The sequence below is a fragment of the Leopardus geoffroyi genome, chromosome E2 (assembly GCF_018350155.1).
Source record: "Leopardus geoffroyi isolate Oge1 chromosome E2, O.geoffroyi_Oge1_pat1.0, whole genome shotgun sequence".
Lineage (NCBI taxonomy): Eukaryota > Metazoa > Chordata > Mammalia > Carnivora > Felidae > Leopardus > Leopardus geoffroyi.
In genome coordinates, this window is record NC_059335.1 from 10,552,937 (window position 1) to 10,622,453 (window position 69,517).

The 69,517-nt window shown below is 53.8% G+C and overlaps 3 protein-coding genes and 1 long non-coding RNA gene across 7 annotated transcripts; 1 reads left to right on the forward strand and 3 right to left on the reverse strand.

The window, feature by feature from the left end:
• Nucleotides 1–15,451: 15,451 nt before the first annotated feature.
• On the reverse strand, nt 15,452–20,676 carry LOC123578151. Its single transcript, XR_006702250.1, has 4 exons — nt 20,282–20,676; nt 17,628–17,859; nt 16,790–17,048; nt 15,452–15,514 (listed from the first exon to the last, which is right to left on the reverse strand). It is a non-coding gene; the product is annotated as an uncharacterized LOC123578151 (long non-coding RNA).
• A 5,805-nt stretch (nt 20,677–26,481) lies between these two features.
• Nucleotides 26,482–56,361, reverse strand: PNMA8C (PNMA family member 8C). Of its 4 annotated transcripts, XR_006702251.1 has the most exons (3): nt 55,274–56,361; nt 53,589–54,948; nt 52,229–52,508 (listed from the first exon to the last, which is right to left on the reverse strand). XR_006702251.1 is itself a non-coding variant. In XM_045440806.1 (2 exons), the coding sequence occupies exon 1, from the start codon at nt 55,887–55,889 to the stop codon at nt 55,275–55,277; it is 615 nt and encodes a 204-aa protein (XP_045296762.1). In that variant the 5' UTR covers nt 55,890–56,361; the 3' UTR covers nt 26,482–26,760; nt 55,274. The 4 variants fall into 4 exon arrangements, 3 of the variants coding, with proteins under 3 accessions (XP_045296762.1, XP_045296761.1, XP_045296760.1); XM_045440806.1 differs by lacking the exons at nt 52,229–52,508; nt 53,589–54,948 and adding an exon at nt 26,482–26,760; XM_045440805.1 differs by lacking the exons at nt 52,229–52,508; nt 53,589–54,948 and adding an exon at nt 41,813–42,038.
• On the forward strand, nt 29,330–31,477 carry PNMA8B (PNMA family member 8B). Its single transcript, XM_045440807.1, is given in 4 exon segments — nt 29,330–30,335; nt 30,338–30,807; nt 30,810–31,118; nt 31,121–31,477. Coding segments are annotated over 4 exon segments (1,206 nt in total). The 5' UTR covers nt 29,330–30,178; the 3' UTR covers nt 31,391–31,477.
• CCDC8 (coiled-coil domain containing 8) lies at nt 38,503–41,541 on the reverse strand. Its single transcript, XM_045440803.1, has one exon. The coding sequence runs from the start codon at nt 40,731–40,733 to the stop codon at nt 39,219–39,221; it is 1,515 nt and encodes a 504-aa protein (XP_045296759.1). The 5' UTR covers nt 40,734–41,541; the 3' UTR covers nt 38,503–39,218.
• Nucleotides 56,362–69,517: the final 13,156 nt, after the last annotated feature.

Sequence of the window (69,517 nt, forward strand, 5' to 3'; positions counted from 1 at the left end):
CATATGCCCGAGTAACCGCTACTCAAGACAAACTATAGAACATTTCCATCACCCCAGAAATTAGCTCCCCTGTGGCCCTTTCCTGTCAATTCCTGTCCCCTCCGGGCAACTACCGTTCTGGCTTCTGTCATTAGAGGTTATTTTTGCCTGTTTTAGAGTTTTATAGAAATGGACTCGCGTAGGGCGCCTGAGTGGCTCGGTGGGTTAAGCATCTGACTTTGGATCAGGTCATGATCTCATGGTTCGTGAGTTCGAGCCCCACTTTGGGTGAGCATGAGCCCTGCATGGGGTGATGCGGGGTGAAGCCCTGCTTCTCTCTCTTTCTGCCCCTCATGGGATTCTCTCTCTCTCTCTCTCTACCTTGCTCACTTGTGTCCTCTGTCTCTCTCTCGAAAAACAAACAAACGAAACAAATGAACAGCGGCGCCTGGGTGGCTCAGTCGGTCGGGCGTCCAACTTTGGCTCAGGTAATGATCCCCTGGTTTGTGGGTTCGAGCCCCGTATTGGGCTCTGTGCTGACAGCTCAGAGCCTGGAGCCTGCTTCAGATTCTGTGTCTTCCTCTCTCTCTGCCCCTTCCCCGCTGATGTTCTGTCTCTGTCACTGTCTCTGTCTCTTTCTCTCTCTCTCTCAAAAATAAATAAACATTAAAAAAATAAAATGAGGTTTTCTTTTACTGACTTTTACACCAGGTCCAGTGGACCCATGCCACAATCTGGTGACCCAGTTATTTTTTTCATCTCACCTCCCTCTTCTCTGCCCCTTGCCCTCTCTGTTCCAGCCACACTGGCCTCTGCTGTTCCTCAAACATTTGTGTCTGGCTCCTGCCTTAGGGCTGTAGCATTATTTCCTCTTCTTAAATATTCTCCTCACAAGAGCCAAATGGTGTAACTTTTCCTTAGCTTCAAGTCTTTTTTAAAAATTTTGAAAAATGTTTATTTTTGAGAGAGAGAGAGAGAGAGAGAATGAGTGGGGGAGGGGCAGAGAGAGAGGGAGACACAGAATCTGAAACAGGCTCCAGGTTGTCAGCACAGAGCCCGAAGCGGGGCTTGAACCCACTTCAAACCGTGAGATCATGACCTGAGCCGAAGCTGGACGCTCAACCGACTGAGCCACCAGGCGCCCCAGCTTCAAGTCTTTGTTCAAATGACACATTCTCGGGTCACTTGGCTGGCTCAGTTGGTAAAGCCTGAGACTACACTCTTCGTGGGAGTCTGTGTTGATAGCACCATTGTAGTGAGTGTATTAGTCAGTTTATTTATTGTTTTAATGTTTATTTATTTTTGGGAGAGAGAGAGAGAGAAAGAGAAAGGAGAAAGTAGGAGCAGGGGAGGGACAGAGAGAGAGGGACACACAGAATCGGAAGCAGGCTCCAGGCTCTGAGCTGTTAACACAGAGCCCGATGTGGGGCTTGAACTCATGAACTGTGAGATCATGACCTAAGCTAAAGCCAGATGTTTAAAAAAAATTTTTTTTAAGTTTATTTATTTACTGTGAGAGAGACAATGACAGCATGAGTGGGGAGGGGGAGAGAGAGAGAGAGAGAGAGAGAGAGAGAGAGAAAGCCCAAGCAGGCTCCACACTGTCAGTGCAGAGCTCGATGTGGGGCTCGAACCCATGAACTGTGAGATCGTGACCTGAGCCTAAACGAAACTGAGACTTGGACGCTTAACCAAATGAGCCACCCAGGTGCCGCTGGTGGATTGCATTTTAATTTTATCGAGTTCAAGGTATTTTTAAATTTCCCTTGTAATTTCTTCTTTGATCGCTAGGTTGCATATTATTGTGTGTAATTTCCAAATATCTGGGGTTTCCCCATGCTTCTTGTTATTGATTTCTAAATTAATTCCGTTGTGATCGGAGAACATACTCTTCGATCCTTCGAACTTTCTTGAGGCTTGTTTTTACGGGCCGCCAATAGGTGGTATATATTGGGCGATTGGAAAGAATGTGGTTGTTATGCGGAGTATTCCATAAATGTCTATTAGGCAAGATTGGGTAATAGTGTTGCTCAGGTCTTCTATGTCCTTACTGCTTCCCCTCCCCCCCCCACTTGTTCTAGCATTTACTGAGAAGGCAGTGTTGACACTTCTGTGATTGCAGATTTGTCTATACCCCCCTCCCCCCAGACCTGTCAAATTTTGCTTCGTGTATTTTGAAACTTTGTTATTTGGTACATCTACGTTTCTGATTGTTCCCGACAAATGGTGTCATAATTATGAAGTGACTCTCTTTATTTATTATTTTTTTTTTGTAATGTTTCTTGTTCTGAGGTCTACTTGGTCTGATCTCAATATAAACACTCCACGTTCTTATATTTTCTTTATATTTTTTGTTTGCATGATATATCTTTCTCTACCTTTTTGCTTAAACAATTTTTTAAAGTTTGTTCATTTTGAGGGAGAGAGAGAGACAGAGAAAGAGAGAGAACGAGTGTGGTAGGGGCAAAGAGAGGGAGAGAGAACTCCAAGCAGGCTCTGTGCTGACAGTGCAGAGGCCGACGTGGGGCTCGAACTCATGAACTGTGAGATCATGACCTGAGCTGAGATCCAGAGTTGGATGCTTAATCAACTGAGCCACTCAGGTGTCCCTCTACCCTTTTACTTTATTTTTTATTTTTTAAATGTTTATTCATTTTTGAGACATAAGAGAGAGACATAGTGCAAGCAGGGGTGGGGCAGAAAGAGAGGGAGACACAGGTCCCAAAGCAGGCTCCAGGCTTTGAGCTGCCAGCACAGAGCCCAACGCGGGGCTCGAACCCATGAACTGCGAGATCATGACCTGAGTGGAAGTGGGACGCTTAACCAACTGAACCACCCAGGCGTCCCTCTACCCTTTTGTTTTTGATGTGACTCTATCTTTATATTTAGAGTGTGTTTCTTGTGGACAGCATAGAGTTGGGTCTTGGGGTTTTTTGTTTTGTTTTGTTTTGTTTTTTTGTTTTTTTGTTTTTTTATCCAGTCTGGCAATCTCTGTATTTTAATCAGAGTGTTTGGCTCGTTTATATTTAATGTAATTAATCATATGGTTTGAAGTTTGCCATTTGCTGTGCACTTTCTATTTGAAATCTGCTATTTGTTCCTATTTTCTTATTTTCTTTTAGGTTAATTGTGTATGTTTATTATTCCATTCTTTCCTCTGTACTTATAAAAACTGTATTTTAGGATAGTTTTAGATTATAGAAAAGTTGTAAGAGTACAGAGAGTTCCATATGCCCCACACCCAATTCCCCTTATTATTGATTTTACATTTGCCACACGTAGTGAACCAATACTGATACGTTATCATTAACCCAAATCCAGTTTTTGGTGTTTATCTAAGGTCCTTTTTCTGTTCCAGGATCACACCACTTTTACTCATCATATCATTAGCCTCCTCCAGACTATGGCAATGTCTCAGACTTTCTTCGTTTTGATTACCTGGACAGTTTTGAGGAGTACCGGTCAGGTCTTCTGCAGAATCTCCCTCTACTGTTTTTTATCTGGTGTTTTTCTCATTATGGGATTGGGATTATGGTCATTCTCATCACATCATAGGAAGGGTAGATGACTTACCACTATGGACGTTAACCTCGATGAGCACCTGGCTGACATAGTTGTTCATCAGATGTTTCCACTGTAGATTTACTGTTGTTTCCCCTCCCTCCCCAGATGTGCTCTTCAGAAGGAAGTCACTGCACGGTCTACGCCTAAGAAGTAGAGAGTTCTGTTCCATCTCCTTGAGACAGTAATATCTACATACATTTTTTGAATATACGGTCCACACGAGAACTCTGTATATTCTCCCCTATTTGTTTACTTATTCAATCACTTTATATATACCGCTATGGAGTTGTGGATATTTATTTTATGTTATAGCTTATAATACAACACTACATCGTTTATTTCGTTGCTCAAATTTTTCCAGCTTTGACTAGTGGGAGCTCTTTCAGTTGCCTCCTGTGTCTCTTTGGCTTCCCCTCACTGTGTGTGTGTGGGTGGGGGGGGGGTGGGTACTTCTTTACTTTCTGGCACTATAAGATATCCCAAGCTCATTTTGTACATTTCTTGCTGCAGTCCTAGAATTAGCCATTTCTCCAAGGAACCTCCTTTTATTGGAGAATGTTAGAAACCAAGATTTTGGCTCTGAGTGTGCTCATTGCTATTGATGATTGTTTTTCTAATTCTACCTCTCTGCATTATGTTTTAGTGATTTGCTCCATGTATCTGTCAGTGATCACAATTGGTCACTTGTCTTCCATTTTTGTATCATATTAAGTTTTCATTAAAAAAGTATCTCACTGGGAATGCAAACTGGTGCAGCCACTCTGGAAAACAGTATGGAGGTTCCTTAAAAAATTAAAAATAGAACTACCCTAGGACCCAGCAATTGCACGACTAGGCATTTACCCAAGGGATACGGGGATGCTGTTTCGAAGGGACACACGCATCCCCATGTTTATAGCAGCACTATTGACAATAGCCAAAGTATGGAAAGAGCCCAAATGTCCATCGATGGATGAACGGATAAAGAAGATGTGATACACACACACACACACACACACACACACACACACACACACAATGGAGTATTACTCGGCAGTCAAAAAGAATGAAATCTTGCCATTTGCAACTACATGGATGGAACTGGAGGGTATTATGCTAAGCGAAATTAGTCAGAGAAAGACACATATCCTAGGACTTCACTCATATGAGGACTTTAAGAGACAAAACAGATGAACATAAGGGAGGGGAAACAAAAATAATATAAAAACAGGGAGGGGGACCAGACATAACAGACTCATAAATATGGAGAACAGAGGGTTATTGGAGGGGGTGTGGGAGGGGGGATGGGCTAAATGGGGAAGGGGCACTAAGGAATCTACTCCTGAAATCATTGTTGCACTATATGCTAACTAGTTTGGATGTAAATTGAAAAAAATAAAATTAAAAAAAATTAAAAAACAACAGGGAGTGGGACAAAACATAAGAGACTCTTAAATGTGGAGAACAAACAGAGGGTTCCTGGAGGGGTTGTGGGAGAATGGGCTAAATAGGTAAGGGGCATTTAGGACTCTACTCCTGAAATCCTTGTTGCACTGTATATTAACTAACTTGGATGTAAATTAAAAAAAAACAAATAAAGGGAAAAAGGAAAAAAAAATGTAACATCCAAATATTTTCTAAGACATTACCAAGCTACTGTATTCACATAATTTTCTTCCTGAATGATACACACTGGCTTCACTTTATTGTATTCTTTTTTCTTTTTTTTCTTTTTTTATTTTTATTAAAAAAATTTTTTTTAACGTTTATTTATTTTTGAGACAGAGAGAGACAGAGCATGAACGGGGGAGGGGCAGAGAGAGAGGGAGACACAGAATCGGAAACAGGCTCCAGGCTCTGAGCCATCAGCCCAGAGCCCGACGCGGGGCTCGAACTCACGGACCGTGAGATCGTGACCTGAGCTGAAGTCGGACGCTTAACGACTGAGCCACCCAGGCGCCCCATCCAGCTACTGACTTTAGATGACTTCGTTTTTGGCACAGATTGCTACCCCAGAACCATCTAGTGTGAGCCCCAGGGCGCTCAGATGTAGAGAGCTCTTCAAAGTCAAGGCCGTCATTAGCGCCTTTCTGTCTTTAAGTAAATTGTAACCCTCACCATATCTTTCTCACCCAGAAACGTAGGACAACCTAATCTCAATCCCGTCATGACGCCAGTGGCAGAGGCTACGTTCACCAAAGATGTCTCCAGGGTCCCCCGTGCACGTCTGCGACCATCAGACTACAATGCATGAGACCATTTGCCTAGATTTCTGCTCCCTGCCATTCCTTTCTAGAAAGGCTGTCCCAGACACCAGCTCTCTGGAGCGCCTGGCTTTGGACTCCGTGAGCTCATCGTGGGTTCCACCTTGGGGCGTGTGCTGTTCTGGGTCGCAAGTCGTTTCATCCGTTCGTACTGCGCCACCTCCAGCTTGTGGGCAGTTCTGACGGGGACAGGGACCGTGAGCTTGGGTGACCCAGTTGTGGCAGCAGCCCGTGTGCCCACAGGGGCAGGGAGCGACTCTGGCGCTGATAGAAATAGACGCCAGCCACAGCGGGGCCCCCGGCCGCCTCGGACAATACCAATCCTGCTCTGGTCCACGTCTGGCCCAGCTGGCTTCACCTGACCCCAAAGGCTGGGATCCAAAGGCTTTGGCCCCAAAGGCTGGGATCCAAAGGCTTTGTCCCCAGAGGCTGGGATCTCAGGCTGATGTTATTTGGTCTCCAGAACTATCCACTGCGTGATCCAGAGGTCTGTGGTAAGCCACCCAATAAAAAGCGGGTGCAGCCCAGGGACCCTCCCCGAAGAGATAAGCTCTCACCAAATGACACTTCCTGTCCTGAAAACAATTCTTAGATCCTTGTATTCTTAGAGCTCCAAGGCCAAGGCAACGCAGGATATTCAGCCTCCCATCTTTCCTCCCAGAAAGCGGGTAAGGAGAGACTGAGTGAGAGGTTTCACTCTACCCAACACTGCCTTTACTTATTTTTATCTTGTTGAGATTTTATTTATTTAAAAAGTTTTTCGCGTTCATTGATTTATTTTTAATGCTTATTTATTTTTTATTTATTTTTTAATTTTTTTTTCAATGTTTATTTATTTTGGGGACAGAGAGAGACAGAGCATGAACGGGGGAGGGGCAGAGAGAGAGGGAGACACAGAATCAGAAACAGGCTCCAGGCTCTGAGCCATCAGCCCAGAGCCCGACGCGGGGCTCGAACTCACGGACCGCGAGATCGTGACCTGGCTGAAGTCGGACGCTTAACCGACTGCGCCACCCAGGCGCCCCCATGCTTATTTATTTTTGAGAGACAGCGAGAGAGAGCACGAGCAGGGAAGGGGCAGAGAGAGGGGGAGACACGGAATCCGAAGCAGGCCCCAAGGCTCCGAGCTGTCAGCACAGAGCCCGATGCGGGGCTCGAACTCGCAAACTGCTGCGAGATCGTCACCTGAGCAGAGGTCTGATGCTTAACCGACTGAGCCACGCAGGCGCCCCATATATCGTATTATTTAAAAAGAATTTTTTTAAACATGTATTTATTTTTTTGAGAGACAGAGACAGAGCATGAGCAGGGGAGGGAGAAGGAGACACAGAATCCAAAGCAGGCTCCAGGCTCTGAGCTGTCAGCACGGAACCTGACGCGGGGCTCGAACCCATGAACCATGAGATCATGACCTGAGCCGAAATCAAGAGTCAGATGCTTAACCGACTGACCCACCCAGGCACCTCTAACATTTTATTGTTACGTAACCTCTACACCGAACGTGGGGCTCGAACCTACAACCCTGCGATCAAGAGTCACACACTCCACTCGCTGACTGTGTCCATCAGGAGCCACTAACCAAGGCTATCTTTGAAAGTGTGGTCGATTTTATTTTCCAAAGATGGTCACAACAATGTCCACATCCCACATCCTCTTCTTGAGCCTTGTCTCTCTGGCATTTAGAGGTGGATTCTGGGGCTTGCCTGGGTGGCTCCGTCAGTTGAGAGCCCAACTTTGGCTCAGATCATGATCTCGCGGTTCAGGGGTTCGAGCCCCGTGTCGGGCTCTGTGCTGACAGCCCAGAGCCTGGGGCCCTGCTCTGGATTCTGTGTCTCCCTCTCTCTCTCTGCCTCTCCCCTGCTTGTCTCTGTCTCTCTCTCAAAAATAAATGCACGTTTAAAAAATTAAAATATATTTCTCCTTAACTTTGTTCAGAGGATTTGGTGAGATTATACACCTAAAGTGCCTGGCCAAGAACATGGGCCAGAGTAAGAGCTCATTAACTATTAGTCATGATTTGCCGTGACTGGTGGACAGCTGGATGTTGAGAGCCTCTTGCTGACAAGCCCAGTTGGTACTGGGCAGTCTCTCTCGAGCGATTAGGAACCTTCTTCTTGTTCTCTCATCTCCCACCAGTGGGCGCTCTGGTGACGTTAAGATCACAGCTCGTTGCCCCTTGTGTGCAGATCCGACTGTTCCCGGGACTGAGGGCTTGGGTGTCTTTATTTGAAGGGCACAGGACTCTCCAGGCCTTCGTTAAAAACAAGAAATCGAGCAGAACCACCGGCTTTTATTCCCCTTGTGTTGGTGGGAGAAACGTGCAACGATCTTCTGATTGAGAGAGGGAGGAGGCAAACCCTGTGCGCAGTTACTCCTTTTAATAATAGAAAGATGATGTTATCACCATGGCAACAAATGATCAAAGACGACGACCAATCGGAATCACAATCTTCTCCGGGAGGTTATTTTTCTCAAGAGAGAGCGACAGTTTCTAGGCGACTCTCACAAGACTCTCTTGTTCACACGATCCTTCCAAGGACAGCCTTAAAGGAACAGACCAGGAACGCAAGCCTGGGGACGGCACCAGAAGAGATGGGTGTTCCTGGGAATGGTCACAGGTCGTCACCTTAGGGGGCAGATTTTTTTAGATGGGCTTGGTTATGCAAAAGGGTATCTGTGTGTACCTGCAGGGACGAGAGAACCTCCTCACCTCTTTGTTTACATTAAAAAAAAAATGATTTTTTTAATTAAAAAGACCTTTTAATCCGGGCCCCTGGGTGGCTCGGTCGGTTAAGTGCCACACTTCAGCTCGGGTCATGATCTCAAGGTTCTGCGGGTTCGAGCCCCGCATGGGACTCTGTGCTGACGGCTCAGAGCCTGGAGCCTGCGTCGGATTCCGTGTCCCCCCTCTCTCTCTGCCCCTCCCCCACCCACACTCTGTCTCTCTCAAAAATAAAGAAACATGAAAAATGTCTTTCCAATTTTATTAATTTATATTTAAGACAAAGAGAGAGGGCAGGGGAGGGGGAGAGAGAGAATCCCAAGCCGGAGTTCACACTGACAGCACGGAGCCCCACACGGGCCCTGAACTCATGAACCTCGAGATCATGACCTGAACCAAAGTCAAGAGTTGGTTGCTTAACCGACTGAGCCACCCAGGTGCCCCTGGATGCTGCCATTTTGAAGCACTTAGTCTTGGGAGGGTTTGTCACACAGCAAGGGATACGTGACACACCTTTCGGGATCACGATCGGTGAGATCGTATATATTAAATGTGTGATACGCTGAAAAATCGGAATTACCATTATTATCACTTTCTACCTGCTGTGTCCCACCTCCACAGCCAACCCCTCCCAGATTCATATGTTGAAACCCTAACTCCCAACATCATGGTATTTGGAGGTGGGGCCTTTGGGAGGTAATTCGGTTTCAATGAGGTCATGCGGGCAGGGACCCCAGGATGGGATTGGTGTCCTTATAAGAAGAGAAAGAGATCCCAGGGCTTTCTCTGTTCCTCTCTCTCTCTCTCTCTCTCTCTCTGCCATACGAGCACACGACAAGAAGGCAGCCGTCTGCAAGCCAAGAAGCGGGGCTTCACCAGGAATCAAATCTGCTAGCACTTTGATCTTGGACTTCCCGGCCTCCAGAAAATAAATGCCTGTTGTTTAAGCTCCCCCAGCCTGTGGCATTTTATTAATGAAGCCTGAACAGGCTAATACACTGAGTCCCCTTTTCTGCCCAGAGGCTCAGCAGCCCTTGGGGTAACACGCCTCTCTCGTCCACCGCCATCCTTTACATGCCCCGGAACAAGGCCGTGCCCCAGATCAGCCTGAGTGGGCAGCGTCGAGAAAACGTTCTGTTTTCCTAGAATCCTTCCTTGGTTGTGGCAGGTGTAACAATCACCCTTCCTCTTGCTCCTTTTCCAGCCGGGCTCGGCCCAGAACAGAGATCCTCACATAGAAGCTGAAGGCGATGTAACAGAAGCCACTCTAGGTATTTCCAACGGAAGGAATTGAATGCCGGGGATTTATGACAACAGCATCGGAGAGGCCAGCAGAGCAAGAGCGAGACAAGGATGGTGGGGAGACTGAAAAGGAGGCGTGAGCTCCAGAGGCCAGGAGCCTCTGAAACAATTTTGCTCTAACGGTGACACCGTGTCCCCTTTACGGATGCTCCAGTTCAGTCCTCGCACCTGTGAGGTTGCAGGTCTTCCTGTTTTAGGGGCATCTCCCAATTTTGAAATTAAAAAAAAAAAAATTAGAGGGACGCCTGGGTGGCTCTGTCGGTTAAGCGCCCGATTTTGGCTCAGGTCACGATCTCACGGCTCATGAGTTCGAGCCCTGCGTTGGGCTCTGTGCTGATGGCTCAGAGCCTGGCGCCTGCTTCGGATTCTGGGTCTCCCTCTCTCTCTCTGCCCCACCCCTGCGCGGACTCTGTCTCTCTGTTTCTCTCTCTCAAAAATAAGTAAACATTAAAAAAAAAAAGAACATGCTGATGAAAATGTTCTAAAATTGATTGTGATGGTTGCACGAGTTGGTAAATATACCCCAAACCATTAAGTAAGTAGATGTTCAAAGGGTGGGGTTTATGGTATATGAGTCCTATCTCAATAAAGCTCGACAACGAAACTGCAATTGCTTTAACGTAAGTTTGCGTTTCCTTACATAAACTGACGAGAGGGGACATAGCGCACGGGTGCTTTGTGTAACTCCAGAAGCTTCTCTGTCATTTGTGCTCAAGGCGAATTAATTATTATTTTTTAAAGTTTATTTATTTTGAGAGAGAGAGAGAGAGAGCACGCATGAGCAGGGGAGGGGCAGAGAGAGTGGGAGAGAGAGAATCCCAAACAGGTTCCACTATCATCACAGAGCCTGACTCGGGACTCGATCCCACCAACCATGAGATCATGACTTGGGCCAAAATCAAGAGCCAGACGCCTAACCTGACTGAGCCCCCCAGGCACCCCTGTTATTCCACTGTGTGTGGAGCCCAACGTGGGGCTTGAACTCTCAATGCGGAGATCAGGACCCGGCTAAGATCAAGAGTTGGACGTTTAATCTACTGAGCCACCCAGGCGCCCCTGGACGAGTCAATAATAACTGGATTAGTGATGATATCATCGGGGTTAAATTTTACAAGCTTGAAGAATAAGTTCTAGCTCCTGTCAAAACCACTCAGTAATTAAACACACCTCCCTGTAGCAAACATGTGAGCCAAGTTTTGTGGTCTCCTCGGCCTCAAGGTCAAAGATGAAATGCCAGCTGGGATGAACAGAGATGCTTATGGGTAAAGACACCTCTTATTGGCTGGCCGTTGGCTAAGAAGCCAGCCGGGAGACACTATTTAGTCACGAAAATGAAATCATCTGTACTTTCAATCATTCATGCCTTTAAGAATGTTTAAAATTCTCCCTAATGTTTATTTATTTTTGAGAGACAGAGTGCAAGTTGGGGAGGGGCAGAGAGAGAGGGAGACACAGAATCGGAAGCAGGCGCCAGGCTCTGAGCCATCAGCACAGAGCCCGACGCAGGGCTCGAACTCACGAGCCGTGAGACCATGACCTGAGCTGAAGTCGGGCGCTTAACCGACAGAGCCACCCAGGCGCCCCTGTTTCGGTGTTAAAGATCAGAAGTGCAAGATGGACCTTCACAAGCTAAGATCAAGATGTCGGCAGGGCTTTAGCGGAGAATCTGTTCTCTCTCTCCTTGTCTTTTCCAGTTTCTAGAAGCCACATGCTTTCCTTGGCCCGTGGCCCCTTTCTGCGATCCTCAAAGCTGCAGGACAGGCCTTTCCCATGCGGCCGCTCGTCAGGTTCTCCCTTCCTGTCCCACCTCCACTGTTAAGGGTCCTTACACTGGCCACACTTGGGTAACCCAGGATAACTTCCATATTTTTAGGGAACTTGAGTTAACAGCTTGCATTCATAGGTTCCGAGGAATAGGACTCGGACATCTGTGGGGTCTCTTGTTCTGCACAGCGTAGACCAGGATTATTCTTTTGCGTGCGTGTGGACCCTAAGCATCATCCCTGGCCTCTACCCACTAGATGACGGTAACCCTGCCCTTGAACCCAGCTGTGACACCCAGGAAATTCTCATTGCCAAATGTCTCTCAGCGTCAGCGCCCAGTTGAGACTCGCGGTTCCAGGCCCCGGGGACCCAGAGGTGAGTGATGCAGGCCATTTCTTGCTCTCATGGGTTTTACGTTTCCCCAGTCGAACCAGCACATGTATCATACGTCACTGGGAGACGCTGTGTCCCCAGTCACTCCACGCCAGTCTCCCGTTTATACCTTTGGAACGTGCAACCTATGGGGTGCACGTAATTACAGCCAAGGCCGGATGGAACTTGGGCTCTGGTGACGGGGCTGGGCAGGAGAGCCACACAGGAAGCCATCAGCACAGAGGGGGACATCGGGACCTTCCCTGAGCCATGGAACTCCATGCGGCCTCATGAGTGACAGGTGTCAGCCTCTGACTTTGGTCCCTAGTGCCTCTGCTCTCTCTCTGATGGCTTCCTGTCTGCCTCCCTGGGGTCTCCTCTTCCATGGTCTGTGCCCCTCTCTCGGCTGCCCTGCCCGAGGCCAGACCCTGACGCTGCTAATCCCATGCTTTTCTCTCTCCTCCCTCCCCCTCCCCACCTGCACCTTTGCCCTCAGCCCGCTGCGTTCATTTCCTGGGGCTGCTGTGACGAATCACCCCACACCGAGCAGCTTAAAACAACATGTATGAATTCTCTTACCGGTTCTGGGGCACAGAAGTCTGACGCGGGCCACAGGGGGTTTATTTTAGCTGTTGGCCTGGCCTTGTTCCTTCTGGAGGCCCCAGGGAAGAACGCACCTCCTGACCTCTTCCAGCCTCCAGAGGCGCGCCTGCCTTCCTGGGCCGGCGGTCCCTCCACCTGCAGGGAAGCATCTTCCTCTCTTGTCCCACCTCTGCTTCCCTCCTTACCCCCCACCTTGCACCCCTCTTCCCTTGTATTAGTTTTCTAGGACCGCTGTAACCGAGCGTCCCAAACAGGGTGGCCTGAGACAACAGAAGGGTATTGTCTCATGGTTCTGGAGGCTAGAGGTTCAAAACTGAAAAGCCCTTCCTTGCCTTTTCCAGCTTCTGGGGGTGGCCTTGGCGGTCCCTGGCTCGTGGCTCCCGTTGTGTTGCAAGTGGACCCACCCACCCCAGATAATCCAGAAGATTCTCCCCGTCTCCCCGCCTTTTACCGATCTTATCTTTTTATTTAAAACTTTTTAATGTTAATTTTTGTGAGAGAGATAGAGAGACAGAGTGTGGGCAGGGGAGGGGCAGAGAGAGAGGGAGACACAGAATCTGAAGCAGGCTGTCCAGACTCTCGGCTGTCAGCACAGAGTCCGACGTGGAGCTCGAACTCACAAACAGTGAGAGCATGACCTGAGCCAAAGTCGGATGCTTAACCCACTGAGCCACCCAGGCGCCTCTTATCTTATCTTATCTTATCTTATCTTATCCTGAGATCAAGACCTGAGCTGAGATCAAGAGTTGGACGCTTAACCCACTGAGCCACCCAGGCACCCCCACAACCTTAATTTAAACATAGCCACACATTCCTTTTTGCCATGGAGAGTAACATTCACGGGTCCCAGGGATTAGGACGTAGGTATTTCTCGGGGGTCAGGATTCTGCGAACCATACAGCCCTCTCTCTGAGCTCTAGGCCTGGGTGGCCGAAGGCCTCCTGGATGCCCCCTCCCTGGATGCTCAATGCGTTATTTTTAGTATAAGTATATCCCAAGTGTTGCATGGGATATACTTACACTTTTTACCAAAAAAAATTTTGTTTTTCAAAATTCAAATTTAACTAGTCATCCTGTGTTTTTTCTGGCAACGCAACTACGAAGTTAAAGTTGTTACGGGGCGCCTGGGTGGCTCAGTCGGTCAAGCGCCCAACTCCCCGATTTCGGCTCGGGTCACGATCTCACGGCGGTGAGATCGAGCCCCGGTCGGGTTCCGCGCTGAGCGTGGCGCCTGCTTGGGATTCTCTCTCCCTCCCTCCCTGCCACTGCTCCTGTGTGCATGCGCTCTCTCTCTCTCAAAAAAAAAAAAAAATTGTTAGAAATAAAACTTCCCGTCTTGTCACGTCCCCTGCCGTTTGCCATCCCTTCCCACCAGATGGAGCCCTGGTCACATTGATGATCACCTTAGCCTGTCTCCTTAGGAGAGGCGACCTCTAGCATGGCCTCCTGGTATTCGCACGATCCTGGGGTCTATGCCCCTGTGAGTGTAGGCTGGACCTGGTGACAGGCTTCTAACAAATAAATGGCGAAAGGGACGGGATGCCCCTTCAGGGATTAGGTTACAAAAAGACTGACTTCTGTCCTGGCCACACTCTCTGTCTTGCGGTGCCTGGCTGCCATATTGGGAGCTGCCGGATGGACAGGCCCACGGGCGGGGACTCATGTCTGTCCCCAACAACCTGCGAGCCCCTGAGGCCTGCCCACGGCCAGGTGAGTGAGTTTGGAAGCAGTCTTCTGCCTCGAGATGACAGCAGCCTTTTTAAAAAAAAATTTTTTTTTAACGTTTACTTATTTTTGGAAGGGGGGCGGGTAGGGGCACAGAGCGAGGGAGACACAGCATCGGAAGCAGGCTCCAGGCTCCGAGCCGTCAGCCCAGAGCCCGACACGGGCCTCGAACCCACGGACCGCGAGATCACGACCCGAGCCGAAGTCGGACGCTTCACCAGCCCAGCCACCGGGCACCCCAGCCAAGTCCTCAGCTCCGTCCCTCCTGCAGGAACGCCCTTGACATTGGACACATCAGGATGAGTGGGAGAAACACTGTTCCGTAGAAACTTCGCTTCTGGCGGAAGGAACGATCAGCGGAAGGGTATCTAGAAGAGCCTTGGGCTCTTATTTCAACGGGCTCGTGGAAGGGAAGTGATCCTTTCCTGATGTGACGGAGAAGACCCACGACGATTTATTCTTTAAAAAATAGAGGCCGGTTAACCTCGTCGTCACCATGGCAACAAATAGCCAAGGGAGACAGCCAACCAGAAACGTAGGCTGCCTTGGGGGGCCGTTTCTCTTTGGCTATTGCAACAATTTCTAAGAGACTCTCCCAGGCTCTTGCTCAAATTCTTTCCAAGGACAGGCTTAAGTGAACAAGGGAACCGGCGAGGTTGGTAACGGAGGCTATTGGCTGCCCAGGAAAACCAGATAGATGCTTGGGGAATGGTTTCAATCTGTCACCTTCTTGAAGCCGATTCTCTCCCCCTCACCCCCCCCCCCACCCCCACCCCCGGAAGCTGATTCTGTAGATGGATTTTATGATGCAAAATAGTATCTCTCCCACTGCCACTGCGGGAGAGAAATAATATCTCCATCTCTCTCTCTCTCTTTCTCTCTCAATGTTTAAAAATTATTCTTGCAGTGGGCATGAGGTCACGTCAGTCACCGATAGTGTTGATTGGCTGATCTAACAGCCACTAACCACTCCTCTCCCATTTGCCACCTCATACTAAAGTGGTGAAAAAAGCCAGCTCTCCTTTTTCCTAGACTCCTTTGTAGGGGCAGGTAGGCAGTGACCCAGTTCTGGCCAATGAGTGTGCTGGCCGCTTTTGGGAAATAGGTTTGTGACTGGATAAAAGAGGAGAAGCAGGATAGGAGAGGGCTGTCACCACCCCACCCATCCATTTTTTTACCAGTTGTGGGAGAAGGTGATGTCCGGAGCTCAGCAGCCATGTTGTGACCGTGAGGCAATAAACTGGAAGGCAAAGAGCAACAATTGGAGGAATAGAACAATTCTGGGTTCTCAATAGCATACTTGACCTGCTAACTAAACCCAGAAGCCTCTTTCCTCCAAAGCTGTAATTAAGAAACTAAGAAATATCTTTATATCTTTATGCCTGCTATCAGTTTGGTTTTCTCTGATTTGTAACCAAAACATCCCTAGCTGACCCGTGCTCACACTTGAGCAGGGCTCCCAAACTCAAATATCCATAGAGACACCAGGCAGCTGATGTGAGGGAGAGAAGTGGGCCGAACAAGGACTCTAGGCGCCTCTAGATTTTGTTCAAGTAGAAGACAGAACTTCTTTGGGGGTGCCTGGGTGGCTCAGTCGGTTAAGCGTCTGACTTTAGCTCAGGTCACGATCTCCCTGTTTGTGAGTTTGAGCCCTACTTTGGCCTCTGTACTGTCAGCACAGAGCCCACTTTGGATCCTCGGTCTTCCTCTCTCGCTGTTCCTCCCCACTTGTGCGCATTCTCTCTCTCTCTCTCTCTCTCTCTCTAAAAAATAAACATTGAAAGAAAGAAAGAAGGAAAGAAAGAGAGAAAGAAGGGAAGAAGGAAAGAAGGAAAGAAGGAGAGAAAGAAAGAAAGAAAGAAAGAAAGAAAGAAAGAAAGAAAGAGAAAGAAAAAAGGAAAGGAGAGAAAGAAAGAAAGAAAGAAAGAAAGAAAGAAAGAAAGAAAGAAAGAAAGAGCTTTTTTGACCTTAATCAGCCTCACCCTGGTCAGGGGGTAGTCAAGCGACTCAGTACTGGCCAAAGGTATATAAAAGGAGGTCTGCTGAGGAATTCTGGGAGAAGGTGTTCCCACCCTTAACGAAGAGAAATGTCCTGCTTTCTGCGGTCCCCTGCTTCCTGTCTTTGAACACGGTGTGTGATGTGATGTCTGGAGCTGCTGCAGCTATCTTGTGACTCTCCTCTTGTGAGGAGAGGCCAGGAGAATCACAGACTCTGAAACTGACATTGTTGGGCTGCTAATTCAAACCCCAGCAACTTCCACTGCTTGACTTTCTTGCCTGTGTGTGAGCCACTATATGCTGAAGATTCTGTGACTCGTCCCAGAAAATCTCTTTAATGGTGCACTGGGCTTCCTTTTTTGCCCTGTAATGATTCTCCGCTGTAATTTCACTGCCTGTCTCACTGTTCCCTAGATCTAGACAGGGCAGAAACTGCAGACTCCTGCACAGGCAGAAGGTGCTTTCCAGAAAAGAAGGAATTTGCCCGTGAGGCCATTACAGACCTTTTACCACTTACCCCCAAGCCAAATCCTAATGCAGGAGCCCGCGCTGGGATGGAGAATTGGAGAAAATCAGCTAGCCCGTTGCTTTCGCGGGAACTTCTGAGGGAGCCACGTGTCCCCCGCTGCATGTGTGGCTTTCACTTTCATGAGTTAGGCAGAAGATGAACCAGGAATGGTCAGGATCTCTGTGCTGCTTTTAGACTCTGCCCACACACTCTCGGATGCTCTTCCCTTCCAGAGGTGGAGCTTACGTCTACTCCCCGTGAGTGAGGTCTGGACACAGAGGCTCACTTTCAACAAACGGAAAATGGCAGGAGTGGCTGCGTGTGGCTTCTGAGGCATTGTGTGAGAAGGCCTCGAGGCCTCCGTGCTCTCCCTCTGCCAACGCGCGTTCCGGGGGAAGCCGACTGCCGCGTCAGTCCCACAGGGAGGCCTACATGAGGAGAGGCACTGGCTGTCCAGCCAACAGCCACGGGAGTGAGCCATCTGGGAAGCATGCCCTCCGGCCCCGGACAAGCCTTCGGATGACAGCGGCCCCACGCCGACATCCTGATTGCACATTCAGGACAGACCTCGAGCCAGAAGCACCCAGAGGCAGCTCCCAGATTCCTGACCCTCAGAAAATGTGAGATAGGAACCCACATTGTTGCTTTACGCTGCTAGGCTTGGGGACAATTTCCAACCCAGCAATAGGTGACCCGTACAGACTCTTTGTGGTTCCCCGTCCTGGTTCCGGGGAATACGCTCTGTTAATTTCTTGGGAGCAGTATCACTTAGGGGGATAGAGTATCTGTCATCCTTCTTGTTTTATGATTCTCCCTTCATCCCTAATCACGTCCAAAGATTTCATACCTGTGCTTCATGAACGCTGTAGCAACAGAACTCGGAATCAGAGTCGGTGGTGGCTGAAGAAGCCATAAAGCCCACCGAGGAACCTTGGCATTGATAGGACGGATCCGAGACACGTGTCTCCCTGCGTGGCCTTCACCCATAGTGAATACAGTGGGGGCCCAGACCCCAAAAGAGGGGGCCGGGGAGGAGATGAGGAGGTGCCCCGTCCCCACTGCAAGTCCTGGGACCACAGCTGGAGAAAGAGAGAGAAGGAGGATGGAGTTTGAAACAGAATTGGATGGGGGTGCCTGGGAGGCACTCGAGTCAGTCGAGCGGCCGACTTCGGCTCAGGTCACGATCTCGCGGTTCGGGAGTTCGAGCCCCGCCTGGGGCTCTGTGCTGACGGCTCGGAGCCTGGAGCCTGCTTCGGATTCTGTGTCTCCCTCTCTCTCTGCCCCTCCCCCGCTTGCACACACACACACACACACACACACACACACACGCACACGCACACTCTCCCTCTCTCGAAAATTAAATGAATGTCAAAAAAATTTTTTTTTCATTTTAAAAAATAAACAGGATTGGAGGGACTTTTCTCCCACCAAATGTGATTGGGCTGGGCCCAAGAAGCCATTGAGGGATGGGAAAGGAAGATTGTAGGTGGTCCATTCAGGTGCGGACACAAAATGAAAAGGTTTCGTGTCTCCCCACTCTGCACCCACTCGATTTCAGAGCTCTCAGTTACATCAGTGTGTCCAGCCTGGACCTGGGGAAGCCCATTTCCAACCCGCTTCCTCGGCCGGTCCCTTCTCTCCTTCGTCCAGAGAGGACGGCTGGAGGCAGAAATGACACAAAAATACTTAAAACCCATATGACCAGCACCCAGCCATCAGAGGGCTGCTGGCTAGCATCCCCACTAGAGCACAGACCAAGGACCAGGGGGCCACGTGGGTTATCAGCCTTGACCGTGGGGCCCTCTTATCTCCAAATTACAAATGCGTCCCTGCTCTGGGCCTGAGAAGCCTGGGTGTGGACAAGGCTTGTACTGGGTGAGGCGACCCGGGGCGGGGAGTGGTGGGTGTGGGGGGGAAACAGGATGCAGATCGGTGACAGGGCAGTCCCAGGGTGGTGGCCCAACCTCAGACACTCCCCTCCCCCTTCATCCAGAGCACACTGAGACCAGACCAGAAGGCTCCATTCGCTTCCCTGAGGGGCCCCAGGGGACAGGGGCTCCAGGAGAGGAGCCCAGAGATGCTCCGCCCTCCTGCCCCGCCCCCAGGCTGCTGCAGAGGCCACTCAGACCAGGGCCATCGCCCCCAGGGAGGACAGGCTTCCTCCCCAGCCCCAGGGCATCCTGACTGCTGCCAGGTGACTCAGTCACTGTCCCTTGGAGGTCCCTGCAGCCCTGAAGGAGACTGCTTCCCGTGCAACTGAAGCATTCTGGTGTCCCGAGGAGGGGGTAGGACAGTGCAGTCCGGCCGTGGGGACACCCCCAGGCCCCTGTGCCTTCCTGGAGAGGTGGAGGGAGGGCCCCCCTGGCACGATGGGCCCGTCACCGCCTGGGGACGGGAACTCTGGCCCAGGCACACACGCAGCCCCAGGACGAGGGGACGAGAAACAGCAGCCAGCCCAGAACGAGGGTCCACTTCCCCACCCAGACACCGCCGGGCACCGAAGCAGCTACGCGGGGACAGCAGGTGCTGACCGGACAGCGCGGAGCCAAGAGCCTGGGGGCTCAGGGCTGGGCTGCAGCTCCCTCCTGGGGACATTCCGTCCTCTCAACACAAGACCCTGGGCGGCTCCTGCCCTGGCTGGACTGGCCCTGCCCCCTCAGGCGCCGCCTCGGGGTCCTTCCCGTGTTTCATTCACTCAGAGAGAGAAACGGGGACCCTTCACCCTCTTCAGCCGGGGCTGCAAAGACAGCGCCTAGGGGTCGGTCAGCCCACGGGACCCGAGGAAGGGGACAGCTGTAGGGACAACGGGGATGGGGGGTGAGGGGACCCCAGGCCTGTTGGAAGTGCGCTGCCCTCACTGCCACGGACAGAAGCCAGAAATCGGGATTTTATGTGATCTACCCAGAGGTGCAAATTTTGGCCAATAATTGAGATGTCTGGGAATCCCTGGGCGGCCTGAGTGGCAGATTCAGCCTGGGACGGTGGCAGGTGGCCGGCCTTGGCCTTGAGGAGCTGGGTCCCTTGTCCCAGCTGTGGCTGAGGGGGGCAGGGCTGGTGCTCTTTCCCTTTCTTCCTCCTCCTCCTCCCCTGCCCCCACCCTTCCCACCTCTCCTCTTCTCCCACGGGACCTCTCCCCTCCCCTAGGGGCTGCCCCCTCTGCCCCTCACATTCCTCTCTCTGGAATCATCTCCTCCCCCAAGCAGGGAGGATCAGCCTTCAGGCCTCGGCTACACGTGGGGACAGTGGGTGTCAACCCACTGCCCAGCTGGGTGGCGGGGGCTCCATCCCAGATCCCAGGCCCCGTGAGACTGGCTGGGGTGGGGGGACAGTGGCCCACAGACGCTGGCCAGAAGCAGGTCTCCGGAACCATGGGGGCCTCCGGAGAGCCAGAAGGAACTCTCTGGCACGGCTGGCCTTCCCACTGTCCATGTCCCCCCACTGTCACCTCCCCCCCATGCTAACCGGGTGCCATCTGGGTGGCCCGAGACACCGGCCCATCACCTGGGGCTGCTGCCTTCCGGAGGGGCCGAATCTCTCTCCTTCTTCCCTGGGGATCGTCCTGCCACCTGCAAAGGAGGGACAGAGAGGGACACGGGAGGCCGGCGGCGGGTGGCTCAGCAGAGCGCGGGTCCCAGGGTGAAACCGGGAGGCCGCCTCTGTCGCAGGGCGCCGGGGGAGGGGGTTGCCGGGATGGGGGGGTGAGGCCGCGCATCTCCGGGTTCCCCTAGCGGCACTGGGGGGGTCAGTCTCTGGCCGCCACGACCCTTCTCACTACCGGCCGACTTGGAGACGGGGGTGGCGGAGGGAGAGCAGCTGACCCCTGGCCTCGCCGGCCTCCGCAAGGGCCCCGGCGCCCCTTCTTTTCCCGGTTCACCGCCTTCCCCTCGGGAGCGACGCCAGCCCCATCCCACCCCCACCCTGCCGCGGCCTCCGCCTCCGCCTCCCCTGCCCCCACCCCGCCTCCTGCCCGAGCCCGACCGGGCGGCGCCCGCTTGGCCCGCGGCCTCCTGGACGCCCCGGCCTCGGGCCCCGACTCCCCGCTCCGCGCGGCCTCCGGCGCCGCCTCCGAGCCCGCGCCCGGCTCGCCTCCCGCGCGCCCGCACCTCCCGCCTTCCCAGGCGCCTTCCTTGGCGTCGCTCGTCAGCCCCGCCGGGTCCCCGCGCCCGTGGAGGGGGGCTCGGGCTCGGCCAGGCTGGAAATGCGCTCCCGGCGGCTCCCGCGGCCCGCGGCCTTCCGCAGGACCACGGCGTCCACCCGGCGGCCCGCCTCGTCCACCTTCTCGCGGGCTCCCCGAGTGTCCCGGCGCGGGACGGGCAAGACCGCGGGGAGGGCCTCTGTCTGGCCTCGCTTGTCGCTCCAGCCCAGTGACTCCATCACCCAAGCGACTTTCCGCATCTCCCCTCCCCGCCACCGGCCCACGGGGCCCACGGGGCCGCACAGGCCGCGACGGCCACAAACTCGGGACTGTCCACCCTCTCGTCTCCTGGCTCCCCGTTTCGCTGTGACTGGCTTTCGGAAGCGTCGCTGTCCCTGGGCTCCTGCTGCCACGTGTCTCTCACCGCCAGCAGGGCCACTAAAGCCGGGCCGCGCCCCCCTGGGCACCGGGCTTCTCCCCTGTGGAGGCTGAGGGCCTCGCCCCCGGGCTCTGCCTCCGCCGCTCCTGCTTGGCTTTGTCCGTCCCGTCACCAGGGCCAAGAACTCGCGGGGACCCGCTCCTCCGCCCACGTCGCTCTGCAGGGTCCACTCCTTCTTCCTGAGCTCCTTGGCGGCCTCCTGGAGCGGGCGTGGGGCGCTCAGGTCGTCCTGGGCTAGCTCCCGGATCACCATCCCCAGAGAGTCGTCGGACTCCCGCCTGGCTCTCTCTCCTGGCCCTGCTGGGCCCACCTGTTGCCTCCGGCTGTGTTTCTTGAGCCCGGCGGCCCTTCCCTGGGGGGAGCCGGCCTTCCTGGGGGCGGGCCCTGAGCCCTGGGCCTGGGTCTCCGAAGCCAAGCGGGAGAGGGGGCGTGTCCCCGGGGCCTGCAGCGCCTGCGGCCTGCCTCCGAGGGCCTCTCATCCAGCAGCAGGCCTTTCATCTGTCTCAGGACCCTTGTGTCCTCCGCGCGGTCGTGACACAGAACCCTCCGGATGCCGCCCTTCCCCGGGATCTGTCTGGGCACGGAGGCGTGATTTATGGCCCCTGCAAACTCCACCTGGCGGCCTCGGCCTTCTGGTCCCTTGCGGCCCTAGTGTTGCACGGCCTGCACGTGCCGGGGTGGGGGTGGGGGGGCAGGAAGGCCGGCTGCAAGACGGCTTTGACGGCTGCCTCCTCCAGGCCCTCCGGGAGGCCGGTGACCAGTAGGGCCCCGTGCATGTCCGCGCGCAGCCCCTTGCCCCAGTGGCGCAAAAGCTTGGCGCCCATGGTGCCTCCTGCCCACGGGCACCGATCGTGGGGCGGGGAGAAGCCCGCAGGGGACTCGGGCTGGGGCGCCCTGTGCAAATCCGGCCCTGGAACAGCGCTGCAGGCCTTGGGGTTCAGGTTCCAGCCAATGTGGCAAGGCTGAGAGCTGGGGGTCTCGGGGCTCCCTCTGCCTCTAGCCGGCTGATGCAGCAGCCTTTCTGACGCCCCCTCTCCTGGGCTATTGGAGGATCCGGGGGTGGGGGGGGGAGCTTACGTGTCTTTGCTGGTTTGACCAGGCTCCCTGCAGGCCTGGCCATGAGACCAGCCTGGGTGAGGTGTCTGGGAGCAGCACCCTCCCCCCCCCACCCCACCCCCCAACTGCTGGCCCCTCCTGGGTTGGATCCCTGGTCTCCCGCTCCAGCCAAGTGTGAACAGGCACCGCCTTCTTCTTCATTCTGGCAGTTTCTCTCTGCCAAGCCTGGTGCTGGCATCCGTCTCTCCGAGGTGGCTGTTGCCATCTCCATGGCAACCACTTTTAGGCTGTTGCCAGGGGCTGAGCATTTGTGTTACAGAGCTCACTGGGCCCTTTCATGATTCAGGACGGTGCATCTCACCCAGAGAACTGGGTCTCACTGACCCGGGGCCAATCTCCTGGAACCGGGCTTTTAATTGGGGGGGGGGGGTTACTCTGCATCTGGGGTGAGTTTAATGTTCAGGGCCAGAAGGCAGGGTCTGAATTGAAGCTAAACCTGGGTGTGACAGGGCAAGAGAAGCCTTGCTTAGGCAGGGCTGCATGCCCAGAGGTGGCCGGATGAGACCCAGGCTGAGCGGGCGGGGCTTTGGGCTTCTGGGGAGAGCCCCTGGGACACCACTAATAATCATATCATAGGGACCCCTAGGAGCTCACTTTAATAATATCTCAATAACTGCCCCCATGGACACTCAAAGCGCTGCCCCAGTGTGTTTCAGGGCTGCCGCACCCCACGATGCTTCCAGAACAGTCTCCTCAAGCCCCAGGCCTTGCCCCTCCTCTCCCCTGCCCACCCCTCCTCTCTGGGCACGCTGTGGTGGTGAGCCAGTCCCAGACCACAGGAGGAACGCCCCTCCTTCTATCTGGGCAAGATATGAGATGTGAAATCAGCGATTTCTTTTTCTTTTTCTTTTTTAGGTTTATGTATTTTTGAAAGAGACAATGTTTGAGTGGGGGAGGGACAGAGAGAGAGAGGGGACACAGAATCTGAAGCAGGCTCTGTGCTGTGCTGTCATCACAGACCCGACGTGGGGCTCGAACTCACGAACCATGAGATCATGACCTGAGCTGAAGTTGGACACTTATCTGACTAAGCCACCCGGGGTCCCTCTTTTTTGTGTGAGAGAGTGGGGGGGGGGGTAGGGAGCACGTGAGTGAAGGGCAGAGAGAGAAAGAGAATCCCATGAGGATCAGAGAGAGAGAAAGAGAGAGAGAGAGAAGCGGGTCTTGCCCGAAGCAGGGCTCGAACTCCCGAACCGTGAGAGCATGACCTGAGCCCAAGTCAGATGCTTACCCGACTGAGCCACCCAGGCGCCCTCAGTGATGTCTTTCTCCTCAGCCTACCTGTGGCCGAGATGCCAGTCTGCCCAAGCATGCCGTGTCTGACAAATTGCTCGCTGATGGTCTGCTCCAGCGGGGGCAGTGAGACTGCCTTCACTGGTCCCCTGTTGGTATGAGACCTGGGGTCCCTGGAGGGAAGCGAGAAGCCCCAAGAACGTATGGCAAGTGGTGATGCTGGGTCTGAGAAATCGGGAAGACCCTTTTCTTTATCCCTCCAAGCCCTGTCCCAGCCCTTGGAGCCAGAGGTGTTATCTGGCAGGCACGGAGAGCCCCACTGCGCACCTCCTCTTGGGGCAGGGCTTGCAGAATGTTTTAGGGGGCACATTACACAGCACTTGTTGGGTCCCAAGTGCAGAAACCCAAATTATCCTGGATTAAGCAGAAAAGGGAATTCATCGGCTCGTGTTACTATAAATGTTCGGGTTGATTGGCTTCAGGCATGGCTGGTTCCAGGGCCCTTTCATTCATCTATTCAGCCAGAGACTGAGGACCGACTCCCATTGGACCAGTTGGGTCACGTGCCTGCAATCACAGGGATTGGGAAGGGGAATGAGTTCTCTGATTGGCCAGGCTTGGGTGTGTGAGGGTTAGTGGTCCCCACAGGAACTACCTGGTCCGTGGTGGGGGAGGGGGTTCCCACAATCACATAGAGACGTGAGCATTAGCAGGGAAAGGCCTGGATTCTCAGGGGGGAAATGGGTCGGAAGAGCTGAAGCCGGTTCTGGGTCAGGGAACAGCGGCTCCCTCCCCAGAACGGCTGCGCATCTCCTGGGTGAGGGTCACTGCTCTCCCTCCCGCGGGAGGTGACACCGAGCTGAGCCTGAAGGGAGGAGGTGGCCGTGACCCAGGAGCACAACTTTGTGGGGTCACCAAGGTCAGAGCTGGAAGCTTCTTTTCAGTTTAGGTGCTGTGTGACCCTGGGAAAGTTAAACAACGCCTCTGAGCCTCGCTTTCCTCCTTCGTAAGTTACTCTGAGCTGCTGCGTGGAGTTAGGCGCCTGGCGGCTGCAGCGCACTCCTAGGACGCAGTAGGGCTTTGGGTAGAAGGGCTCCGCGGCAGTCCTCCTCGTTATGATCCATTTTTGTCTGTCCGGGAGCCTGAGGCCCTGCAGGAGGGATGTGCTGGCTCAGAGCGCCCTCTGGTGGGCACTTGGGGACACAGCTCAGAAAAGAAAGAAGCCAGAGCTTCACAGATCCTTCCTCCCTCTCTTCTTCCTCCTCTCCCCTCCTTTCTCCTTCCTTGCTTTCTTTGCTAATCTGCCTTCCCCACACGCTCTCACAGAGCCTGCTCCCGCCTAGCGGGAGACCCAGCCACGACTGAGCCAGCCCAGGCCCTGCCCTCCTGGGGTTCACAGTCCCTCGGGCGGTGGGGTGGGGGGACACAGGGATCCCTCCCGAGGGGAGCTTCATGCGCGACCCCTGTGCTCCAGGCTGGACAGACCCCCGGGGAGGAGGGCAGGACTGCAGTGTGCAGGGGCCTCAAGGGCCGCCGCGAGGAGGGCACTGGAGCCATAGAAAGGGGAGAGGCAGGGTCAAGTTTGTGACGCCTTGTGGAGGACGGGTGTGAGCTCCCTGCCCCGCCCCCCCCCCCCCGCCCCCCGGGCGAGATAGATCCGATCCTTGAACCTGAGACCGTGGTGTCCTGCCTGGGACCCCCTCCCCCAACTCTGTCCCCCATCTTGGGCAAATGGCAGGTCCTACCACGGCGTGAACGGGGACAGTCCTTGCACTGGGTGGCTTGGGGGACTTGGGAGAGGGAGCAGTCCACAGACCCTACCTCCCGGCAACCTGCATCTGGGACGCGTGCCAGGGACTGTCCCACTCGGCCCAAGAGGATGGGGCGAGGGTGTGGATCGTCACGTCTTTAGCAGCGTGGGGTGGGGGGCGGGGAGGCGGGAGAGATGCAGACAGGCGTGTGCCCCGTACTCCTGCTGGGTACCCCGCCACCCCCAACTTAGTGCCATAAAACCACAACTTTTGCTTACGCTCACGGATTCTGCGGTCAACAGCGTTGAAAGGGCGCCGTTGGGAACAGCTTCTCTCAGCCCTATGAGGTCTGGGGCCTTGGTTGAGGTGACACCAACGTCAAAGGTCTGGGAGCCCTTGGAAGCTTCGTCTCTCCTGTGTCCAGGGCCTGGTGTGGGGTGGCCTGACCGGAGGCCTGGCGTGCCTCCGAGTGGTCTATCCGTGTGAATCAGGCGTCCTCGCAGCCCGGCAGCTGAGTTGCACACAAAAGCCTTCTGTCGCTGGCCTTGGAAGCCCCAGGACATCCTTCCCGCCACACGTTATCACTGGGGGCAGCCGCAAAGCTCGCCCAGGTCAGGTTCAAGGAAGGGGGATGCGGACCCCCACCTCTAGGGACGACCCGGAACTTGCAGTGTGTCTTAAAACCGTGATCGGTGTCTCGCCTTGGAGGAGGGGACGATAAAAAGGTGAAATGGGCTGAGTTCTCCTTGTGCGACTCCACCCGGCGGGCAGAATTACAGACGAGACGTATTAACGACGGTCGCTCTGAGACCCGTTACCCACAAGGGCTCTAAGCAAAGGACGCTTTGAGTAACCAAAGCGGGGAACAGCTCTCAGACAAGTTATCCAGGGGCGCCCGGCTGGCTCAGTCGGTGAAGCGTCCGACTTCGGCTCAGGTTATGATCTCACGGTCCGTGGGTTCGAGGCCTGCGTCGGGCTCTGTGCTGATGGCTCAGAGCCCGGAGCCTGCTTCCCATTCTGTGTCTCCCTCTCTCTCTGCCCCTCCCCTGCTCGCGCTCTGTCTCTTTCTCTCAAAGATGCATAAAAACATTAAAAAACTCACTAAATTAATTAATTAAATAGCTATTATTTTCCCAAATCAACCAATTCAAGAGGAGAATGGCGTTGTGTTACGTTCTTGCAAATCTCCTTCGTGTCTGATTCAACAGAGGTTACTGGATCCTCCTACCCGCTTCTGCGTTCAGCCAGTTGCAACATCGCCATGCCGCGTAGCCTCTGGAGAATTCCACCGAACACTGGTGAGAGACTGAGAGTGAAAAAGGCAAATAACGCGTGAGTCCTCTCGTGACCACAGGTTTGATCCCGTGGACCCCCTGAAGTGCCTCTGGGAACCCCTAAGGGTTCCTGGAGCGCACTATGAGAACCCCTGTCCCAGTGGTTGCTTTTGCCACTTCACAAGTAAGGCTCGGGTTTTTTTGTTTTGTTCTGTTTTCCTTCCCCTCAGACACAGGGAGGTGGGAGAAGAATTGTGCCAAGCATTTGATATGCCCTTCTCTTCCAGCTGTTTCTATGGGAACCGTGGAGGCAACAGCCAGGGCTGGGCAGGACATTCAGGCTTCCTATCGCCCTGCCTGGCTGGTGCCCGTGTGATCGTTCGCTCACAGGGCTCAGAGTTCAAGGCCTACTCCGATCCTGTGCCCTGGAGCTTCTGCAATGTTTCCGTTTCTTGGGTGCCACAGTCTTCTTCCGGAAGTTTCTGAGACTCTCTAATTCTCTACTTGGCTTCTGGGACCATGTCCCCACCCACTCTGCCCCACTTCCCGCCCCCCCCCCACCTCCCGGGAGAGAAATGAATGGGGCCAGCTTCTGGGGGGACCCAGCAGCCAGAAAGTGGGGTGAAGAGGACAGATGATAGGGGAGGCCAGATGGAATTACTTGGAAGCGGGGCACAGACACTAGAATAAAAGCGGGCATGGTCAGTGGCAATGAAAACCGTGTTTGGAAAGACGTGTCGTGGGGGCGCCTGGGTGGTTCAGTCGGTTAAGCGTCCAACTTCAGCTCACGTTGTTGGACAAGTGAATAAAATACGCCAAAGGTGGCCCATGGGGCTAAAACAAACTCTGGTCTCTAGCTTAGAGACCCCTCGTCTGGATTCTTCTTCCTTTGTTTGCCGCGTGCGCGAACCCTCCGCCCCGAAATATGGAGGCTTACAACTATGAATTACCCTTCCCGCTCGCATTCGGGGCTCAGATCTTTGGAGAAACGGTCTCCTCTGAGCCCGCCGGTGTTAAATGAATCTCCGATCCACCAAGATCTCTGCGTGCCGCTTGGTTTTTCCGCCAGCGTTCCAGCCCGGTTCCGTAACAAGTTCAGGATCTCACGGTTTGTGGGTTCGAGCCCCGCGTGGGGCTCTGTGCTGACAGCTCGAAGCCTGGAGCCTGCTTCGGATTCTGTGTCTCCCTCTCTCTCTGCCCCTCCCCTGCTTGCGCTCTGTCTCTCTCTCTCTGTCTCAAAAATGAAAAAAACTTTTTAAAAAATTAAAAAAAAAAGATGCATCGTGTTTATGTATAAAACAGAGTTGGATTCTGGGCTCAGATCCTTGTAAATCGATTCTGCACAGACGTGAATGCCTGGTGGTACATCTGAGGGGCATGGAAGATATGAAACAAGTCAGGGCTGTTCACGGGCGTCCCAGCAAGGAACCCGCTTGGGATTCCTTGTCTCCCTCTCTCTCTCTCCCTCAAGAATAATAAATTAAAAAAAATAATAATTGTTTCAAATTGATGATACGTAAATGGTCGTATTGTGTACATTTCAGGATACATGAAATCCATTTTTTTTCCAAAAAAAAAAGATTTTATTTTATTGTTAAGATAGGGCGAGCAGGGGAGGGGCAGAGAGAGAGAGGAGAACAGAAGATCCAAGGCAGGCTCAGCGCTCACGCGGGGCTCGAACTCAGGAACTGAGCCGTGAGGCCGTGACCTGAGCTGAAGTCGGTTGCTTACCCGACTGAGCCACCCAGGCACCCCGTGAAGCCTGTTCTTAGAATGAAATGAAATCCCCCTGCTTCCTTGTATTTACTGAAGGCGGCCAGAGCAAATTCAACATTACACATGTGGCTTGCCTTTGGGGCTCCAATTAGATTTCTGTTGGACCACTTTGCTCTGGAGACAAGGGTCCCATCCACTGGGGGATCAGGAAGGTAAGAGAAGGGAAAAGCAGGGAAAATAGGAAGGGCTTCAGGGGGTTGGTAGGGAAGTGAGTAAGCAGTTTGGTCCCCCCCCTCTCCGTAGCCATGGTAACATTGCTATAAACTCTCTTCCTACATAAAAGAGAAAGAAAAAAGAAAAAAAAAAAAAAAAGCCCAAGGTGTTTGGATGCCTCATTTTATTTAACAAATGCTTATATAATGCTAAGTCCTCAATAAATGATTTCCACGGTGGTGACCTTCTAGGGAACACCCACTCTGGGCCAGCATCTGTTCCAAAGGGCTTTCTTTCATGGATGCTCCACTTTAACCCCCATCAGAGTCCTAGGAGGTAGGGTTCATGGTTATTGCCGTATCACAGAGGAGCGGAACCCAGGCCTGGGGGCAGTTCAGAAACCTTCCCGGGACTGGGGGAGGCGGGGGGACTGGAGAAGGAGAACTAGGATAGACATGGGACAGCTGGACCACAGAGCCTGATTTACATAGAGTGGGCAGATAAACGATGTGGAAGAAAGGTGTCTAGAGTACCTGTGATATTCACACCCGTGAATGGCCCCCGGCCAGGGGCAAATGCTTTGATATATACACCTCACATGTGAAGCCCGCAGACCCTTACTGACGCCTGGGTGACACCCGTCACGCTGAACAAGGCTCCTTCCCTGAGAATGAGTCCTGGTACCACTGTGTGAGGCCAAGGCCTCCTAGACTTCGGCGTCACATCCTGACTTCCACCTGTACACAGGGGACAGGATTACATCCGGCTGAAACCTGGACTGTCCCGAAGGGGACCATGGAGGTCCGGTCCTGACGTCTCGCTGTCCCCTGTGGATTTGGCCTTTTTGGGCTCATCAGTGTAGGTGGGACCGCCCGTCTCCACGTCCTCCTTTCCTCCTGTCCTTTGGAGCAGCACTTTGGATCCCAGCGACGCTGACTCCCGCTCCAGCCCGCAGCGTTACCACGGAGACCGGGCCCAGTTGGGGGAGGGGCGCGCCCATCCGCGCAGGCGTAGGACCTAGAAGTCGGGTCGCCTCGCCACTGCTTGGATTGGAGAGCAGGTGAGCGCCCAGACTCGGCCGGGCCCCGCTCCCCTCCCCTGCCGCTAAGGTGACCACGGCGCCGCCCTCCGGGGCACCTGGGCAGGAGCCGCGTCACTCAGGCCGCTATCAGGGACAAAGGGCTTCTCAGACCAGCTGGCTGCATCCCTGAACGTGACACGTAGCCCCCCCCCCCCCCCCCCGGATCCTCCAACAGCCCAGGAGAGGGGGCGTCAGAAAGGCTGCCGCATCAGCCGGCTAGAGGCAGAGGGAGCCCCGAGACCCCCAGCTCTCAGCCTTGCCACATTGGCTGGAACCTGAACCCCAAGGCCTGCAGCGCTGTTCCAGGGCCGGACTTGCACAGGGCGCCCCAGCCCGAGTCCGCTGCGGGCTTCCCCCCCGCCCGGCGATCTGTGCCCGTGGGCAGGCGGCACCATGGCCACCAGGCTTTGCGCCACTGGGGCAGGGGGCTGCGCGCGGACATGCACGGGGCCCTACTGGTCACCGGCATCCCGGAGGGCCTGGAGGAGGCAGCCGTCAAAGCCGTCTTGCAGCCGGCCTTCCTGCCCCCCCACCCCCACCCCGGCACGTGCAGGCCGTGCAACACTAGGGCCTCGAGGGACCAGAAGGCCGAGGCCGCCAGGTGGAGTTTGCAGGGGCCATAAATCACGCCTCCGTGCCCAGACAGATCCCGGGCAAGGGCGGAGTCCGGAGGGTTCTGTGTCACGACCGCGCAGAGGACACAAGGGTCCTGAGGCAGATGAAAGGCCTGCTGCTGGATGAGAGGCCCTGGGAAGCAGGCCGCAGGCGCTGCAGGCCCCGGGGACACGCCCCCCTCTCCCGCTTGGCTTCGGAGACCCAGGCCCAGGGCTCAGGGCCCGCCCCCAGGAAGGCCGGCTCCCCCCAGGGAAGGGCCGCCGGGCTCAAGAAACACAGCCAGAGGCAACAGGTGGGCCCAGAAGGGCCAGGAGAGAGAGCCAGGCGGGAGTCCGACGACTCTCTGGGGATGGTGATCCGGGAGCTAGCCCAGGACGACCTGAGCGCCCCACGCCCGCTCCAGGAGGCCGCCAAGGAGCTCAGGAAGAAGGAGTGGACCGTGCAGAGCGACGTGGGCGGAGGAGCGGGTCCCGCGAGTTCTTGGCCCTGGTGACTGGACGGACAAAGCCAAGCAGGAGCGGGCGGAGGCAGAGCCCCGGGGGCGAGGCCCTCAGCCTCCACAGGGGAGAAGCCCGGCGCCCAGGGGGGCGCGGCCCGGCTTTAGTGGCCCTGCTGGCGGTGAGAGACACGTGGCAGCAGGAGCCCAGGGACAGCGACGCTTCCGAAAGCCAGTCACAGCGAAACGGGGAGCCAGGAGACGAGAGGGTGGACAGTCCCGAGTTTGTGGCCGTCGCGGCCTGTGCGGCCCCGTGGGCCCCGTGGGCCGGTGGCGGGGAGGGGAGATGCGGAAAGTCGCTTGGGTGATGGAGTCACTGGGCTGGAGCGACAAGCGAGGCCAGACAGAGGCCCTCCCCGCGGTCTTGCCCATCCCGCGCCGGGACACTCGGGGAGCCCGCGAGAAGGTGGACGAGGCGGGCCGCCGGGTGGACGCCGTGGTCCTGCGGAAGGCCGCGGGCCGCGGGAGCCGCCGGGAGCGCATTTCCAGCCTGGCCGAGCCCGAGCCCCCCTCCACGGGCGCGGGGACCCGGCGGGGCTGACGAGCGACGCCAAGGAAGGCGCCTGGGAAGGCGGGAGGTGCGGGCGCGCGGGAGGCGAGCCGGGCGCGGGCTCGGAGGCGGCGCCGGAGGCCGCGCGGAGCGGGGAGTCGGGGCCCGAGGCCGGGGCGTCCAGGAGGCCGCGGGCCAAGCGGGCGCCGCCCCGTCGGGCTCGGGCAGGAGGCGGGGTGGGGGCAGGGGAGGCGGAGGCGGAGGCCGCGGCAGGGTGGGGGTGGGGTGGGGCTGGCGTCGCTCCCGAGGGGAAGGCGGTGAACCGGGAAAAGAAGGGGCGCCGGGGCCCTTGCGGAGGCCGGCGAGGCCAGGGGTCAGCTGCTCTCCCTCCGCCACCCCCGTCTCCAAGTCGGCGGGTAGTGAGAAGGGTCGTGGCGGCCAGAGACTGACCCCCCCAGTGCCGCTAGGGGAACCGGGAGATGCGCGGCCTCACCCCCCCCCATCCCGGCAACCCCCTCCCCCGGCGCCCTGCGACAGAGGCGGCCTCCCGCTTCACCCTGGGACCCGCGCTCTGCTGAGCCACCCGCCACCGGCCTCCCGGGTCCCTCTCTGTCCCTCCTTTGCAGGTGGCAGGACGATCCCCAGGGAAGAAGGTGACAGTGGGGGGACATGGACAGTGGGGAGGCCAGCCATGCCAGAGAGTTCCTTCTGGCTCTCCGGAGGCCCCCATGGTTCCGGAGACCTGCTTCTGGCCAGCGTCTGTGGGCCACTGTCCCCCCACCCCAGCCAGTCTCACGGGGCCTGGGATCTGGGATGGAGCCCCCGCCACCCAGCTGGGCAGTGGGTTGACACCCACTGTCCCCACGTGTAGCCGAGGCCTGAAGGCTGATCCTCCCTGCTTGGGGGAGGAGATGATTCCAGAGAGAGGAATGTGAGGGGCAGAGGGGGCAGCCCCTAGGGGAGGGGAGAGGTCCCGTGGGAGAAGAGGAGAGGTGGGAAGGGTGGGGGCAGGGGAGGAGGAGGAGGAAGAAAGGGAAAGAGCACCAGCCCTGCCCCCCTCAGCCACAGCTGGGACAAGGGACCCAGCTCCTCAAGGCCAAGGCCGGCCACCTGCCACCATCCCAGGCTGAATCTGCCACTCAGGCCGCCCAGGGATTCCCAGACATCTCAATTATTGGCCAAAATTTGCACCTCTGGGTAGATCACATAAAATCCCGATTTCTGGCTTCTGTCCGTGGCAGTGAGGGCAGCGCACTTCCAACAGGCCTGGGGTCCCCTCACCCCCCATCCCCGTTGTCCCTACAGCTGTCCCCTTCCTTGGGTCCCGTGGGCTGACCGACCCCTAGGCGCTGGCTTTGCAGCCCCGGCTGAAGAGGGTGAAGGGTCCCCGTTTCTCTCTCTGAGTGAATGAAACACGGGAAGGACCCCGAGGCGGCGCCTGAGGGGGCAGGGCCAGTCCAGCCAGGGCAGGAGCCGCCCAGGGTCTTGTGTTGAGAGGACGGAATGTCCCCAGGAGGGAGCTGCAGCCCAGCCCTGAGCCCCCAGGCTCTTGGCTCCGCGCTGTCCGGTCAGCACCTGCTGTCCCCGCGTAGCTGCTTCGGTGCCCGGCGGTGTCTGGGTGGGGAAGTGGACCCTCGTTCTGGGCTGGCTGCTGTTTCTCGTCCCCTCGTCCTGGGGCTGCGTGTGTGCCTGGGCCAGAGTTCCCGTCCCCAGGCGGTGACGGGCCCATCGTGCCAGGAGGGCCCTCCCTCCACCTCTCCAGGAAGGCACAGGGGCCTGGGGGTGTCCCCACGGCCGGACTGCACTGTCCTACCCCCTCCTCGGGACACCAGAATGCTTCAGTTGCACGGGAAGCAGTCTCCTTCAGGGCTGCAGGGACCTCCAAGGGACAGTGACTGAGATCACCTGGCAGCAGTCAGGATGCCCTGGGGCTGGGGAGGAAGCCTGTCCTCCCTGGGGGCGATGGCCCTGGTCTGAGTGGCCTCTGCAGCCGCCCGGGGGGCGGGGCAGGAGGGCGGAGCATCTCTGGGCTCCTCTCCTGAAGCCCCTGTCCCCTGGGGCCCCTCAGGGAAGCGAATGGAGCCTTCTGGTCTGGTCTCAGTGTGCTCTGGATGAAGGCGGAGGGGAGTGTCTGAGGTTGGGCCACCACCCTGGGACTGCCCTGTCACTGCTTTGCCCCCAGTGTCTTTCGGTGGCCGTACCCCCACCCAGGCCCCTGGCCTAACTGCTGCCTAACTGCTTCGACTTTTCTCTGCCCCCACTCCCGGCTTCCTTCTCCACCTCCAACCTCAGGCGTCTGTTGCTGTGTCATTGCCTCCCGGCGGGTCCCAGCCCTCCATAACCTTCAGGTCCTTGTCCCCGACACTGTTTTTTGGCCCACCCAGCTGCACTTTCTGGGGCCCAGCCATCACCCCTAAATCTGGTTCTTAACCCACTCCCCTCCTGCCTCCAATCTGGTGGCCCCTGTCCCTGCTCTATTCCCTAACCCCTGGTTGGTCTCCCCCCAAGTCTCCCTCACCCTGGTGCCCATGTGGATCCTTCACCCTGCTCTGTGGCCTCTTGCTGTCTATGCCTAGCACCCAACTCCCACGCTTCAGCTCAAGGCCTGTCCCCTGGCCCTTGTGCCATAGATCTGCCATGGACCCAGACTGAGGGGAACTATCTCCACTCCTCCCTGGGGGTCCTGCCTCCCTTCGGAGTCCTCATCCATACATGGCTACAGGCCACAGAGGGGCCCTTTTAGATCAGTCTGATGTGTGATTCGGTGTCTCCCTTCCCCAAACCCTTTAGAGTTTTTCTTTGTCCCCACAGATTAACATTTGGGGCCTATTCCTGCCTCAGGGCCTTTGCACCTGCTGCCCACACCCGTCCCTCCGCGGCCTGGAGTGCTTCTCCCCAGGATGTTGGCACGGCTCCATCCTTCACTTCATTCCAGCCTTTGTTCAACTGTCCGTGTCCCAGGGAGGGCTTCCCTGACCACCCCGCGAAAAATGTAACCCTCCCCTCACATGCCCCCTTTTTCAGAGCTCTGACAGCCACCTGCCACGCCCACGTGTTTCCAGATGACCCACGGACTGTATCTGTGTGTGTGTGTGGGGGGTTCGTGGAGGGAATGGGTGACGCGGGCATCGCCGGCCAAAGTGCAGAAGGGCAGGGCAGGTGGCCCAGGGGCCCCCGGGGGAGGTACCGCCGCAGCCCGGAGCCCAGGTCGCCGCGCTGAAGGGTTCCACCAAGCAGCAGACTTCCCCGAAGAGGGACCCGGGAGCCCCGGGCCCGCGTCCCTGCCGCCCACGCCGCAGCGCGAGCGGCTCCCGGAGAGCGTCCCCCGCCCCCCGCCTTCCCGCTGTCCCCCGCGCCCGCGCCCGCGCCCCCGAGGACACCGAGGACACCTCTCGGTGGCGGCCGGAGGAGGCGGGAGGGACGGGGCGGGCCGCGCGGGACCCGGAGCCAGGCCCGGTGCTCGGCGCTGGCGCGGCAGCAGGACGCACGCCAAGTGCAGACCCTTGCGGAGCGTCGTGGGCCCGGGGACGCAAAAAAGACGCTGCCGGAGAAGTGCACGCTGATGCACGACACCGGGAGGCCGCGGGGCGAGCGTGGGCGGCGCAGGGTTTGCGATCGGCGCCTCGTTCGGGGGGCGGGGGGCCAGGCAGCCCTCGCTGACAAGGCGACCTTTGAGCGAAGACCCGAAGAGGTGAGGGCTGGGGCGGGCCGGTGCCCGAGGGAGGCTCCTTCGGGAGGCGCGAGCCTGGGGGTCGCTCACGTGGGATCACGGACCCCACCGGGGCCAGCCTCCCGCGCTGTTTGTGTCCCCGCGGGGTCAGTTGGTGGGGGAGAGATTCGGGCCGTCGTGTGCGTCCTTATTGGATTCTGCGCACAGAACAGGCGTGGGGGAATTGGAGGAAGGCAGGGTTTCGCTGCCATTTCCCAGACGAGGGAAGGGAGGCTCCGGGGCGGGGCAAGGGAGCTCGAACCCGGATTCGTCCTCCTCCGGGGCTCCCTCGCGGAACCGCGGGACCGTTCCAGACCACGTGGCCGCGGTGTCCCTTTACCCCGTCCCCGACCCCACCTCGGCCCGCACGCTCGGGCCGGACCCGTCCGCCCCGTCGGCCAGCTCGGGTCCCGGCACTCCTGGGAATGGGGTCGGCTCCCACATCTTCCGGAGGGGAGGTCGAGAGCTCCGGGGTCGGTCGGCGCCGCCCCTGCCCACGTCCCACCCCTCGCGAGAGGGGAGAGAGCCCGCACGACCTGCGGCTCCCGCGCCTCCCGCCAGGGGGCGCCCCAGGACCGCTGGTTAAAGGCGCGCGGCGCGGGCTCCCCCGGAGGGCGCCGGAGGCTGCAGCCACTGGCCCAGGACCTTAAAGGGCCAAAGCTCCACGTGGCCTTTGAACGTCAGGCAGCGGCCCGTCAAGGGAGGTCCCGAGATCAGCAGCATCAGCCTCCGCTGGAGCTAGAGATGCATATCCCTGAGCCCACCCCAGACGGAAGGAATGACTTGGGTTTTGGGATCCTGCAGTCTGTGTCTTAGAAGGCCTTCCAGATGATTCTGATGCACGCCCAGCTTGAGACGGGTCTGCTGTGGGGTCTGATTATCTCCCGGAGCCCTGGGGGGATCCGTTCGCAGTCCCGGGTGCACAGTGGAATCATCTGGAAGCCTTAGGGCTCTGGATGCCCCAGCCACACCTGCGCCAGTTCGGTGAGCGTCTCTGAGCGTGCGGGCTGGGCGGGGGTGTTTGAAAGCTCCGGGGTCATTCCACACCAGCCAGGATGGGGAAAGCACCGTCCCCGGGGCCCCAATCAGGGCTGAGACGTCTCGTGAGGAACTGACCGCCTCTGGTGTATAACAGGAATAGGACAGATGATGTCCGTTGGGGCGGATTTGAATTCCAACATATTATACCTCCTTCAGTCCTTCAGCAGCCCTGGGAGGAAAGCTCCGTATCTATAAAGATCCCCCTTTCAGATGAGTAAGTGGGGGCACAAAGAGGTTAAGTAACCAGCCAAGTTTGCACAGCTTGTAAGGGTTGGTGCTAGGGGTGACCCAGGCTCCAAATCCCTCCTTACTCTGTCCCCCCGAATGTCCCCCCATGTCAGATTTCTCCTGTCATATCACACCACCGTGTTGCAGGGTGGAGGTGTTCCATTTTTTTTCCCTTTGGGGACGTCTAGGGGTGGCTGGGCACATCCAGACAAAGCCTGGTCTGGAGACGACATTCTAGTTTTCTGGGGCTTCTCTCCAAGAAAATCCTGGTATGTTTGAAACCACAGCCCTGGAGGCATCAGGTGGGTTGCATTTGGGGACTGGGCCCTTCAAGCAGTAAATGAAATCCCCTTGGATTATAAATAGTATTGGGGCACCTGGGTGGCTCCGACGGTCAAGCGTGGGAATCTTGATTCCCGCTCAGGTAGTGATCTCACGGTTTGTGGGGCTGAGCCCAACGTGTTGGGCTCAGCCCTGACGTCGTGGAGCCTGCTTGGGATTCTCTGCCTCCCTCCCTCTGCCCCTCCCCTTTGTGCACGCTCTCTCCCTCAAAATAAATAAATAAATAGTATAAAAAGCCTGGTAGAATTTCAGGTAACCCCAGGGACCTCTGCTTTCCGGGCCTTGATGTATGCTCGTGCCTCTAACTCTGGGGTGCGAGCGACAAACCGAGAATCGGTGGGTGTTTGGCTTTGCCGCAGACCCCTGAGCCTCTCCTGGTGTCTCTGGCAATCTCTGCTCCCACCTTCTGTCACCTTCAGGCAACCCAAGCCGGCTAGGCCCCCCGTGGTCACATGGCTGCTGTTCTCCCAGACGGGCAGCAGTCACAGACCCCAGGCCACCACCACCTGGATGCCGGAAGGCTGGGCACTCCAGGAATGGCCGGGTCCAGCCTGGTTATTCCCTCGCCCGCAGCCAAGTCCATCCCTCCCGGTGGGGTCCACACCCTGTCTTTTTTCCAAACCCCACAGGTGCAAAGGGCCTCTTAGCAGCGACTACTTCCGGGGAGGGAGCAGGTGACAGCATGTCATTCTTTAGTTCCAAAACAAAACTGAGAAGCTCAGGCCAGGAGTGCAGGCACAGGACAGGGCTGGCCTTCAGGCCTCCCTGCCCCACGACCTCCCTTTCCTCCGGCCTTCAGCTAGGCTGGGGTGTGGCCGTTTGCTGGTTTTCACTGGTGGAGTTGGGATTGGGGGACACAGAGAGATGCCCGCCAGTGCCCACGGGGCCTTAGCAACCCAATCTCTCCCTGATTATAAGCGCCAGTCACAGCCCACTACGTGCTACGCCGCAATCCTGCTTTTTGGACTGTTTCTATTGCAAAGAGTTTTTTTTTTTTTTTTTTTTTTTTTTTTTAATTTTTTTTTCAACATTTATTTATTTTTGGGACAGTTAGAGACAGAGCATGAATGGGGGAGGGGCAGAGAGAGAGGGAGACACAGAATCGGAAACAGGCTCCAGGCTCTGAGCCATCAGCCCAGAGCCCGACGCGGGGCTCGAACTCACGGACCGCGAGATCGTGACCTGGCTGAAGTCGGACGCCCAACCGACTGCGCCACCCAGGCGCCCCAACAAAGAGTTTTTTTAACGTTTATTCATTTTTGAGAGACAGAGCGCGAGCGCGGGGGGGGGGGGGGGGGGGGCGGAGAGAGAGGGAGACAGAATCCGAAGCGGGCTCCGGGCTCGAGCTGTCAGCACAGAGCCCGACGTGAGGCTCGAACCCGCGAACCGCCATCGTGATCATGACCTGAGCTGAAGTCAAGGACGCTCGACGGACTGAGCCACCCAGGTGCCCTGCAAAGCGTTTCCGATGTGGCCTGTGGCCAGTCTGCCCCTGGGGATGTTGGTGGGGCTTAATGGAAACAGACTCCTGGGCCGCACAGCCACCTTCAGCGAATCCGCAGCTCTGGTGTGAAGGGCCTCGGGATCTGAATTGTGGACACGGTCCCCTTCTTCTCTACCTTGTAACCAGGGTCAGGTGAAATGTGTAAACTGCGGGCCCTGGGCCCGAACCCAGGGGGCACAGCCCGGGGGGGGGGGGGGCGGGGAAGGGAGGGAATGGCCCGCAAAACGACATAAACACAGGTCACCATCTTAGAGGGTGGGACTGGAGGGGACACAAGGGAGTGGCAAGATCACCCTGGCACATTCCTCAGTGGCCAGGTCCAAAGCCAGGAAAAAATCACTTTGTAAACATTTTTATTTGCATGTTGGCTTACGCCCATTTTTTAAGTTCAAGGAGGCCGTCACTGCTAAGTGCGCAGGCAGAAAGGAGAGGGGGAAGGGGGAGGGGAGGGAATTTCTCCCCAGCCTTTCCCCCCTCCCTTTTTTTTTCAAGCCAAGCACCTAAAGCTGCATATGAGCAAGTTCAGATCATAGGTGATGCAACTCTTCCCCATGGGTCTCTTTCTTTAACATTCTTTGGGTGTCCAGAAAGAGTCTGTTTTTAAAAAAACTCAATGCGTGAACGAATTTTAACGAGAAAGAGGGATGCGGGGTAGAGGGGGGAGGTCCATGGCCTGGCCCTTGCTTCACCTCCATTTTCTTTCTTTCTTTCTTTCTTTTTTTTTTTTTTTTAATTTTTTTAACATTTATTTATTATTGAGAGACAGAGCGCAAGCAGGGGAGGGGCAGAGAGAGAGGGAGACACAGAATCCGAAGCAGGCTCCGAGCTGTCAGCACAGAGCCCGACGCGGGGCTCGAACTCACAAACTGCGAGATCATGACCTGAGCCGAAGTCGGATGCCCAACCGACTGAGCCACCCAGGCGCCCCAACCTCCATTGTCAAGTACGGAGGCAGGAAGAGCGTCTCCATCCAAGTGCGGGAGAGGAGGACCGTGCCTTGCGTGGCCGAGAGGGTGGCCGGTGGCGGTGTGGTCCGGGGCACCCCTGCCCTCACCTCACAGCTGGTCTTCTCGTTCTCCCTGCTCCGCTTCTGCTCTGGCCTCTGCCCTCAACACCCTAAGGCTCCTGGCCTCGCCTGCTCTGGGGACTCTCTCCGGCAGGGCTGGCAACCGAGGAGTGTGCCAGAAGGCTCTCCGCCGCTTGCGAAACCATGAGAAACGTCCAGGAGTCTGGAACCTCACTGTCTTGACCTGTTTCCGGGCCCTAGCTCCCTGGGTTGCCCCTGTGGCCACCCGGGCAGCTGAGGCTTCAGCTTCCTGGACAACTGGGGCCTCTGCCCTCTGATTATCTGCAGCCCCTTCCCTCCGATTATTTGCAACCTCTGCCCTCTGGACAGCTATGGCTTCTGCCCCGGGATTATCCTCAGCCTCTGCCCCCTGGGCGGGTATGGCCTCTGCCCTCTGATTAGCTATAGCCTCCACCCTCTGATTACCTGCAGCCTCTGCCCCTTGATGGTCTGCAGCCTCTGCCCCCTGATGGTCTGCAGCCTCTGCCCCCTGATGGTCTGCAGCCTCTGCCCCCTGATCGTGTGCAGCCTCTGCCCCCTGATCGTGTGCAGCCTCTGCCCCCTGATCGTCTGCAGCCTCTGCCCTCTGATCGTCTGCAGCCTCTGCCCTCTGATCGTCTGCAGCCTCTGCCACCTGAACTGTGGATGCTGCTGCCTCCTCCCTCCTACGACGGCGGAAAGAGGCCCAGTTGATTCTGGGCCTCCATCGTCTTGGGGCAGTCTCGGGCGCCTGGCCGCCTCCTGCGTTGCCCACATTATCCCCCAGGCTGGCCCTGCCTGGCGCCCATGCCCCGTCCCTCTCCACCCTGGGAGAGGCCTGCCGGGCCTCGCCCACCTCGGGGCTGGACCTCGGCGCCCAGCCCTTCACCCTCCGCTTCAGCTTCCCCCAGGACACCTGGCTGACGTACTCTCGCCACCTGTCCGCCTTGGACAGCTGCGGCCTGGGGTTGTCCTCAAACATGGGCACCGGCAGGTTCACGCGGCGGCGGGCAGGTGGCGCGCTGGGCTTCTTCTCCCCTCGCTGCAGGAAGGCCTCCACCAGTTCCTCGTCATCCCCGCTTTCCAGGTCGCTCCCCAGAAATTTGCTGCCCAGGTAACTGACAGGCATTTTGCGCACCCTCCTGCCGCGCCCCGGGCCGTTGTGACCCTTGTCGCCCTTGCCTCTGGAGGTCTCGAAGTCACTGAACTCGCTGTCGCTGGCATTGCTGCTGTCATAGGTGCCCACGACCAGCCGCGGGGGAGGGGTCACCATCTGCGGGACTCTCCTCCTCACTCGGGGCTCCTTGGGCTTTTTGGGGGGCTGGGGCGGGTGTGGGGTGCTCTTCTCGATGATGCGGGCCACGTCCTCCAGCGTGCGGCCTTCTTCCTCCAGAAACTGGGTCAGCCGCTCCCGAAATTCGGCCTCCTTGGTGGCCGGCTTGGAGATGACCCTCCACACGCCCCCGGCCAGCCTGACCTCCCGGGGGATGAGCAAATAGTCGACGTCCTCCCCGATCTGCAACATCCCCACCGTGGAGTCCTCCTCCCTGCGGAACACCTTGCCAATCTTCTTAAAGGTCCCCACGGGTTTCAGGGCTTCCACGAGGACATCCAGATCCACGTCTTTGCAGACATCTGGGACGCTCCACAGGATCAGGCAGTCGGGGGATGGGAGGAAGCCCCAGGGGAACCAGCCCCCCACGTGGCTTTTCTCGAGGGTCTTTAAGATCTCCAGGGTGAAAGCTGGGGTGGGGGCAACGACCCCAAACTACAAGTAGGCCTGGGTCTTGGGGGTGGGGGGTCGCGCGGCCCAACTGCCCGGAGGGTCTCACCTCTCCAGCCAAGGAGGAGCCAGCCCCTCCTAACTTCTCTGCCTGCAACAGAGTCCAGTCTTGGTCAAGTCCGGCTCCCCACCAAGGACTGGCGGGAATCAACCCCCGGGGATGCTTACGTGGGCCGGGGGTGAGATGGGTCCTGAGGCTCAAAGCCCACCGGCCAGCTGCGAACGCGGTGCACGGGCTCCGAGTTGGGGCGCACGGGCTGCCCCGTGGCTCTTCCTGCCTCGGGGACTCGCCTGCAGCTTGGGAGAGGACTTCGCAGACAAAGACGACTCAGCCGTGGCTGTTCAATATGGCCGAGGCGCTCGGAGGCCGCAGCCCAGCCCCCCGGGAGGGTCTCCCGCCCCCAGGCAGGCAGCCACCCCCGTCCAGGCTGACCTTGACGCGCCTACGGCCTCCCAGCCCGTGCGCTCGGCACCGAGGAGCGCGCGCGCGGGCAGGAAGTTCCTCCTCGCTCTCCCCGAGGGTGAGGCCCACCTTCCCCCTTCTCATCTTACACTCCCCGACTCGGGAAGACTGACAGGGGGGCTGTCCACTCCCTTCGGGGCGCCCTCGCTCCCCTCCCGCACAGGGGTGTGGCCGCGCTGCGGGGCCTCGCTGGGGCCATCGCTTCCCAGCCGATCGCCCGCCGAGGCCCACGTCAGCACCTTTCCCCAGAAAGGCGGCAGTTCCCCCAACCTGCCATTCTAAACGTGCGGGTTCCAGCCAAGCCCTGGAAGGTGGGTGCGCTAACGGGGCAGTCCTTTTGAAGGCCACTGGCGGTGTCCGTTACCCTTTCGCACCAGGGGACTTTTGGTACCTGCCATGCGTCTTGGCGGAGAAATTGGTACCAGGGCCTTCTTGTGCCAGCCTCCAGCGTGGGACTCCGCACACAGTAGGGGCTCAGTAAACATGTTCGCGAGATGAATGGACCTCAGTGTTCATCAGGAAGGACTGGCCCGGTGGTCCGGTTCTCCCAGTGAAATACTATGCAGCCACGTACAAAGGAGTACCTAGTGGAAAGAAGGATGGTCAGGCTACGTATGTCCTAGGTACGGTTGTAGGTGCTTTCTACGAATCAACTCATGACATCCTCGCTATAACACTATGATGCGGGTAGAGTGGTGATGATTCTGATTTTATAGCTGAGAATGTAAGATCCCTGCCTCAAGGGATCTCCCCCTCAAGGGATCGCTTCCCATCCCGGAAGCGATGGGACCTGGCTTTGAATCTGAAACAGTATGATGTGTGTGTGTGTGTGTGTGTGTGTGTGTGTGTGAGTGTTGGGGGGGGGGAGGGCAAAGGACCTAGGTGTGTGCATGTACTCCTCACAGGGACAAACACTGACACTGACAGGGCTCCTGGGTGGCCCAGTCGGTTGGGCGTCCAACTTTGGCTCAGGTCATGATCTCACAGTTGGTGAGTTCAAGCCCTGCGTCGGGCTCTGTGCTGGCAGTGTGCAGAGCCGGGAGCCTGCTTCCAGTTCGGTGTCTCCCTCTCTCTCTGCCCCTCCCCTGCCCCTGCTCACTCTGTCTCTCTCTCTCTCTCTCTCTCAAAAATAAACATTAAAAAAAAAAAAAAAAAAAACACTACCAACAGTGACTGTTTCTGGGGAGGGAGACTGGGGATCCCCAGAGGTGGCAGAGACCTGCATTTTTTACTCTTTATCTTCTTGCTTGAATTATTGCTTGGATTTTTAGCTGTCAGAAATGTTAAAAAAAAAAAAATGTTCACTAAGTTAAATTAACTCGAAGGTCCTCAGACTCAGACGGACATAGTAGGTCGGGATCCCTGGAATGTGGGGCCCAGGATGTGCCCCACACAGGGGGCCCCACTCAGGGAACTCTGAGGCAGGTAGCTGAGCGAGAGTACGCATCACGGTGGCATTGGTAATAGTAACATTGAACTTGCGTGGAGAGTTTCCTTGGAAGCAGGCACCCTGCTGAATGGGCCCAGAACGAATTCTCAGAGCTACAAGGTCACTGGACCCATGCAAACAGCTCCTTGCTTCCCTCTCACCGCCTGCAATCCTCCCCAACCCGGCAGCTGGAGGGATCGTTTAACAACTTAAGTCAGCGCCGTCTCTATTCTTTCAAAACTCCTCCAGTTTACTCAGTAAAATCGAAGTCCTCACCACTGTCCACAAAGCCCTAGCACACCTCCTCCGCTTTCCTTCTCTCCTCCTCGCTGACTCCATCACCTCCACACACACCTGCCTCTTCGCTGTTCATCAGCGACACCAGCCTCAGGGCCTTTGCACTTGCTGCTCCCAATGCCCAGAATGTTATGGGCCCACCTTCTCTTGGCAATTTCCCTGTGCTCAAGGTCATTCTACACTCCCTACACCTGCCAAATATAGGGTGGCCTCTACCCTCTCCAAGGTCCTTCATCTCAGGAATCCTTAACCCTTTCTTTTAAAAGAAAATTTTTTTAATGTTTATTTCTGAGACAGAGCATGAGCGGGAGAGGGGCAGAGAGAGATGGAGGCACAGAACCCAAAGCAGGCTCCAGGCTCTGAGCTGTCAGCACAGGGCCCGACTCAGGGCTCGAACTCACAGACTGCGAGATCATGACCTGAGCTGGTCAGTAGCTCAACCGACTGAGACGCCCAGGCGCCCAACCCTTCCTAAGTGCTACGGGTTGCATTTCAAGATAAAGTTTTTCAGTGCATAGAATTGCGTCCACTGGGACTCCTGGGTGACTCGGTTAAGGTTCCACTTCCGCTCAGGTCATGATCTTGCCGTTGGTGAGACTGAGCCCGGCATTCGGCTCTGTCCTGACAGCTCAGAGCCTGGAGCCTGCTTCGGATTCTGTGTCTCCCTCTCTCTCTACCCCTCCCCCGCTCGCATTCTATCTCTCTCCCCAAAATAAATAAACATTAAAAAAAAAAAGGGAATTACATTCACTGGATTACAAAGGAAACCAATTATAATGAAATATACAATCTGTTTAAAAAGAAAAATTTCAGCAATAGTTAAAAAAAAACCTGTGAAATAATGACATAAATACAAAGTGTAAAAATGAACACATGTAATTAAAAAAATTTTTTTTAACTTTTTTTTTTTGAGAGAGAGCGAAGTGGGGGAAACAAGTGGGGAAGGGGCAGAGAGCAGGAGACACAGGATCCGAAGAAGGCTGGGAGCTGTGAGCACAGAGCCCAATGTGGGGCTGGAACCCACAAACCGTGAGATCACGATCAGAGCCGAAATCAAGCGTCGGCTGCCTAACCGATCTGAGCCACCCAAGCGCCCCATGAATACATGTGATTGTATTTAACTCACGACGTGGGATTTTATTTAATTCTTGAAGGAACCAGGCAGATGTGTAGAGAGAGAGGGAAGGGAAGGGAGATGCTCGACGGGCAGGGGTTGGTGAAGATCTCCGCGAGGCCTGTACACAAGTATTGGCTCGTTCGGGTTGCTTTCGCCTTTGCAGAGCCAGGCCGTTGGGCTTTGCCGGATTTTCTCGCTCACACCAGCTCCTTCCCGGCGGGCGCGCTCAGGCCCCGCCCAGCCTCCCACCGCCCCGCCCCTCCCTGGTGCGAGGTTTGGAGCCTCGCGAGCGGTCTCCCTGGCAACGAGGAGACGCGCTCCGCAGCGCGAGTCTGCCCGCGGACGGGAGGGGAGGGCTGGGGCGGCGGGGGCGGGACAGAGCCTTTTCTAGGCTTCGTTTCCTTTCTCTAGGCCCGATTCCCCAATCAGCCTCCCTGAAAAGCCACCCGAAACTAAGAATCCCGAGGCCCCCGTTTGAGAAATACTGGTTTAAGAATCCAAGTCGGAAAAGTCAAGACTTGCGAGCGGAATGACCTCTCGCAGATGAGACATTTGGTTTCTGTAATTGGTAAAAAGCTTGGGGGTGTGGGAGGGGAGAGGAGGGAGAGGAACGTTATCTTAGAAATGAAAACCGCAAACGGTCAAGGTTCTTACAAAAATTGCCAACCCTGGGGCGCCTGGGTGGCTCAGTCGGTAGAGTGTCTGACTCTTGATTTTGGCTCAGGTCATGATCTGGGTTCGAGCCCAGTGCAGAGACTGCTTGGGATTCTCTCTCTCTCCCTCTCTCTCTGTTCCTCCCCCGATTGTTCTCCCTCTCTCTGTCTCTCTAAAACAAACTAAAAAAAAAAAAAAAAAAAAAAAAAAAGAAGAGAGAAAATGAAGTTAGAGAAAGGTATAAAATGAAAAACAAGTCTCCCTCTGCCAGCCTCTGGCCTCCCCCTGCCCCAAAGTAACCACAGTGAAATACCTCTGTACTTTTCAAAAAAAAAAAAAAAATAATAATAATAAATAAATAAATAAAGCTTACATGTGTAATTTTAGAATTTCCCCCCGGGGGAGGGTGGATTTTCCACATCATTCTGAATTATTTTTATCATAGTACTTACCACTTGCTAGTATGTTCTTATTTATTTGTTGTCTCACACTATTAGAATACATGCCCCATGAGGGGTGGGCTATTTTTCTAGTTTGTTCGCTGTTAAATTCTCAGAACCTGGAACAGGACTGACAGGTGCTCAAAATATTTAAAAACATTTTTTTAACGTTTATTTTTGAGTCAGAGAGAGACAGAGAGAGAGACAGAGCACAGCGAGGAGGTAGGCAGAGAATAAGAGAGAGGGAGACACAGAATCCGAAACAGGCTCCAGGCTCTGAGCTGTCAGCACAGAGCCCAGCGGGGGGCTCCAACTCATGGTCCACGGGATCATGACCTGAGTTAGTCAGACACTCAACCGACTGAGCCTCCCAGGCACCCCAGGCGCTCAAAATGTTTGTTGAGTGAATGAACGAGAGGATTGCACCAGATCTATTAACTATAAATTTTGCTTTTTTCACTTCATAGCCTGTCTTGAAGCCTTTCCGTATCTGTGTATGCAAATCAATCTTGATTTTCTTTTTTGGTGACAACTCCCCCCTTCGTCGGTATGCCCGAAAGCAGGGAACATGATAATACTGATAATTATTCACTTTGGACACCTACATTGTCTCTGTCCCTATGCATTTGTTTTTCTTTTCCTCCTTAGAACCCCTCTTAAAGTATTTATTCCCATTTTTCTGATGAGAAAAGATGAAGCCAAAGAAAGCCACACAGCTAGTAAGTGACAGAGCCTTGAAGCACTCAGGTTCCTTACGTTCCACCCCCTATACCTTTAAGGGCTCCTTTATTTTCTCAGTTGCCTGTGGCAGGTTGGGGATGGGGAACAAGGTTGGTGGGCAATCCGTGAAGACTTCCTCCCCCACCGCCCCGGCCGCCCCAGGTGACATTTGTAACCTTGGCACAGTCACTAGACTTGTCCTCCGTCTCAAATGCCCAGAAATCAGATCCCTGTCTGGAATGAACAGGATGTTAATTATCTACAGTTTTTAATCAATGGGTTAATTGACAAGACATAGTAGGTGCTCAACAAACAAGGCAGGAAGCAGCCTTGTGATCCACGTTCTGACCACCAGAACCAGCCACATATCGGGCCACTCCTGCCTCTCCCCTCTTCAACCCAGAATCTGGAGCTTGTTTGGCAAGTATAGAAGCAAAGCCAGCAGTTAGAATAGCTGTGCTTTTGAAAAATCATTCATTCATTCATTCATTCATTCACGCGGCACGTTTCTCTAAGGCAGTGATTCGCAAATCTGGTTTGCACATTAGAATCACTGGGGAGAGTTTCAGAAATCACTCAATTTCCCGAGCCCACCCTTTTGGATCAGAACATCTTAGGGTGGGGAGCGGGATACTGTGTTAAAAAAAATAATCTCCCTGGGGCGCCTGGGTGGCTTAGTCGCTTAAGCGTCCAACTTCAGGTCATGATCTCAGGGTTCGTGAGTTTGAGCCCCTCATCAGGCTCTCTGCTGTCAGTGTGGAGCCTGCTTCGGATGCTCTCCTTCCCTCTCTGCCCCTCCCCCACTCACAATCTCCCTCTCTCTATCTCAAAAATAAATGAATAAACATTAAAAAAAATCTCTCCAAGTGACTCTGACAGAGGTGATGGTTGGTGGGGCTGGACAGAAGCAGGGAAGGAACTTGGAAATACCACACAGCACCTGCAAAGAGCCACGTTGGACATTAGGGTTTCTCCCATTTGAGCAACATAGAGGGACCCTTAAAAGAGGGGTGGGAGTTGCAGAGATCCTGTAATAGTTTGAATAGTGGCTACCGACAGATTTCAAGTCCAAATTCCTGGAATTTGAAATTGTTACTTTATTTGGAAAAGGATCTTTGCAGATGTAATTAAGGATTTTGAGATGACATTACCCTAGATTATCTGGGTGGGGCATCAGGAGTGTCCTTTTTTTTTTTTTTTAAGTTTATTTATTTTGAGAGAGAGAATGTGAGCAGGGGAGGGACAGAGAGAGAGGGAGAGAGTGAGAGAGAATCCCCAGCAGGCTCCGCGCTCCCTACAGAGCCCAATGCAGGGCTCGAACTCATGAACAGTGAGCTCATGACATGAGCCGAAACCGAGAGTCCGTCGCTTAACCAACTGAGCCACCCAGGCGCCCCAGAAAACACCAGGAGCCACCAGAAGCTGGAAGAAGGAAGGAAGGATCCTCTCCTAGAGGCTTCACAGGGAGCTCAGCCTCACCGACACCTTGGTGTTGAACTTTTGGCCCCCAGGACCACGAGGGAATAAACTGCTGCTGTTCTGAGCTGTCCTGTTTCTGGTAATTTGTTACCACAGGTGCAAGGAACAAATCTAGACCCCGGCGGTGTGGCGGGTAATTCCCCAGCCTCGGATGAGGCAAATTCCAAATGAAAACATCCACGTTTTCTTCTGTGACCTTGTCTTTCAAGAACCATCGTCCCCGAAGTGAAGGTGTTACCGTTGTAGTCTCCTGACCCCCAGAATCAGGTATGGGTGTTACCTGCTTCTATGACTCTCTCAAGAATAAAGAAACATTAAAAAAAAAAAGAAAAGATATGGAAGACTCAATCACCCCCCAGAAAGTTCCTTAGTGTCTTCCGTGGCATCCCCCTTCTGCCTACTCCCAACCACGGATCTGATTTCTGTCCCTAGAGGGTTCCTTTTTCAGGAGTTTTCTTTTTTCTTCTTCTTTTTTTTTTTAACTAAAAAACTTTATTCTTTTTTTTTTTTCTTTTGAGAGAGAGAGAGAGGGTGGGGAGGGGCAGAGAGAGAGGGAGACACAGAATCCAAAGCAGGCTCCGGGCTCTGAGCTGTCAGCACAGAGCCCCACACGGGGCTCAAACCGATGAACCGTGAGATCATGATGTGAGCCGAAGTCGGACATTTAACCGACTGAGCCTCCCCTCCCCCCCTCCCCCCCCCCGCCGCCAGGCACCCCCAGAGCCTGTGGGTTTTTTTTTTTTAATTTTTTTTAACATTTATTTATTTTTGAGACAGAGCATGAACAGGGGAGGGGCAGAGAGAGAGAGGGAGACACAGAATCCGAAGCAGGCTCCAGGCTCTGAGCCATCAGCCCAGAGCCCAACACGGGGCTCTAACTCACAGACCGCGAGATCGTGACCTGAGCTGAAGTCGGACGCTCAACCTACTGAGCCACCCAGGCGCCCCCAGAGCCTGTGGGTCTGTATTCTCTCTGCTGCAAAGAAACTGTGGCATGGGTCATATTAGCCCCACTTTACCGATGCGGAGACCGAGGCCCAGAGAGGTGAAGTCACCTCCCTGAAGGCGCACAGCTAGTCGGTGGCAGAGTCAGGATTTGAACCCAGGTCTGTCTGCGCAGCTCTGAAGCCTTGGACACTCTCTCCGTCATGTGTCCCGTTGATGCTGGGGGCGCGGGTCGGGTACTGTCTCCCGAGGGGTATTACCTCGGTGTATTCGCTACTCTGTTCAGGTTCCAAAGCAGCCACTTGTCGTTACACACAGACCAGATTGTCTTCTGAGGAAGCTGGGGACACATTTAGTTCAGGAGTCTGGGATGTAAAACCAGGCTAATGCGTTCTTTGTCCGTGCGAAACACAACAGTCACCAGACCCAGGATCCCAGTGGCCAACGCTCAACAGCTTTCTCCCTCTTAGCCGCTGTGCTAAGTCGTTTACAGGTCTGCGTGGGTACACTCCTCCCCACCCTTGGGGAACTAAGTTACCACCACCCCCATTTTATAAGTAAGCAACCTGAGACACAGGAGGTCAGTGGCTTGCCCAGGCCCATGCTCTGGGAAGCGGAGGAGTCGGGACTTGAACCCGGGCCATAGGTCCAACTCTGTTCTTCACCGTACACGGGACAGATGCATCTGCTTCCTGAACTGGCAGGTTGCCTAGTGAGCCAATGCGAGGAATTTCAGATTCAGTTCCACTATTGACGTGCATAGATATTTGTCTGTGTTCTATGTGTGTTATCGTAACAACTGTGTCTTTTATTTTCTGTGTTCTTTTTTAATGTTTATTTATTTCAGGAGATGGAGAAGGGGCAGAGAGAGAGAGAGAGAGAGAGAGAGAACCCCAAGCAGGCTCTTCGCTGTAGGTGCCGAGCCCGACGTGGGGCTCGATCCCACTACCGTGAGACCATGACCTGAGCCGAAATCAAGAGGCAGATGCCTAACCAACTGCGCCACTGAGTTGCCCCTATTTTCCGTATTCTGCCGCTCTGATGTCTGGGGCCTTGCTGACTCTTGAGGGGCTGCCCCGGCGGGGTTAAGAAATTTCTAGAGAAAGTAAGCAGTGCCGGCCTTGGAGCATGTTCCTTGAATGCAAACCGACCAGCCCAGAGCCCACACCCCCAGCTATGTCCTTTATCAGGCCCTCATACTCTGGCACTACCCACCTGCTCTGTTCACCCCAGGGCCAGGTCCCGGACAAGAAGGGACAGCCCCCACACCCCAGAATCTGCTGAAATTATTCAACCTAGCTAATCATAAAACTGCTTACCCTGCCTCACCCATTCCTTCCCGCAGAAACCACAATAAAAGCTCTTGCCCACGGTTTCCCTTGCTCCTCCCTCTGCCTCCTGACCAATGCTGGTGTTTCGTCATATGGCACCCCATGGTGTGACATGTCCCATCCTCTTGATAGAATATGGAATGTAACAAACTATCTTTTCTTTCTTTCTTTCAAAAAAAAATTTTAATGCTTTTCATTTTTGAGAGACAGAGTGCAAGCGGGGGTGGGGCAGAGAGAAAGAGAGACAGAGAATCCGAAGCAGGTTCCGGGCTCTGAGCCATCAGCACAGAGCCCGACACGGGGCTCGAACTCACAAACCGGGAGATCATGACCTGAGCCGAAGTCAGACGCTCAACCGACTGAGCCACCCAGGTGCCCCTAACTATCTTTTCAATGACAGCCATCTCCTTATCTCATGGCTTTACCATTTCTGAATGAAAATACAACCTATAGGAAAACAGTCACACGTGTATATGCATTTCTTGAGTACCTACTATGTGCCAGATACAGTGCTGGGCCCAGAGGATATAGTGGGCAACGAGATAGACCCAGCTCTGCCTTCTGGGAGCTCATAGTCTTACAAGGAAGACTGGCATTCAACAGATCTATACAAATAAATTAATCACCATCGGGAGACATACCAAGCCAGAAAAATACAGGGGAGCTATAAGGAGATAAACTAGGGGGAACAATCCATCCTGGGGGTGGCCTGGAAGGCTTCCTGGAAAAAGGGACCTAAGGGGTAAGAGTCAGTGGGAGTCATACAAGAGTGTCCCAGGCAGAGGCAATAACATGGGGCAAAGGTTCTGAGGTGGCTAGGAGCATGTCTGGGGATGGCTAGTGTCGTCAGATGGCGTGCTGAGGTGGGCAGGTTATGAAGATGTCGAGCTTCTTTCTGAAGGGGGATGGAAGTCAAGGAGGAGTGTGGGCAGAGGAGTGACCACACAGACAGATGTATCACCGTAGAAGGATAGACAATTTCCAGAAAACAGAGGGAGCCCAGCAGCGAGAGAGCAGGGAAGAAACACCCCGACCTCTCTCTCTCCTCCCGCCCCCCCTGCCTCCGCTGCTGCCTCCCATTGGCTGATCCCATCCGGAAGTCATGGGCAAAGGAGCTTGGGTAATGTAGTGCAGGGTGGTCGGTCTCCCAGGGCGCAGAGCAGGGTGCAGAAGCACAGAGAGGCAATCTGGGAAACCCATGGGGAATCACCAGCGCCAGTCCCATGGGAATCGGATACAGCTTGGCCTCTCCAAGGTTCAGAGCCCTCCTTCAGGATCCGTGGTCCTCAGGGAGCACTGTTGGAGGAGCCGCAGAGAGACCCAGCCCTGCGTCAGGAGCACAGACTGTCCACAGAAAGACCCGGGCTTCGGTCCTTCTTGAGCTTTCCTGTGTGGTTCCGGCAGGTCACCTAACCTGAGCTTCATGTTCCTTATCCATAGTGTGAGTAGTACAACTTATCATCCCTAACCTTCTGAGGTCCAAAAAATTCCGAGAGCTTTGCATCACCCCTCCCCCCCCCCCCCCCCCCCCCCCCGAAGAAGGAGGAAAACATTTAGAGACAAGATCTAGGAGGACATGGGGCTATTTATAGTCTTAATTTATTTCCGTTAATGTCAAAATCCTACATTTCCCTGGAGAACACTAATATAATAGGCTTGATTATGAGAGGTGCCCCAACCCGTCCATGGGGTGAATTACACAATATCAAACATAGACACTGTCTCACTTTTCTTAAATTCCTGAATTCCAACTCTCTGAATTCTGAAGCACCTCTGGCCCAAGGGTTTTGGATAAGGGATTGTGGATCCATGGTGCCACACCTTGGGGGTTGGGAAGAGACAATGAATTAACGAGTACTGAAAACCGGGCACAGTCCCTGGAACACGGGCTGGATCTTGTTTTTATCCCAGATAAACCGTTTCACCTTTTCCCTCAGCCCCCTGGGAGCCACTGGGAGAGAAGAGCGGTGCGTGTTTTGTGTTCCGTTGGCCATGAGATAGGATGACGCCCCTTACAAAAAATCATCCAGCCCTGGAAAACTTCAGGCAACTCATGGACGCAGTTTTCAAAATGCCTTTTTAGGGGCATGTGGCTGGCTCAGTCGGTTAAGCGTCTGACTCTTGATTTTAGCTCAGGTCACGATTTCTCGGTGGTGAGATCGAGCCCTGCATCAGGCTCTGCGCCGACAGCCTGCTTGGGGTTGGTTTTCTCTCTCTCTGCCTCTCTCCACATGCGCGCTCTCTCTCAAAGTAAATAAACTTTAAAAAAAAAAAGCCCCACATGTTGTTTTGGCAGCTAGATTGTTTCTCCAAATGAGATCTCCCACGGATTCCCCCCACATATCAAAGAGCATACCGTGTGTGCATCCGCATACGTTTATTTTACACGTACATATTTGTACAATAGGGCCTGAGCCGCAAAGAACGATGAAGGGTTTTAGCTGCACCCGCTTTCGCAAATGGGGGTTTACAGAGGCCAGCCGCAGGCTTCTCTCAGCCAGCGTGTCCAATCCCCTGGGGAATTTTCGCTCAGGATTTGCTGTGTGCCAGCCATGCCTCGAGTCACAGATAACTGGCTTTAAACCGTTAACAGTTCTGCACAACCGCTTGCTTTGCTCTGTCCGGAAATTCTTCCAGAAAACCTTGAGAAGCAGTAGATTTGGTTTCAGGGGCCACGTTGAACGACCACGCAACGTTGTGGATCACAGATATGAACGGTGGAGAGGAAACACCTGAAACTCACAATCAGCACAAAGAAGAGCCCTGACACTGCGATAAGACGGTAAGAAATGTCACGCTGTCCCTTGTTACGATGCAATGATTGTGCCTTGACGGGAGAACAGCATGCAACAAACAAACGTGCCTGAGGTCTGTGTAGCATTCGTTCCACTTGGGACTCAGAGGAAAAGGAAACGGTGAACACAGTAGAAGGATACACTGTGAGTGGCTTTGCCCAGGCTGGAAACTTACAAGGGTGAAAAAGATCAATAGAAAACTACAAACTTCTAGATCCTGGATGCACTTGGCAAGAAGATCAAATACACACGTGGGGAGGGCAGGGAAATCTTTACACCAAAAAGGGATGTCGAGGCTGATGGTGCAGAGTCATCTTGGGGACTTTACAGAAATCAGAGTCTTTCGGGATTTGGGTTGTCACTGCAAGCGAACTCTAGAAATTCCTTCGGTCTTGACACTGGCTGGGAATGCAAGGACCTGAGAGGAATTTCTGACCGCCTGAGGGTGGGTCCTGCACCCTGCACCTTGGCTGCCAAGGTGAAGGGGTGGGTAGAGAGAGAATCTCCACCTCTCGGCTCTGCTAAGGGGGCCACGGGTGGGGGGGGCAGCCCCATAGAAATGAGAACAGAGGTTGGATGCTGGAATTCACGGACATGACTGATGCCCACCATAGTAATACATTGGGGGGCTGGAAATTCAGTAGGTAAGAATCTGAGCCTCTGTGTGTGTGTGTGTGTGTGTGTGTGTGTGTAGATTGCATTTAAAAAAAAAAAAAAAGAAATTCAGCTCAAACCCTTGCAAATCCCTGAACCAATGGAAGTTTGCAGACTCACAGGTCAGACGTCCCCGAATGAGACCTCTGTCTCCCCATGGGCATTTGGATGTCACCTGACCAATTCTGTTGTTGTTCTTCACCGTCACGGGGGGGACTCAAGGTTCATGTTGTTAATCGATAACCCTTGAAGGTGACCTCTTTAATTATTTACCTCCTTTTGGACTCTTTCCTGGGAGTCTTGCCTTTTGCTCTGTAGAGCCGAGCGCCCCCTCTGCGCAAGTCAGAGCTTCTGGAGGTGGATGTGGGGAGACCCACATCCCAAGCCCAGGCGCCAATCAGAGCAGAAGAGTCCCCCGTCTGACCATCCCTGTAAGGGACACCAAGCGAGTACAGAACAGCGACAGCTTTTGAGAGTCAAGCGCCAGAGCACGGAGCTCCTCAGGTGTGGCGAGCAGGCATCTCACTTTGTCAGGCATGGTTTCTGCTTGCCGTGTGTAAAACAGGGTGGTCCACCCTGGACGACTTTCTGCCAGAGGTACATTCAAGGTACATCCTTTTAAAAGACAAAACAACAACAACAACAACAACAAAACCAAAAACAACCCCCCCCCCCCCAGCAAACCAACCAAAAACCAAAAACCAAACAAAACCGCTGAAAAACCAAAATGGGTCTAGACTTTGCAATGGCGGGATTTCCAGCAGGGCTGAAAGCCAGAAGGTTCTGGGTCTCTTCCTGGCAACACATGCTTGGCTGTCCCCCAACATCAGCCCACAGAGAGGGGACGGCGGTGCTGAAGGGGACAGTGGCCTTTCTCCAGAGCAGGGAGCTCCCTGACACGTTCCTCCTTCTTGGCTTCTCCTCAATTCTGGCGCGAGACCTTTTGCACGACCTTGGACTCCCAGGCCCTGTTTCTCCTCTTCCGTTTCCCGTAAACACCTGCTCACGCGAGGTGGGGGAGGGGGAGGACGGCCCTCGGTCTCCAGGGAAACAGCCAGAGAGGCGCTTCTGGGCTCAGCCTGCGACCTTCTGGGGTCTCCAGGTTGTCAGACGTTGTTGGAGGGTCTCTGAGACCCTTCCTCACCCAGAAGTTACCCTCGCCCCCTCAAATGACACTCCTGCACATACCCAGGTGTCCCCCCCACACTTACATGTTGCCCCCCACTACGCCCACATCCCGTTCATACTCAGATGCCACCCACACATCCAAATGGTACCTCGGTCACTCGTATGTTCAAGCGACTCAGGTGTTCCCCGCACCTACGCGGATACTGAATTGTGAGTGTCGCCAGGGCAAGGCGTGGGTCCGTTTGCTCCCGGCTGAATGGCCAGTGCCCGAAGCTGTGCCTCGGACCCCGTGGGTGCCCAGAAAACATTGGTTGAGTGAGTGAGTTTGCGCAAGCAAATATTACCTACATCCGCTCAAACGGCACCCGCACCCACTCAGATGTACCCACGTGACTCGAATGTTCCCCAGCCTCTAGGAGTGCCAGGCAGGGATCTGCGTTGGGTCCACTCGCTTCTCCCAGCTCCTAGAACAGCGCCTGGGACATAGTAGGTGTGCAGGAAATCTCTGAGAACGAATGAATGAATGAATGACCCAGGCTCAACCGGACAGGGACCACACCACGCAGAGGTAACCCAGAAGTTGACTCGGATAAGAAGAGCCGCCCTCCCTCCCCGCTAGTCAGATGTCCCCCTGGCTCACTCAGATGACACTCATTCAAAGTGACCTCCACGTTTGAGTACTACTCCCCATCTTTTGTATTATCCACACTCCCTCAAATTCCCCAGACGAATTCAGAGGCTACCCAGTCGTCACCCACACCCACTCAGATGACACCCACCTCCCGCTCTGCCGCGCCCCCCCCCCCGGCCCCGCGCCCTCCCCATGTCACCTCACAGCTTGTCAGATGCATGGTGCCTTCGCCGGTTTTTCTTATGCTTCCTCTTGCCTCTCTTGTCATCTCCAGGCTTGCTCGGCTTCTCCGTGGGGTCCAGAGGCGACGCCGCATCCGCCCCGGCGGTGGCCCCAGCCCCGGGCTGCTTCTCCCCGGCCCCGGGCGCGCGGCACTTTCTGGCAGGTGGCTCTCTGGGGCCCGTCACTGCGGGGCACAATTCCTGCCTCAGGACCCGGGCCACGTCCTCCACCGTCCTGCCCTCGCTCTGCAGGAAGAGGTTCAGCTTGGTCAGGAACTCAATGTCCTGCTTCCGGGGCATGTACACCACCCTCCACAGGCCACCCTTGCCCTTGATCTCCCTGGGGATGACGGCATAATTGATGTCCTCCGCCAGCCTGATGATGGCCGCCTTGGACCTCTCTTCTTCCAGAAAGGCCTTCCCAGCCACTTCGAACTTGCCCAGAGGTCTCAGGGGGGCCCGTATGATGTCTTCGAATTCCTCGTGGTCGCAGTCTTCCGGGATATCCAGGATCATCAGGGACTTGTAACTGTCCACCTCCAGAGCCTTGCACCCGTGCTCCAACAGGGCGATGTCCTTCACCCCGAACAGCATCCTGCCCAGCTCGCGGAGGCAGCAGTATGCCCGCTGGGGCACCCCCGAGCTGCCTCGGGGATCCGGAAGGCGATCCAGGATGCCACGATCCCCTCGCAAAGGCTGAGCCGGAGAGAGGCCGCAAGGGGCCCGGTCGGTCCCTCTAGTCGACGAGGCCCCTGGCCCTGCCCACAGGGCCCCGGCGTCGAGGTTTCTTGTAAACCTTCCCCTGAGGGGGCTCTCGGGAGATCCCGGGGACTGAGGCCGAGTGAAATGGAGGTGCCGTCTGCCAGCCGGCTGGGGGCTCCCCCGCCTGGGCAAGGCCGCACCGAGGAGGGCCCGGAGATGCGCTGTCCTTTCTTGGGGATGGTCTCCAAAGGTCTCGCCGGCCCTGGCGGTCTCAGCGGATCTGGGAGGCCGGACCTCCCTGGGGTTGCTGCCACCGGGGTGTCGTGGGTGGGGGGCCCAGAAGGCAGGCTGGCTGGCCCAGAGGCCGCCCTCAGTGCCCCGTGGCCCGGAGAAGACAAGGATGTGGCTGTGGCCGCGGCACTCGTTCCCGCAGTGACGTCGTCACCGGCTCGGGCGCCCCAGAAGTCTCCATGGCAACCGCTAGAGCATCGCCTCTGCCATTGGCCGGGGCCAGCCGCATTGAAATCGGAGTCGGAGGGGGTCATTCAGGGGTGAGGGGTCAGCCCCCTGCCTTCAATAGCACCCTCCCTTCTCCTTGGAGAGAATGGCTGATTCCAGGGAGAGGGGACAGAGGAGATACAAGGTTATCCCGGAGCATCTTTTTTTTTTGGGGGGGGGGGGGTCGAGAAAGTCAGGAAATGGCCAAAGAATGAGGAGAACAGGTGGGAGGACCGAGAGCCAGGTGGGAGGGCTCCCGCTGGCCCCATCTGGGACAATTTGAGCACCGATGTGACAAATGAGACCATAACCCCCTGATAAAATCAGAATCCAGGAGTCTGTGTAGACACAAACACGTGAGTAACTGGGAAGCGTGGTGGAGAAATGTGGGCTGTACGTTGGCTCATATACAACTTAGGGACCAGGGGAGGATTCTGTTTCGGATTCTGTGTCTCCCTCTCTGTCTGACCCTCCCCCGTTCATGCTCTGTCTCTCTCTGTCTCAAAAATAAATAAACGTTAAATTTTTTTTTTTTTTTTTTTAAACTTAGGGACCAAAAAGAACATAAGTCTCTTTACCTCGGAATGTCTTTGAAGGACACACCCACTGCAACATTCAGGGCACCGCACTGGCCATTTTCTCTCAAAATGGTTCAGGAGGGAAACAGCATGCTTGGTGCCCCACTTGCAACTTTCCTGTTAAGTCTGTGATTGTTTCAAAATATATACATTTTTGAAACAGGCTCCAGGCTCCGAGCTGTCAGCGCAGAGCCTGAGGCGGGGCTCGAACCCACCAACCGGTGAGATCATGACCTGAGCCAAAGCTGGATGCTTAACAGACCGAGCCACCCAGGAGCCCCTCAACTGTATTTTAAAAAAAGAAAACAAGAGGGGCCCCTGAGTGGCTCAGTCCATTAAGTGTCCGACTTGGGCTCAGGTCACGATCTCCCCCCCACCCCACCCCGTTCCTGAGTTTGAGCCCCTGCATCAGGCTCTGCGCTGACAGTGAGCCTGCTTGGGATTCCTTCTCTCTCTCTCTCTCTCTCCCTCCCCCTCCTCCACTTGCTCTCTCTCTCTGTCTCTCTCAAAATAAATTAATTAAAAAAAAAAAAAAAGAAAAAGAAATGGCTTGCACATACGATCACCTTCACAATGTCCATTCGCCCCCCTCCCCAGCAATAAAAGCCATAAAGTTTGAGTTGGACTGACTTCCTCCAAACCCCCAGGTCCAGAGTGGGCCAATAAGCTTGGACTAATCATCATAATCCCACCCCCTTGCCACAGTGATTGGTTCAGAAATGGTCACCCAGGTAACCCAGGCCTAAGCCAATCAGCATGTTTCATCTCCCAGCTCACAGAGATTGGTTAAAGGCTGGATACCTCAACCCAGTCCGATCAGAATGAAGTTTAGGATTAAAACAATTATTTTTATGTTTATTCCATTTTTTGAGAGGGGCAGAGCGTGAGCAGGGCAGGGGCAGAGGGAGAGGGAGACATGGAATCTGAAGCAGGCTCCAGGCTTCGAGCTGTCAGCATAGAGCATAGAGCCCAGGAGAGGGGGCTCGAACCCACGAACTATGAGATTATGACCAGATACACTCCTCCAGGGGCCCTCAGGGTCCTCGCCAACACTAGCTACTGTCAGAACTTTCCACGTGGGCAACCTGGGTGTGTTTCTCAGCGCAGTGTCTGGGGAGTGGAGTCTCGTTGTGTTTTTAACTTGAATATTCCTGATGGCCAGTGACGTTGAGGATATTTGAGAGAGAGATCGAGAGCGAGTGGAAGAGGGGCGAGAGACAGAGAGAGAGAGAGAGAGGCTCCACACTGTCAGCACAGAGCCCAGTGCAGGGCTCGAACTCATGAACCATGAGATCATGACCTGAGCTGAAGTCAAGAGTCGGTTGCCCAATGGACTGAACCACCCAGTTGCCCCTTGTTTGTTTTTTTAAATTAGATTGTCATCTTTTCCTTATCGATTTGTAGTTCTTTATGTAATCTGCATATTGTCTTGATTGTTTGAAGCTGATCTGACCTGGACCTTCTGTAACTCGCATCCAAAATGCAGCTTTATTAACACAGAAAGAGTCACGAGTATTTACTGCATACAACCTTTTGCTTTGTCTTTTTCACACCTTGGAGTTGTCGTGGCCAGTATCCTCCCCCCCCCCCCCCCACCGGCCCGGGTCACCCTGGGAGCAGACTGGACAAGTAGAATGTGTGAACTTGAGGGCAGGACTGGCGGGGACCCTGGGGGTGACCCAGGAGGTGAAAAGTCCTTTCACTGGAAATCAACCTGAACTCCAAATGTGGCCCCTCCGTGAGACTTTACACCCAGCACCTCACAACGGCACCCTCGTCCACCCGTGAGTGTCCACACTGAATGATGGAGTGTTACGTCAGCGAGAACGCGGGGTGGCACCTGGTGATAGGATGACCTTGGACAACGTCTTGGCAAAGGTCCATTGTTAGTTGGAGGGAATCGTTCAGGTCCGAGGCCACCGACGGCAAGCCTCAGCCTGGGAATGGGACTTCAGGCCGGTTTTAATTTGGCTCCGTCTACTTCTCAAAAATTTGAATCGATAGCTAACTTTTCAATTCCCAATTCAGACGAAAAGACAGATTTCTGGCTTTCCTTCAAAATAAGAGAATCTGGGGGTTCCTGGGTGGCTCCGTCGGTTAGGCATCAGGCTCTCGCTTTCGGCTCAGGTCATGATCCCGGGGTCAGGGGAGCCCCAGACGCCGTGCTTGGCCCCATGCTGGCCATGGAAACTGCTTAAGATTCTCTCTCTCTTGAGGTGCTTGGGTGGCCCCGTCAGTTAAGTGCCTGGCTCTTGATTTCAGCTCAGGTCGTGATCTCACGGTTCGTGAGATCAAGCCCCGTGTCAGGCCCTGTGCTGACCGCCCAAGCCTGCTTGGCATTCTCTCTCTTCCCCTTTCTATGCCCCTCCCCGGCTCACACACACTCTCTCTCTCAAAGTAAATAAATAAAACTTAAAAAAAGAGAGAAAGAGAGAGAGAGTCTCTCTCCCTCTGCCCCTCTTCCCTACTCACATGTACTCTCTCTGTCTCTAAAATAAAAAAAAACAAATGCAATCACAAATACTGTGACTAAATTACTAAAACAGTTTCTAGTACTTTTAACATTCACTGGTTAACTTCTGTATCAGTCAGGATAAGTTAGGTTCTGCGGCTAGTAACAGCTAAGCCCCCACATCCCGGTGGTTTGACACAAGAAAGCTTTATTTCTTTTCTCACCGGCAAAGTGCAAAGTCGGCTATGGGTCCAGGTGTCTCTCGGGACAACCTCCTTCGTGCCGTGGTTTAGTGTCGCAGGCTGCTTTGATCTCCATGTCACGTGTGTTCCCATGGTCACCACAGCAAGGGGAGAGAGAGCACGGGGGACGCACTCGAAGGAGCATCCGGACGTTTCCACTGGGAGGGGACACAGGTGACTCTTGCTCTCCTTTAGTTGGTCAAAGCAAATCACAGGACCACACCGAAACTTCAAGGGCGGGTCGGGGAGGGAAGGTGCCATCACCCATGGACCCGGAAGTGCAGGGCACTTGGAAATAACAGTAACACAGGAATGCCCCCCCCCCCCCACAACTCTCAAAATGTGCCCGGCACCAGGCTAAGCTTGCTTGGCACATGTATCTCATTTTGCAACAGCCCTATGACATGGATACTATTAATGTCCCCAATTTTATAGTCAGGAAAACTGGGGACCAGAGAAGTTAATTCAGTTACCTGAGGCCACACAGCTAATGAATGGCAAAGCCAAGGCTTCCTTCTTCAGCGCCCTGACTCCCGGGCCCAAACATCCGACCTCATACATCACGCCGTCCCCTGAGAAAAGGGGGTCTGGGGGGGGTGTCACCTGGCTTAGTTCCTGCTCTTTTCAGGCAGTTGCTGTGTGATGTTGGGCAGGCGGCTTTCCTTCTCTGGACCATGTGATTTTGTTCTAATTTAGCCAAGCTGGGTTTACACATCTCAGAATTCCTTTCCCCCAAGTGCCTCTGGCTTAGAGTTATCTGCAAGAGACATTTGCATGGGATTTAGGTGGCAAGATGGGCATTACGGAGGGAAGGTCTACACAGGCCCCAGGCCCCACAGCGGTTCCTACATGCTGTCATTGATCTGCCGGCTCACCTTGCTGCCCCGAGGCAGGCTCTGCATAGGCTCTGGGTGCTGGCAGCTTGGAGCCTGCTTGGGATTCTCTCTCACTCTTTCCCTCTTTCTCTCTCTCTGCCCCTCCCCCACTCGCGCTGTCTCTGTCTCTCAAAATAAAAATATAAATTAAAAAAAAAAAAAAGCTTCCAACTCATTAAAAACAACAAACCCCAAGCCCAATACTAGCTACAGAGGGACAGACCTCGCACATAGATACATTTTTAGCAACACCCCCCCCCCCCCGCTCCCTATTTGGTAACTTAAAAAAAAAAAGTTTCGGGGCGCCTGGGTGGCGCAGGCGGTTAGGCGTCCGACTTCAGCCAGGTCACAATCTCGCGGTCCGTGAGTTCGAGCCCCGCATCAGGCTCTGGGCTGATGGCTCAGAGCCTGGAGCCTGTTTCTGATTCTGTGTCTCCCTCTCTCTCTGCCCCTCCCCCGTTCATGCTCTGTCTCTCTCTGTCCCAAAAATGAATAAACGTTGAAAAAAAAAATTAAAAAAAAAAAAGTTTCTTTTCTTTATTTTGAGAGAGAGAGAAAGCGCGAGTGAGGGAGGGGCAGGGAGAGTGGGAGTGAGAGAGAATCCCAAGCAGGCTCTGCACTGTCTGTAGGGGGGAGGGGGGAGGGGGGGGCCTCAAACTCACCAACTTGAGATCATGACCCAAGGCGAAGTCAGAAGCTTAACAGGCTGAACCACCCAGCTCCCCCCCCCCCCCGTATTTAGTAACTTTTGATGTTCCCACCTCTCCTTTCTGGGTCTGCCCTCCCCCAGCTTCCTCCACGTGGACGATTGCCCCAGTCCCGCGGGTCCCCAGAACGAGGGCCTCACCCTGGGTCATTCACAGTGCACCTGCCTCTCCTGAGCACTGACTGATCATAAACAACCAGGACTCCTCCTTTATGAAATGGCACGTTTGGATGAATGCATGGCCTTTCAAGTTTTCCAGGAAAGAAGGAAAATGTGCCCTCTCATCTAGGGGTGAGAGGAACCAGCTGTTCCATAGGCCTTTCTTCGGCGTCTCGGATTTTGGCATCGAAAATTCACGTTTGGCTGCATAACACAACGGTTCATTTTAACACAAAGATGAGTTTTCCCTCAAAGTATGAAGTACAATCAGCAACCAAAACTATCTGCCCCCCCCCCCCCCCCGGAGAATGGAAATCGGTGCAGCCGCTATGGAAGGTCCTCAAAAAAACAAACCACCGTGGGGAAAAAAAGGGCGGGGCGGGGGGGAGCCTGGGTGGCTCGGTCGGTTAACCTGCTGACTCTTGGTCTCCTGGTTGCAAGATCGAACCCCGCAAGGGGCTCTGTGCTGGATGTGCAGCCTGCGTAAGATTCTCTCTCTCTCTCTCCCTCTGTCCCTTCTCCAGGAAAGGAAGGAAGGAGGGAGGGAGGGAGAGAGAGAGAGAAAGGAAGGAAGAAAGGACAGAAAGAAGGAAAGAAAAAAAAGAAAGAAAGAAAAGAAAGAAAGAAAGAAGAAAGAAAGAAAGAAAGAAAAGAAAGAAAAAAAAAAAAAAGAAAGAAAGAAAGAAAGAAGAAAGAAAGAAAGAAAAGAAAGAAAGAAGAAAGAAAGAAAGAAAGAAAGAAAGAAAAGAAAGAAAGAAAGAAAGAAGAAAGAAAGAAAGAAAGAAAAAGAAAAGAAAGAAAGAAAAAAAAGAAAGAAAGAAAAGAAAGAAAGAAAGAAGAAAGAAAGAAAGAAAGAAAGAAAGAAGAAAGAAAAGAAAGAAAGAAAGAAAGAAGAAAGAAAGAAAGAAAAGAAAGAAGAAAGAAAGAAAGAAAGAAGAAAGAAAGAAAAAGAAAGAAAGAAAGAAAGAAGAAAGAAAGAAAGAAGAAAGAAAGAAAGAAGAAGAAAGAAAGAAAAGAAAGAAAAGAAAGAAAGAAGAAAGAAAGAAAGAAAGAAAGAAAAGAAAAGAAAGAAAGAAAAGAAAGAAAAGAAAGAAAAGAAAAGAAAACTACCATAGGATCCAACGATTGTACTGCTGGGTATTTATCCAAAGAAAATGCAAAAGCACTAACTAGAAAAGGTGTCTGTACCCCCCAAGTTCATTGTGTATTGTGAAATACACAATAGCCAGGCTGGAAACAACCCAAGTGTCCATCTAGTCATTCATATGTATGTTAATATATATGAATATTCATATGCAAATGAATATTCATAAACGAACGAATATTATACATAGGACTATAACTCAGCCATTAAAAAGAAGGAAATCCTGGGGCGCCTGGGTGGCTCAGTCGGTTAAGCGACCGACTTTGGCTCAGGTCACGATCTCGCGGTCCGTGAGTTCGAGCCCCGCGCCGGGCTCTGTGTTGACGGCTCAGAGCCAGGAGCCTGTTTCCGATTCTGGGTCTCCCTCTCTCTCTGCCCCTCCCCCGTTCATGCTCTGTCTCTCTCTGTCTCAAAAATAAATAAATGTTAAAAAAAAATTTTTAAAGAAGGAAATACTGCCATTTGCCACAACAAGGATAGATCTGGAGGGCATTATGCTGAGTGAAGATAGAGAGAAGAGAGAGAGAGAGAGGGAGAGAGGGAATGCCTTATGATCTCACTTACATGTGGAATCTTAAAAACGCAAAAACAAACAAAAAAGAAACACCAAAACCGAGAACAGTCTAGTGGCTTCCACGGATGGGGACTGGCTAAGGTAGTCAAAAGGTACACACCTTTCCTCTTACAACATAAAGGAGTCCTGGGAATGCGAGGTCCAGCATGGTAACTGTCGTTAAGAACACTGGACCGTATATCTGAAAGTTGCTAAGAGGAGATCTGAAAAATTCTCACCACAAGAAAAAAAGAATTGTCGTTAACGATGTGTTGTGAGGGATGTCAAGGAAAATCTGCCGTAGATTCGTGAGTCCTTGGGGTGCCATTGCCATCGCCATATCCCTGGGCTTAGGCACCTTCCAAATTGAGAAGCGGGCTGCAGAATGGTCCATTGATTCGATCCCCCGACATCCACTGAGAACTCTCCCTGTCCCGGGCTCTGGGCAACGTGCTGGGCATACTTGAGTGAGTGAGACAAGCTCGCTTTTAGGAGCTTGGTCTGGTGGTTGGGACAGGCTGGGTCAGCCTGTTGACAGTCAGACAGAGGAGCCCTGTAATTATCACGAAGATGTGTTCTGATCCCCAGTGTGGGGCGTAAAATACAGAATTCGCCAACCGGGGCATGTTTTGCCACAGTTTAAAGTTCCGCGGGGGCTTGGAGCCACGAATCTTGCCTAGGCTCATCCAGGAAAGCTTCCTGGTAGAGGTGGGATCTTGAAGGATGCGTATAACCACAACAGATATATCAGTTTTTAAGGGGAGCCATCGCGGGGGCGCCTGGATAGCTCAGTCAGTTAAGCATCCGACTTCAGCTCGCGTCATGGTCTCCCAGCTCGTGGGTTTGAGCCCCCGCCTTGGGCTCTGTGCCGACAGCGCAGAGCCTGCTTGGGATTCTCGCTCCCTCCCTCTCTGTCTCTCTCTGCTCCTCCCCGAGACATGCTCTCTGTTGGTCTCTCTCAAAATGAAGAAGCTTAAAAAAAATACTGCATTGTGTGGAATAAACACATTCTTTTTTTTTTTTTTGCTTCCACCTTTTGGCTGTTGTGAATGACGCTGCTATGATATCCGAGCCTCCGCTTTCGATTACCTTGGTGTATACCCAGGAATGGAATTTCTGCATCGCGTGGCAATTCCACAGCTGCGGTAACATCTTACTGACGTTCCCACCAGCGACGCACGAGGGCTCCAACTGCTCTGCCTCCTTGCCAACCCTTGCTCATGCCTGTTTGCTTTTTTTTTTTTTTAATTATTATTATAACAACCATCCTAGTGGGTGCAAAGTGCTATCTCATGGTGGTTTTGATTTGCATTTCCTTGAGGACTAGTAACGTTGAGCATCTTTTCATGTGCTTTTTTGTACATCGGCTTTGGTGAAATGTCGATGCAAACCCTTTGCTCATTTTTTTTTTTTTTTTTAGGGTTTATTTTTGACAGAGCGCAAGTGGGGGAAGGGGCAGAGAGAGAGAGAGAGAGAGAGAGAGAGAAGGAGACACAGAATCTGAAGCAGGCTCCAGGCTCTGAGCTGTCAGCACAGAGCCCGATGCGGGGCTCGAACTCACGAACCGCGAGATCGTGACCTGAGCCGAAACCAAGGGTTGGACCCTCAACCGACTGAGCCACCCAGGTGCCCCTGTTATACAGGGCACATGCTACATGTACCTTCCTACAGACCTAGATCTCTCCATTGCATGGATGAATGGATAAACAAAATGAGGTATAGCCACATAATGGAATAATATTCAGTCTCCAAAAAGAGTGAAATGCTGAGACACACTACAACTGGGTGAACTTTGCAGATATCATGCACAAAAGACCACACATTGCATGATTCCACTTGGATTAGATACCCAACATACATGGATCCGGAGTTTGAAGGTGGATCAGCGGCTGCCAGGGACTGAGCAGGGGGAGAAGGGGGACCCTCTGCTTCCTGGTGTCGAGATTTCTTTGTGGGGGATGACAGTTCTTGCGACTAGACGGAGGTGATGGTTGCACAAGATTGTGAATGCACTAAAGACCACTTCACGTGCAACTTCAAAGGGTTCGTTTTCTACTATGTGACTTTCACCTCGGTGAAAAACATTTTTTTACCGACCTCGTTTTCGGCTTACGTGGTGGTGGGTTCATTCACCACGATGGGGAAGCTGTAGGGAGAAACGAGCTGTGGGAGATCAGGAGTCCCATTTTTAGAGGTCTTAAATTTGATATGCCCAGCAGACAGCCAAGCAGAGTTGGGCACGCGAGCCAGGAGTTCAGGGGAGACATAGGGTGGGGTATAAATTTAGAAGCCATGGGGACATGGGAGGAATTTTAAGCCACGGAGCCGGATGAGATCATCTAGACGGAGGGTGTTCAGAGGGGAGAGAAAATGGTCGAGGCCCAACCCCCCAGGCCCCACTAGGGGTCAATGTCAGGCAGAAGAGGAGGAATCATGGAAAGGGATTGTACAAGAGGAGGGGCAGGAGAACCCAAAGAGTGTGAGTTTGAAAAGCAAAGAGAGCATTAGCCCAAGATTGCAGTTAGACCAAATATCCATTCATAGAGGACAGTTTAGCATCCATAGTATGGAACAAATTGCTGTGTTAAGAAAAAAAAAATATATATGGTATATATAGTATATATATATATATATAGTATATATAGTATACTATATATAGTATATTATATACTATAGTATATAGTATAGTATATAGTATAGTATATATAGTATACTATATATAGTATAGTATATATAGTATATATAGTATACTATATATAGTATACTATATATAGTATATATAGTATAGTATAGTATATATATAAATATATATTAATATAAATATATATACAATATATATATAAAATATAAATATATATATGTATATATATATCTCAGGAAGGGCGTCTCTCTATGCTGACATGGAAAGATTCCTTTTCTGTGAAATGATATGCTGAAATCCTCAAGAGGTATTGCTTACATCATAAAGCAAGGTGTATGATGCCGTGGTTTTAAATTTTTTATTAACAATGTTTTAATCTTTATTTTTGACAGAGAGAGAGAGAGAGAGCACAAGCCAGGGGAGGGCCAGAGAAAGAGAGGGAGACACAGAATCCGAAGCGGGTTCCAGGCCCTGAGCTGTCAGCACAGAGCCTGACATGGGGCTTGAATCCACAATCCGTGAGATCATGACCTGAGCCAAAGTCGGACATTTAACCCTCTGAGCCGCCCAGGTGCCTCTGTCTTCAATTCATCTAAAGACTCAATGCAACTTCCCCGAAGTTCTCCCAGTTACAGTTTAGTAATGCCTGTGATGTTTCCTTTGGACATGTTAACGGTCCTTGAGCACGGTAAGAAAATGCATTTAGTACACCACTCAAGTGAAAGATATGAAAACTTAATGTGAGAGAGAGAGAGGGGGGAAGAAATCTGAAGGCTGACAGCTCAGGGCTGCATGTGGCTCCACAATCATGAGAGACCCAAGCTCCTTTTAACTTGTGGCTCTGCCATTCTGTGTCAGGTAGCTTCCACCTCATGGCCCAACATGGCTGCTCAAGCTCCAGTCATCACATCTGAATTCCAATCATTAAGAAAGAGGACCAGACAACGAGTCCCTTCCTTCCCATTTACAATACTTTCCAGAATAGGAATTTAATAGTTGATGTTTCCACACAGCAACAGGGACAGAGCTCAGAGACAAAACACCTATGGGAAAGGGTAGGGAACAATGAGATGTAGGGCAGGATCGGCATGGTCTATTTCAGAAAGATGTGACACTTTGGCCACCCCCCCCCCCCCCAGCCTTCGGGTTGAGCGTTTGGAGAGCCAAGCAGCCATCTCTGCCCCACCCTGAGCCCAGCAGCAACAGCGATGCCGTGGTTGCCTAGGTGACCATCCGTCTAATCCCATCAGTGGTGGGGACCCAGCCACTACCGTCATCTCCATCGACTGTCATTATCTGAACACACGGTGTCCCATTTAGAATTTAGCTCTTGGTGTAACAAGGGACAAAACTCTCCTCATGTTGTTTATATGTTGAAATTCTTTCAGTTGAAATGTAAAAGAATAATTTGTAGTTTAAGAGCCAAATGCTAGGGGCGCCTGGGTGGCTCAGTCGGTTGAGCGTCTGACTTCAGCTCAGGTCATGATCTCGCAGTTCGTGAGTTCGAGCCCCGCGTCGGGCTCCGTGCTGACAGCTCGGAGCCTGGAGCCTGCTTCCGATTCTGTGTCTCCCTCTCTCTCTGCTCCTCCCCCGCTCGTGCCCTGTCTCTCTCTCTGTCAAAAATAAGTAAACATGAAAAAAAAAAAGATTTTAAGAGTAAAACGCTAAAAGAATAGATGATTATCATAAAAGCAGCTGATTTTGTGACGAAGCCAACTTTGAAAGGCTTACACGTATTTAAAAAGAGTAGTAAATGCAAATATTAGAGAATGTGGTGGTCGCACACATTCGAGAAGGACAGACCGCCAACCAAATCTGAAATTAATTTTTAAAATAACGAAAGAACAAACGATAAAGACTGGATAAAATAACCACTGAGAACTGTATTTAAGAGGCACCTGGGTGGCCGTTAAGTGTCTTACTCCTGATTTGGGCCCAGGTCATGATCTCAGAGTTCATGGGTTCGAGCCCCGCGTAGGACTCTGTGCTGACAGCCTAGAGCCTACTTCAGACTCTGGCTCCCTCTCTCTCTGCCCTTCCCCCACTCACGCTCTTTGTCTCTTTCTTTTTTTTTTTTTTTTTTTTTCAACGTTTATTTATTTATTTTTGGGGGGACAGAGAGAGACAGAGCATGAACGGGGGAGGGGCAGAGAGAGAGGGAGACACAGAATCGGAAACAGGCTCCAGGCTCTGAGCCATCAGCCCAGAGCCCGACGCGGGGCTCGAACTCACGGACCGCGTGATCGTGACCTGGCTGAAGTCGGACGCTTAACCGACTGCGCCACCCAGGCGCCCCTCGTTGTCTCTTTCAAAAATAAATAAGCGTTAACAAAACTTGTTCAAAAGTTGGAGGAGATGCTCCAAAATCAACTGGAACATCCATGATGAGTCATCTTTGATCTGGATATATGAAGTGTGAACGAGAAATAGAGAATCTTGTTTTTAATTCTGGACCTCGATGCGGAGAACTCAGTTACTCCTAAACCCCTTTCTGTTTTCGCTGGCACTCTTTAGTTTCTGCTTTATGTACGCACCCATCTGTTTGTTCCGTTTATGATAAACGCTCTTGAATCCACAACTCAACTAGTGAAGCACCGAAAATGAGGTACAATAATTCACTGTGGTGGATGGTGAAAATAATGGCCCCGGAGGAAGCGCGCCTCCTTGGGCCACACCCCTTTGCGGCGAGCCTTTGCCATTGACCGGGCTGGTCTGCTTCCTGCCTCCTGGATCTGGGCGGGTCTTGCGACTGCTTTGACCCCTAGCAGGGGGCAGGGGTGCGGGAGTGTAAGTTCCAAGGCGAGGTCCTGAGACGCCTTGCTGTTGTCACACAATCATATACACACATATACGTGAAAACATACATGCGCACACACTCACATATATATACTGACGTTTATACACACATACACATAAATGCAAACATTTACACACATATAGACGCAAATAGAGGCACATATAAATACACATACATTCACACAAATGCATGCACCCACACAGAGACGTGCTAGTAGAAACACAAGCATTTTTTCCCTTTGGAAGGGAAAGCGAGGACGTGTTATGAGCGTTGGTTTTGGGGGACGGCAGAGGAGCGCCATGGTGGAGTGCCCCCTCTTTTCAATTCTGCACAGTTTGGATGTCTAACACTGTGCATATTTTGTTTTCAAATGTCCACGGGGGGCTATTTTGGCAGTGGGGTTGCGGGTCACTTCTTGTTTCCTTCTTTATAGGCACACGGATTAAATAAAAACCAAATCGCCACAACCTAAAAATAAAATGTGCTAGAAGCCGAGACCACGTTACTGGCTGCAGCAACAGTGTTTCTTTTTTTCTTTTTCTTTCCTTCCTTTCTTTCTTTCTCTTTCTTTCTTTCTCTTTCTTTTTCTTTCTTTCTTTTTCTTTTCTCTTCCTTCCTTTCTTTCTTTCTCTTTCTTTCTTCCTTCCTTTCTTTTTTCTTTTTTTCTTTTCTTTTTCTTTCTTTTCTTTCTTTCTTTCTTTCTTTCTTTCTTTCTCTTTTCTCTTCCTTCCTTTCTTTCTTTCTTTCTTTCTTCCTTTCTTTCTTTTCTCTTTCTTTTTTTCTTTCTTTCTTTTTTCTTTTTCTTTCTTTTCTTTCCTTCTTTCTTTCTTTCTCTTTCTCTTTCTTTCTTTCTTTCTCTTTCTTTCTTTTTCTTT

Bases quoted from the DNA above. Each gene is read 5' to 3' on its own strand.
- CCDC8 (XM_045440803.1), bottom strand. From the start codon at position 40,733: ATGTTGCAGATCGGGGAGGACGTCGACTATTTGCTCATCCCCCGGGAG.
- PNMA8C (XM_045440806.1), bottom strand. From the start codon at position 55,889: ATGCTGTTCGGGGTGAAGGACATCGCCCTGTTGGAGCACGGGTGCAAG.